Consider the following 72,089-nt stretch of genomic DNA (forward strand, 5'->3'; position numbering starts at 1 on the left):
ACGATGACGACGACGAGACGTAATCGGGCAGTTCTTTTTCGGAAAATGACCGAGTCAGATGAAGCAGCTGCTGCTAAACGCACTGCCCGAGCAGAGGCTCAGCGCCACCGGCGCCAAGATCCTGCAGTGCGTGCCGCCAAAGCTGAAGCTAAACGGCGCCGTCGACAAGACCCGGAAGTGCGCGACGCCGAAGCAGAGGCTCATCGCCGCCGTCGAGAGCAGCCAGGAGTGAGCGCCGCCAAAGCGGAAGCCAGGAGCCGCCGTCGAGAGGACCCGGAAGTGCGCGACGCCGAAGCAGAGGCTCATCGCCGTTGTCGAGAGCAGCCAGGAGTGAGCGCTGCTGAAGCTGAATCTAAGTGCCGCCGTCGAGAGGACCCGGAAGTGCGCGACGCCGAAGCAGAGGCTCATCACCGCCGTCGAGAGCAGCCAGGAGTGAGAGCCGCCGAAGTGGAAACCAGGAGCCGCTATCGAGAGGACCCGGAAATGCGCGACGCCGAATCAGAGGCTGATCGCCGCCGCCGAGAGCAGCCAGAAGTAAGCGCTGCTGAAGCTGAATCTAAGCGCCGCCGTTGAAAGAACCCGGAGATGCGCGACGCCGAAGCAGAGGCTCATCGCCGCCGTCGAGAGCAGCCAGGAGTGACCGCCGCCGAAGCGGAAGCCAAGGAAAAGGCAAGGATCGCTAAGCCTGACGGTGCAACAAAAATTTTCCAATGGCTGTTTAGAGACAACCCGTTTGGGAGTGTATGTTCAGTCTGTAATCGGCTCTGGTTCCAAAATGATTTGCAACCGCTACCGGACAGATGTCACGAGACCCCAGAGCAACCATTTCCAAGCTCGGACCAAACCCAATTCAAACTGTGCTCGACCTGCATGCAATCAGTGCACAAGGTTCATATTCCTCTTCTTTCCTCAAGTAACGGTTATGTATATCCCCCGAAGCCAGCCCACCTCCCACAACTGTACGCGGTGAGTGACAGGCTCATATCTCCACGAATTCCTTTCATGCAACTGGGACGGCTGATGCACGCTGGAGGTCAACACGGCATAAAGGGACCAGTAGTGAACGTCTGTGTTTATGTGGATGACATGGTGACAGTGTTGCCTCGTGCCATCGAACAAGACCGAGCCCTCAATGTACATTTGAAGCGGAGTATGCTTGCGAAGACGACGTACCTGGCAGGGGCAGTAAGGCAATGTGATCTGCTGCCGTGGCTTAAGCTGCTGCGTGATAGCACGCTGTACTAGCATTATAATATGAAGTACGACTTGGCCCGTTTGGGTGATATCGTAGAAGTGGACGAACACGACGAGATTGAGTTGCTCCCGCAATGCTCAGACCTGAACGATCCGATCCAAGTGGCTACAGCCATGACGCTGGCTCAGCACACTCTCGTATGGGACGAAGACAAGTTTCTAGCGATTGCGCCAGGTGAAGGAAGGAAAAAGGCCCGTGAGCATCCTTTACGACGAACATGCAGAGGAGCTTTCGTTCCCACAGATTTATCTCGGTGAGCCGCGCCAAGTAGATGCCAGCGCAAAATTGACAGTCTTCACACACGCCATGAGTGAGATCCGCAGATCAGACCGTCGAGGGGCCACCCCACAGCATGTTCTGTACATGGCCATGAAAGTATTTAGGCACAGAGAAGCCGGTGACATATGTGTGGCCTTCCGTAACACAAAGGCGCTGGAAACGTTAACGAAGCAACAGTTGTTCGAGAAGAATTTTGTGCAGCAAGCGGTCGAGCATGACATGGCTTTCATGCATGGTATCCCCAACACCGTGCAGTACTGGACAAAACGCAAGAATGACCTTTTTGCTATGATACGGCTGTTGGGTAAGCCGACCGCGTTCCTCTCTCTTTTTGACTCAGAAATGCACTGACCCGACCTTGTACAGTTGCTTCAATGCCTTCGGTTGGAGCCCGGCGAGATCGGAGTACCACTGGAGCAAATGAACAGCATTTATCGAGCTAAGCTGGTGAATGACGATCCCGTGGTCTGCGCCATATACTTCGATCGATTGGTGCGTGTCATTCTCAACATTGTCCGCAACACCCGTATATCGCCTTTTAGGCCGTACATAGTCGTCGACTACTTTAAGCGGATCGAATTTCAGCACCGCGGGTCGGCACACGCGCACATTCTCTTCTGGCTCCATAACGCGCCCAACGAGGAGCTCTCGATGCTCATGCCCCAGACTCTTCAAATGGCCAACGTTCTGCTTTCCATCGACAACGGATCCTTGAAGCGGGAGCGGACTCAGGTGCACCAACACACGCATACCTGCTACAAGCACAACACGACCAGATACCGCTTTAACGCGCCTTTTATGCCCATCGATGAACGTATGATCATAGTGCCCTTCCCCACTGTGGACAATGAAGCGCAGAAGAAGCGAATCGAGAGCCCCCTAAACAAGTACGAGGCCATGCATCAGGTCCTGGAAACGACAAATTATGACTACATGGAGCAGTTTTGGCAACATCACGGTGTCGCCGACAAGGCGGAGTACATTTCTGTTCTCCCAGCAGGCACTCCTCGCGCCACCATCATGCTACCCCGCTCTGTGCAGCAAAAGTGGGTGAATTACTTTAACCCATGGGTTGCATCGATTCTTGATTCTAACATGGATCTTCAGATCGTCATCGACGCGTACGCGTGTGCTGCCTACGTGGTGGAATATGTAAATAAGGTCAACCGAGGTATGTCGAACCTCAATAGGACAGTGCAAGAAATTGTCAAGGAGAAGGGGGTTATGGCCTATTCTTAGGCAGTGAGACATCTCGGTGTGAAGATGCTGAATGCCATTGAACTGTCCGCACAGAGGAGGCCGCCTGGTGTTTGCTGAACCAGGATATGTCGGAGGCGAGTCGCAAAGTTGTCTTCGTGAACTCTGCATGGCCCGAGGAGAGGACGCGCATTCGAAAGTCTAACACTCAGATGGCGCAGGAAGGCTTAGTAGAATCAAGCACGGATGTTTGGAAACGGACGACGATCGAGCGTTATGAAGACCGCCTTCTCGAATTGGAAGCCGTTACTCTGGCAGAGTTCGCTACCGAGTACAACATATGTACCTGCAGAAAGAGGAATCAACGACGGATACTTCGCTACCGCGGTTACTCCGTAGATGATTCTGTCAACTTCAAGCGAGAACATGTCCTTCTCTTCTATCCATTCCGCAGAGAAGTAGACATTTTAGACCAAAACTGTTTCGAGCGTTTGTATGAGCAAAGTATCGACGTCATTCTACAGAACAAAGCACGCTACCACAGTGACGTAGACATTGAGCAAATTCCTGCAGCTTGTAATTCCATGCTCCAGTCAAATGACGGGGAGCATTGTGCCACTTCTGAGCTTCCAGATGTGAGACTACACCCGGTGGCCATGTAAAACGCCGACTCCGATCTCCTAGTCATCGGTACGATCCAGTCCAATGCCCCGTTTAAGCAGTGCCCCGCCGTGTGCACGCGCCAAGACGTCATGAGCAGAGATCAGTACCTGGACACAATGCGGAAGACGAATGACGAGCAGTACGAGATCGTCCGAGAAGTCGTGCATAGACTGACTATATCGGACTATCTCCCGCTACAAATCTTCTTCACAGGAGTGGCTGGGTGCGGGAAGACATTTGTACTGCGTCTCATCATGGACGTCTACAACAGATACTCCAACCCTGCTGGTTCAGATAATGTAAACGCCTATGTTGCCTGCGCTGCAACTGGAAAGGCGGCGGTCGCGCTTGGTGGAATAACTGTACATGCAGCGTTCAGACTTACCATCAATAGGGATGGCGGACGGCGGGACAACGAGTTGAACACGCTCCACTATGCGTTCAAGAACGTCAGGTGCGTGATTATCGATGAGGTTAGCATGATGTCTGCCGACATACTTCAGAGAGTGGACTCGTGACTCCGCATCATCACTTGCAAATACCTAGAGCCATTCCGCGGGTTAGACATCATCCTCTGCGGAGACCTTCGACAGCTTCCCCCCGTTCGTGCCGCCGAGGTTTTCAAGCGCGTCAAGACGAACAGTGTGTTTAACACGGAAATCGCATGGCACCATTTGTCATACTTTGTCCTCACGAAGGTCGTAAGGCAAAGTGATCTCAGGTTCTCGACTATACTTACCAAAATTGGAGACGGTGCAGAATTGGATTCCGAGGAAATCCGATTGATCGAGAGTCAGTTCGTCACTCAACAACAAGCAGAAACGGGTTGTCCCGGTGGCATCCGCTTGTACTACTCCAACAAGGAATCGGACTACTACAATACGAAGATGGCCATTGCAACCGAAGATAATGCTGTGGCATATGCAGCACGGGACACAATCGTTTGATTCAGGTTTGTGCAGGACAAGACAGAGGCAAGGCGCAAGGCCGAAACACTGCCCAAGGCAGAACTCGGAAACCTGCCAGCTAATATAATGCTATGCATTGGAAAACCATATATGCTCACACTCAATGTCAATGTTTCCGACGGTCTGGTCAATGGATCTGTTGGAGTACTGCAATATATACAATACGACACGCTCCGAGAGCCGGAACGCATCGGGTTGCATTTCGGTGAGCTTGGTTCCAAAATTGCGATTGGAACCGTGGCGGCCGCAAAATCCCAGCAGTTACGGGCACTCGACAGAAATATTCAGGAAAATTGGACGCCTATCAAAAGACGCACAGTCACTTGCGTCATTGATAAGACGTCAAGGACATCCCTGAGGAGATGCCAGCTACCCGTTGTGCCAAGCAAGTGCTACCACCATTCACAAATCACAGGGAGGCACCTACTGTACTCGTATGCCAAGAGTCATCCACAGAAATTGGTATACGTGGCACTGAGTCGTGCTATAGACATCAACGGGCTCTACCTCACCAATGTGGACAATGACTTTACGTTCTACCACGGCAAGCCCAATCCGGGCAGGGCGCTACTTGATGAGTTTCGTCGGTTGCAGTCACACAAACTCCAAATTGTCACTGCTAAGTGCTACGCAATGATTGAGCAACCGCACTTCTTCTCGGTCGCCGCGCTTAATCTTCGCTCTCTGCCGGCGCATTAATGTTGGCTCTTAGCCGGCTGCATGCAACTGTACTTTGCCTCTCGGAAACGTGGATAGATCCAAAACAGGCGGTAGAAATCATGGACTACCAGTACTGCTGCGGCGTCAGTAGAGAGCACAACAGAGTGGCGGGAGTGGCCATCTACGTGCGTAAGGGTCTGTCTGCTGTACCCATCGAGATATTTGGCACGTCAGACGAAGTTGGAGAACTTTGTGCCGCCAAGTTCGACAACGGCTTGCTAGTGGTGGCTCTGTATTTCTCGCCTACAACACTCACCAAAGATGTGCATTTTCTGCGACTTGCGTTAAGCACACGTGGTTCCACACCCATGTTAGTAGTGGGGGACTTTAATGCAGACTTAAAGACAAATAAGAAATTCATACCACTTATACAGGAAAACCTCCCATTTCTCTCCCTCGTAACAGCTCCCACTGCTGTGACTACCTCTCGAAACACATGCATAGACCTCGTCTTTCAAAATCAGCTGTTGGTCAACCACCTGGAACACATATCTTGTCACTTTTCCGATCACAAGGCTTCCTTCATAACAATCAAGGACTGGAATAGGAGTGCTATTTAAAGTACCAGTATAGGAAGAGATTGCTCTATATTTGTATATATTGTGGGGATTTTGAACGTCGAACTTTGGCGACGATGTGAAGTGCGCGCTAGGAAGAAAGGAGGCGGAGAAGAACAAAAGCTGGAGAATTGTTCCCTCAGACGGTCTTGCGAACCTTGAGAAGTGTTATGCGGGCCACTCGGAGGAGAATCTACCAGCTTCGTTATCAGTTGGAGCGTACAAGTCGTACAAGACGAAGAGGACGAGGGGGACGATGAGGTTGAAGAGGAGAAATAGGAGGAGGAGGCGAAAGAGATGCCAGATACCTGTTGTGCAAGCAAGCCGTGTCATCATTCGTAAATAACAGTGGAGCATCCAGATGTGACAACTATTTTAGTTTTCGCCGGACAAGTGGTGAGCAAAAATACCACTATATATATATATATATATATATATATATAGATGTATATATATATATATATATGATACTTTAGTACGGTATATCGCAAAATCGAAATGCCTCAAGAGAGGAGGAGGAGGGAACGAAGGGGAGGAGGAGCACGAGTGGAGGAGAGGAGGAGAAGGGGAGGACGAGAGAGTACGAATGAGGAGGAGGGGCATACCCTCCTCTCCGTTCCCTCCTCCCCCCCCCCCCCCCCCCCTTCCTTGGAGCGCATTTGGAATGTAGGGAATGTCATAGCTCGGGGCCTCTTCCTTCCTTTGCTACTGGAACTACACAGTCTAAGTATCTAGAGCTTGAACATTTTTCATTGAAATTGAACACGGCCGACAGCGTTGTTAAGACGTCTGACGAAAACGTTGTAAACGTCATTAACACGTTTCAGACCGGCTTCGGTACATTTATTGTAGGTGTGTTCCAAGCATGTGACGACTTTCATGACCCTGTTCCATCATCAAGTATTGAAGTACATCTTGCGTCAGGTCTAAACAAATCACAATACCATGTTTGGGGTAAGTCCCTTATCAAGTTTAAGATGGTGTGTCTGCCTGTAGCTTCTCCAAAATGTCTTTTTCACGCTTGTTTCACTTACTGTAAGTGCTTTTTGGTATTATACTCTGCCGAGTGCCCATCTACTAGGGCGAAGAAAACCATCCCAGATTTAGTCTGGCGATCACGTCACCTTGAAACCCTTGTAAGCTTAGAAGTGAAAACGTATTGCTGCTCACGCACAGCAGACAAAAAAGTGGGCAGCAGTTTAACTTCTTACTGTCTAAGCATGGGTGTCAAGCATGAGCCCTGGGAAAACTTGCCCACTGCTTAACTACACGCTTTTTCTTTCATGTCCTGGTTGCCTGCTACACTGGAGAGGCTGCTGAACATCGTACCACGGCTGCTGGTCATGGTGTTTTAGCTAAATTAATAATGGGGTTTTCATCCAGGACGTAAATTGGAAACTCGCGGAGCAAACTTGAAGGTACATTGGTATAAAAAGTGCGTACGTTGGTTTTGGACGTTATTGACGTAAAGCTTGGCTGGATATGCAACGCAGTTTTCAATATGCACCACGGGTTTTCCCCAATCAATAAAATGTCAGCCTGCCAAAATATTTGTTCCGATTCTACATTTCAGAGCGCAGCTCTTAGGCGACCACTTCGGCTTGAGCGGCAAAGAAGACAGCAGTAGGAGGAAGGTGGAGGAGGAGGGGGAGGAGAGACGAGGAGGAGGAGGCGAGGAGCTTGAAGGATGAGTAGGAGGTGAAGGAGAGGGAGGGGGTGGAGGAGGAGGACGGGAGGAGGACTAGCAGGCAGGATCACGAGGGAGGAGGAATATACCTTCCCCTCAGTACCCTTTCCTCCTCCTCCTCAAGAGCTGCGCTCTAATTCGGCTTTCATTTTTTTATAACTATTCCAGGTGTTATAGTCAACTATTTTGACCTGATGAAAATACCCAATACCACTCCAGCACCTTGGCGCGGAAATGGTATTGTCGTTGCGTATCGTCATAGAAACACAAATTAGAGCGGCTTAGGGAACCCCTTTTGCATATCCTACACAGTACGATGGGCCGTCCGGTACGAACTGCGCATGTGCGAGTCTTCTGCGGTAGCGGATGCGCAGTTCGTACCGAAGGGACCATTGTGCCGTATTGCGGTGTCATCCTGACTGTTATCATGCTGTTGTGACACAACTCACGTGGCATACTAACCAGAGCCGCAAGTGGGGAAAGTTCGGCCAGTGGGTGTGGCAACGAGGGCGCCGAAGAGGAGAAAAGTGAACGAAAGGGAGGGGAGTGCTGAAGGAGCGAGAGAGAAAGAAGGGAGCAAAAAGGAGACGACCGCCATTTTGACGCAACACGCTTTCCGTACAGAGCGCTGTTAAAGCGACGCGTCGTCTGCTGCGGGTCGACTTCTTTTTCGCCTGTATAAAAGTTTGCGGTCAGACGTCGAGTAAACTTCATTCGTTAGCTTGTTAACCCACCGAGGAATAACAGTATATCATTTTCTTGCCACAGCCTGCAATATAAAAGGAAATAACCGTAATTTAGATGCCGATCCCATGCATTCCACCGGGCGAATCAATGAAAATGGCGGTCCTCCCCGCTCAGCTGGGAGCAGCCGGGAGTTTACGCCCATGCGCTCACGCCTCTCGCTCTGCGCCGCGGGCTGGTTGGCTCACTCGGGAGGAGAGCGTTGCGGCGGCGAGATCAGACTGGCCAAACTCTCCCCATATATGGCTCTGGTACTAACTGACCTGTGCCGAACAACCCGTTCGGCACAGGACGAACCGTTTGTGTAGAAACGACTCACTAAAACGCCCTGCTGTCTTTTTGAAGTCGGACCGCAGTCGGCGCTTTACGATCAGGAGGAGCCAATCCAGCAGCACCAAAAGTGCCTCGTCATAGTGTTCGTCGCCTTTGTGGGCTTCCAATTACCGGCTAAACGAACCTAGCTAGCTAAACGGCTGTACCATTTATAACGGGTGGTAGCTCCCGCCACCTAGAATATAAATTAGCCAATCACTGCGCGTGATTGGTTTAGTCGGTGATAGGCAGCGCATAAAGGCGATGAGCGCCGTGATAATGCACTTTTTGCGCCACTTGATTGGCCCATATAGATCGCGGTGTCGACTGGGGTTGGACTTAAGAAGGGGGCGATCAGGTCATCAACTGGTATGCGGCGTTTGTAACACGCTCGAATCACGAAATTCCGTTACCTGCGACGAACTGTTGCAGCTCCTGGGTACTGGTTCTCCCGGGTCCTCTGTAAGACTGCTTCAGGATGACGAAAGCTTTTGCCACATCGCTGTATTCCGGGTGTGGAACATCGATCACGGCTGCTTCTTCGACACCCTCGTGAGACAACAGAACGGCTTCGATTTCCGACTGGGCAACTTGCCGTTCCATGCAGTGAAAGAATTGCTTAATACGTTCTACGACGTAGAACCTTCCAGTTTCGTCGTAATAGACGATGTCCCCTGCAAATGGAATGGCAGCCGCTAGCCCCGACGTGCTTGGTTCTTTCAAACAGGGATATCTACACAGGTTGACTAATGTTCTTTTGTAGATAGTTTAGCGACATGGGGAACCAAAAATAAAAAAAGAAGGAGAGGGAGGAGGAAGAAAAGGTACCTAAATAAGAAAAAGGTATCATTTTTACCCTTCTAGAAATATGTTGGCCTTTAAAAAGGGCAATCCGCCAGTCGAGACAGCCGTTCTGACTGTCTCGGCGAATCGGGACCACGACTGGACAACGCGGACAGCGTGACGCGCGTGCGTTCTTGGACCTGAAGGGGGCGGGGGGGGGGGGGGGGGGGGAGGGGGGAGTTTTCTAACCAGTAAAGGATCCGGAAATCTATCACTTCGAGAGAGGGTTATGGCTCGCGGTGAATGCAAACGTGCGAACGGTGGTGATGCGATTTTACTTGTATGTACATTTTCTATATACTTGTCGTTTTCTTTGTTATACCTTCTGTCTGCTTCTTGGACTACTCACGAAAATCGCGACTAGTCGCCACCTTGCGGGGTCGGTGCTCGTGGAAGAAGGGAATGCTTACGCTTGTGGCACCTGCATCTTAGCAGCACGAAACGAAAAGGCGTGGTCCACTTCCAAGGGAAACAACTATTGTTCCACGCCGAGAAAAGGAACAAAAAAAGCTTTTAGGCGCGAAGTTCCTTGGGGTCTAGCCTTGTCCGTCCGGCGTCTGTGCTCGCATCGATTGCCATTTCATCTGTCTTCTTAAAAAAATAAAAAAGGAAAACATCTTTGCGCAGTCGACAGGATTTGAACCTGTGCAGGGAGACCCCAATGGATTTCTAGTCGATCGCCTTAACCACTCGGCCACGACTGCGGGACGAGTAGGGGGCTCTGAGATGTGGTAGTAACTCTCTCTCTCTCTCTCTCTTGTGTCCGTCTTTTTTGCGGAAAACCATGTATCCAAAAGTAACTCTAGAGCTGGGGATGTCATGGACGAAACGTTGCATGGAGCCGCTCAACGTCTATACAGGAGAGGGCGCTGCGGTCAAATGCGTAAATAATCGCGTTAGACTTTGCATGCATCGGCTCAACGTTTATAGACGGGAGGGCGCTGCGGTCAAATGCTCAAATGCGTATATAACCACGTTCCATACCACACAATATCTTTCTGACATGGACCGGTGACTTAAGCGGTGGAGATGCGTTCCCACGGTTTCTAGCGGATCCAAGCTGATCCGCTAGAAGAACCACTGGCTCTGAATTTCACCGACCATGAAGCAGTAATAATAAAGTCGAAACGCATCCCGGAACTCAGCACTTACTATGAGCAATAAAATAGATCAGCGCCATCAGCACTACCTATGAACAAAATCAGTATCATCAGCACCACTAGAGCTTCGCCCCAATCAACATCATTCACCACGTGGAGATGCGGTCATTTTTGTTTTAGATGCTCGAGCAAACTTCTCCAGTGCCCCTCGTTAAAAAGACCGTTTTTGTTTTTGGCTGGTTGAGGAGGCTCAACGTTGTTTTCTCGTTGATGTACTAGGACAAGACGCACATACTCGGATATCCCTAGAGACAAAATAAGAAGAACGAGTATATTACGGTCCGTTTAGACTGATTTATACATTGATGTAGATATTAAATCATTATTAACTTGTAAAAAAATGTCCAGTATTCGATACGGTACCTGTTCGCAGCCATCCCTCCGGAGTGATCACTTCAGCAGTCGCGTCTGGGTTGTTGTAGTAGGCTCTCATATTTGTGGGTGACTTAACCCAGAGCTCGCCGTGTTCCTTGGGTCCGAGAACTTTTCCAGTGTCTATGTCAACAACCTGTTTTTTTTTATTATTGTTTAGAGGACAAGGAGTTTATATACATAAAAGACTATCTCTATTGCGTGCATTAATTCGTTACATTTCTGGTGAAATATTTGTTTGAATGTGCCCGTCAAACAAGTCAGAAGCTAAAACATTATATACGAATTTTGTAATGAACTAACCTGGCCAGGAAATACAAGAACTTACAAGAAATGAGGTCAAAAGCTGAAGTGCACTTAGACGGTTGGATGCGGCGATCGCAGAATCAGGAAACGCTTTTCGGCCCTTTTAGACGATTCGTTAGTGTTCCAGGCCCGAAATGTTTCCTGATTTTGTGTTGGCCACAGAAAATACTAAACATTTAGGGACAATGTTGTTTTGATAATGTAAGAACTAATCGAGCCCTAACATGATTTACCTAAATTCGGATGTGTTTATTATACAAATCATGCGATCTCTTTTATTTTTTATTTTTTCTTTTTAACAGGGATTCACCTACCATCATTTGCACATCTGGAGCCGGGAAACCGATTGTTTTGTATTCCATTGTGTCGCGTGGCATCCAGGAGATCACATTCGAGAGTTCCGTTGTCCCGTACATGCTCCTGAAGCTTTTTAGGCAGAACGCTGAAAATATCGTTTCTGCGGCCTTTTCTGTTACGCAAAGGGCAATGACTACTACGTTCCTTACGTTGGGAAGGCGTATTCCACTCTCAATACTGTGCGCGGCAAGCCGGTGTATGAATGTGGTGCTAGCAAAAAGCGTTGTGATCTGCAGGCAAACAAAAAAAAAACATTAACCGCAGTGATAAATACAGTGTTATAGTTAAAACTTGTATTTAGAAATGACCGTCGCCGTTCCATCCCTGTTGCTCTTACAAACTCCTTTTACTCTCTTACATGCTTCTGCACCCTAAAATGTTCAACCGAAACAGATGGCATTTTTTTTACAGTTTTCCAAACCGTTCGACCGCGTGCCGCATCGCCGTCTAATATCTAAACTTTCCCCACTCCGCATCAACCACCTGACCCTTTCCTGGATTCAGAAGTTACTTTCCCTCAGACAACAGGCTACCGTAGCCGGTAATTCACTTCTGAGCTTTTAGGTGTAACCCCTATGGTTCTGCAAGGTATTCTCCTTCGCCCCCTTGTATCCTAGTCTAGATTAACGACTTCCCAAAGTCACTAACATCAGATGTGCGTCTATTTGCTAACAATTGAGTGCTATTCAAAAATTTTAACAATCCTGATGATCCCCTGCGTCTTCAAAGCGATGTTTACCAAGTAGTACGCTGGTGCTCTAAATGGCAAATTGCCCTTTACAGTGCTAAAAGCAAACTTGTTTCATTCACCTTTACACGAACTTAGACTTCACATATTCACTTAACATTTCGCCCGTCGCCGCCGTTTCTGCTAGCGAGTACCCCGGTATTTAACTCACCTCTAACCTTTCTTGGGTACCCCATAGAAGCACGATTACCGCTAAAGCATCCTGTACACTAGCTTACTTAAAGCGCAATCTAAAATCTGCTCACCTTCACCTTCGTAAATTATCTTACGAAACAACTTCCGCCCGAAATTAGAATATCTGTCGCCCGTCTGGTCCCCTCACCAAACATATCTTATTCTCAAATCGAATGTCTTTAAAATCGATCTGCTGGTTTCATTTCATCATCGTAGTCGCGTTTCGACAGCATATCATTAATTAAACAAAATTATTCGATTTCCTTGCTGAAAACGCCCTGTACGATTTCTCTTCTATGCTTAATCCACAGACAATGCTATAGCCTTGTGGAACTTACTGCTCTCTTCTAGAACTACTTAATAAAGGATCACGAAACTTTAACACTAAGATCGTCAAGCATATTTTTGGTACAATATTAGCATTAATCAATTCTGCCTTACCACGTGCCATCAATCTCTAAAACGATCTTCCCGAAGCCATGGTGTATTTCTGATCATGAACGTTTTCGGTCAGAGATAACAGCCATTGTTTTAGCATACATAACAGCGTCAGATCCGTTCATCCATTCATTTTTTTGAAGATTAAAGCGAGCTGAATGTGTTTTTTAACTGAATATTAACAGAATATTGGACGTCTCCTTTTACAACATTTGAGATAATAATGTATACATTTATGTTTCGTTTCTAAGTTTACGTGTTTCGCATAATACTTACTTGTGTAATAACTATGACCTATACTGATATCTGTGATATTGTACTGATGCTAATATGCAGTGAGGTATGGGCCGTAATTTATTGCTCATGTTTGTATCCGAGTGTATTGCCCCCCTCGTCTAATGCCTAAAGGACTTTGAGGTATTTTTATTAAATGAATAAATAAACTATATTCTTGTAAACTCAGAAATCCACGATATGGCCACAAAAGAACTGAGAAGGCTGTACCTCAATTTACTTTTGTTGTTACTGATACTCCTAGTTACTGATACATCCAGGAGCTAGCGTAATGGAATTGCACCAGCCAGTTAAGTGGCGGAGAGGGAACCATAAATAGCAGATTGCCCTCAAACCTGGGTTTGATTCCTCTCTGGTCTTTGCGGTGTCCCTCGGAGTGCCACGTTTTATGTATAAATTTGGGAGTAAATTTGAAGAAATTGCCAGAATCGAGCGTTTCTTAACAATTACTATTTCCTTTCTTAAATTAGAACCGCTCTCGCATTTAACAGCATGGTGTAGTTATTCATTTAAAATGGCCGTGGTTGTTCCCTAATAAAATTCATAATGACCAAAACGGACCAAAAATTTGCCCTCTAATCTTCTCCTTTGTCGCTGTTTGTTGAAGCAAGATTTCATTCAAGATGCCTTTGTTGCTGCGACAATGATTTTATTCGAAGCGCTCTGCTATTCAAACTCTTAGGAGAGGTTAGAAAGAGCTAACTGTTGACAATGAAGCAAATGCTGATCCTGCAAATCAGGTTTTTACCACATACGACCCACGGCCTGCATGCCGGACGTGCTGCAATTGGTTTGTTTCGAATGAGTGTCGCTGATTGATTTCGGTCACCAATCAAAAACGTTCAAATGGAAATCTTAAAGCTTGTTCAGACCATACTTATGGGGCGGATGAGGACCAGTTAAGCTGCTTGGGTAGGTTTCTTTCCTCGGCTCCCATCATGCTTACGTGGTGATTAAAGCTATTAATATTATTATTGTTATTAACTTCCGATGGCTTAAGCAAACTGCTCATTGAGAGAGTTACCCAGTGACATACTCGCCGAACATAAAATCTCGTTCCGCAGTTTTAGCTCTCCAGCGTCCAAGCTTGACCGAGCCGTTTCTTTTCTGAATTGTGCCGAAAAAACTATGTGCCGATGAAACAGAAACTGCCAGGACCATAAGAGGTAATTGTTAGTCATGTTCAGGAATCTTAAAAAAAAATGAAAGCCGTTTACAACTCCCTGTAACGCCGAATTAGAGCGCAGCTCTTGAGGACGAGGAGGAGGGAAGGGTACTGGGGGTCAGTTGACCTCGGGAGGGGGGGGGGGGGGGCACGTGACGTCACGTGACATGGGAGATCACGTGACCTCGGGAAGGGGGGTCACGTGACGTCACGTGACCTGGGAGATCACGTAACCTCGGGAAGGGGGTCACGTGACGATGACGTCACTGATGACGTCATCGGCATCTACATCGTCATCATCACTGATGACGTTATCGGCATCCGCATCGTCATCATCACTGATGACGTCATCGTCACGTGACCCCCCCAGGTCACGTGACCCCCCCTAGGTCTTCCCGAAGAAACCCGAGGTCCTTTTGAAATCCTCCCGAAGGAACCCGAGGTCCTTCCGAGGTCTTCCCGAAGAAACCCGAGGTCCTCCCGAGGTCCTCCCGAAGGAAACCGAGGTCCTGCTAAGGTCCTCCCGAAGGAACCTTCAGGAAAATTTACCCATAATGCACCGCGCGGTTACGCCGACGGCGACGGTGACGCCGACGCCGCTCAAGCCGGGAACGGGCGCCTAAGAGCTGCGCTCTGAAAAGAGCTGTACGGCGAAGACGGAAAGAAGCCGCTCAACACCGCGACTTTTCGCTTTTGATGGAGCCTATTCGTTCACTTAATCGTAAGCACTCAAACACTTCGTTATAGCTGCGTGGAGAAGGAAACAAGCAAACGACGACTAAGTGTGAATTAGATTTATAACTCGAGGAAGAATACAGACCATTTTGTGATATCACATGCCTGCATGAATGACATACTCAGAATACCGGCACAGGCGTTTAGTAAACATGTAACGAGTGTTTGTTCATGAATTGATTGTGATTTTTTCACAATGATGAAATCGCGTCTAAAGAAACGATGTTTTTCAACACATGTGGTTATTGAAAAGTACCATGAAATGGTATTTAGGCTTCAAATGTAAAACTAAAAGCATCATTTTCGCCCAACTAAACTTTAGAAGCATTTCTAGAATTTTGACAAATAAATATTTTTATATCCATCGAATGTCGCTTGGAACAGCCGAAAATGGACTGGAACTTTCCGGAAGAGCACGGATCGGTAAAAGGAAGAACGCGGCAAAGCGGGTTTGAACTTCGTTTCTCCGCGTGGCAGTCGCGTGCGGTTCCAATTCGCCCGCAGCAATAATAACAGATACTACAATACTCAGTTTTCTTTTTCCCAAATAGACGAACTGTTCTACCTTGTTCTTTCGCACGACGTCCACCATTTCGTCAAAGCTTGTTTCTCCGGGAATAATGACGCAGCTGGCGCCGGAGCAGACAACCCTCATGATCATTCGGAATCCAACCGTCTGTGTGACAGCGAACAGCGCTCCAACGGTTTCTGTCTCGTCAAACATCATGTTGAGCCTGAATTAAATCGGAGCGATTCAATAGGTCACTCTGGTGTGCAGCTCCGAACGGCAACATGGAAATACAACGTGCTAACAGTATAGCAAATCGCCACTTATGAAAAAGGAGAAATCAAAATTCAGAGTTCTTGCTTTGCAATAAGGATTCTAAGATATGTAGTTGAATCTACCTTCCAGTTAAAAATAAACATGACATACATAGTGCACTATTGAGCATCCTTGCTAGTTGTACGTTTGGGGAATCAAAAGAGGAAAGTTTCCCGGGGTATATATGCAGGGTACTTTTGAAAAAATCTTTAAAAATATGCTTTTCAAGATTTAAAATAAAGAATAAGAAATTTCGGGAACAAGTTATTGTTCTTGGCTGACGTCAAGAATTAAATTGTGAAAATCATGCAGTTTAGCAATGAAATTAACTAAAATTCATCCTTTTTTTTTAGGTAGGGAAAGTAAACATGTGGTTCCACCGAGAAACTTGCTGAGCAGCGCTCTAAACAACAGGTGTAGCATTTTACGGCGTTCTGAAGAAGCGCTCGGTTTGGATGTGTTTCCAGGTTTCAGTTTCTTATCGGAGCGCATCTTCGAGCCCGGGCTCCTGCGGCGCGAAGCCACCGCCACCGAGACGCGCACGTGTGTTGCGCGTCTCGGCCACCGGGGAGCAGGACCGCGGGCGCAGAGGTGCGCTCCAATATGAAACCGTAACCTAGAAACGCGTCCAAATTGAACGTTTTTGCTGAACGCAGTAAAATGCCCACTCGCTGCCTTATATCTTCCTAAAAAGAGTTTATTACGTGGTTTTCGATGATGCTTAGCAAGGTTTTCAGTGGAACCATACGTTTATAGTTCTTGCATCGATAAGCGGGTTCAGGAATAATATCTTTCTTGTAAATCTGAGCAGCATGCATGGTATATATAACTGGATCGGTTAAGGTATCTTTAAAGTCGAAGTGAGTCTTCAACTTTTCATGATACTTAAAATATTCGTAAAAAATTCCTAACGTCGCCGGTTTTTTTTGGTTTTTTTTTTTTTAAATTTACATTCCGCCGTTTTACAGAGGCCTTAATTAATTTATCTGGGAAATAATTTTGGCTTTTGCCACTCGTATTTACGAGATGCCGAGTTCGTCACAACCGTGCTGTCGGAAGTGGCTCATGCGGCTCGTCGATAGTTTCGGTGTCGCGCTCCTGTACGCTGCGCTCCGTTTATTTGCTGCGCTCGGAGTTTGAAACTGGGAACGTCGGAGTAGGAGTAAAGGAGTGCGGGCTTAACGCGCCTTAGGCTTCCGTGGGTGTTAACAGCACCCAACCTCCCGAAAATAAGAAAGGGAGGATACGACGGCGGGGACGGGAGGAGGAACTCTGTGCTGTTTGCTTGGTTGATGGCCTCACTTAAACGGACACTGACAACACCCCCCCCCCCCCTTTCAAAAAAAAAAAAAAAAACACATGGCTAGGCGATTTTTTACGGTGTCAGAAGACTACCCAATCACGTTTTTGCTACAGCGTCAGTTATATTTTTAATAAAGTAAAAAAAAGAAAAACTGATCGAAACCGATCCCCGAAAGTGGACTGGGAACGAAGAAGAAATAGAGAGGAGGAGAATGTTAACGAAAGTCAGGTGGCTCAATAGCATTTTTTTTTTTTTGTTCAATCAACGTATTTGCAGTTTTAAAGAGATTGTCCGGTCGAAACCGGAAGTACTCAAGTCCTTGCGCTCGTTACGTTGGGGAAGCATTCATATAGACAAACGTCATTTTTATTTTGATATATGATCTCCCGTTATTAATTAAACCTTTCATGAGTCTATGTACGAAACTGCACCCCGAATTTCGCCAGTGTCAATGGCTGACATCCGTAGGTGCTTCGTGACGTCACAAAACGCAAAGGTTTGACGGATGGTGAGGATAACAAGCGTTGGTCGATGGACGTCTTGTATTTCGTTTCGAATTATATAGTCTATTAGGCAGTACCCTACTGAAATACGGTTCTTTTAATGCAGTTCCCAAGCACGTGCAAAAAAAGTCACGCCTTTTAGCAGGATATTACTCGCAGACAGCCATAAGCTTCGAGCAAACATATGCCATTTTGCGCAAACACAACTGCGACGGACGCCGATCGAACTAGGGGCGCTTGCAAAGCAAAGGATGCAGATTTCGCCTCTGAAACGGCACCTAGGTACACGAAGCGGCATCTGGGTGGATATTTCGGCGGATCCACAGGATCGGTGATGAGGCTGCTAGTCATTCCCTCAGAGGCGACGTCCGCGGGTCGAAGGCAAACGGCGAACCGTTCAAATGCATGTCGTCACTTGACTTGGACGAGCTTGGTGAGTCGTAGTCACGCTCCATTTTCACACGTTGGTCAAACAGATATCGGGCTGCACGCGTGCTAAATACAACTTCTTGTATCATTTCAAGAGGGCCTAGGTGTTGGTTTCGGTTTCGCTGCATAATCAAGGTCTGTTCGATTCGGCCAGGAAGTTCTGAACTATAGTCGGTTACAACCAAGTCAAGAAGGTAGCGGCAAATGCCCCTCAAAGGGAATCTTTGCATTTCGACGAAGTTCGCGGCATCGGGATGATTCTGCGTCGGGAGTCACTGGCGGCAGCGCGCGGTCGGTATACCGGTCACCTCGAAGACGAAGGCATGACGATAGCGTCTTGACCAATATAGTTATCGACCGTAACTTTGGCTTCAAGTTGAAGCGAGAAGCGGCAAAAATGGCGATTCTCGGCGTTTTTCCCAGACCGGTTAGTGGGCGTCCACAGATACCAGCGGACAAAGCATGCAGTATTACGTTCAGCTACGGGGACATGCGAGTGCCAACGTACTAAATCCCAGACTTCTTTAATTTACCGTAGTGGTCAATATGCATCCAAGAGCAACTGAAGGCGGTGACTATCAAAAGGGCAATACCTTTCCCGTGTCTGTAAGTAAGAATATCAACACTGTGGATCCCCACATAGCATCAAAAAGAAACAATTTACGCGAGCCAATATTTGAACACTCACCCACAGGGAGCAAAACCTACGCGAGCAGGTGCCTAAAACGCTTTCAGATTATCATAATCAAGTAAATTCCTACCCTCTGTTATGATCTCAATTCCGCGTCCACTGCGGGTACGTTATTATCATAAATGAGAGGAAATGCAACCTCCGTATCGGCAAGAGCTGCGAAAAATGGCACTGCGAGCAGAGACGGTCGAGGTGTGTCGTCTATTATCGCCGTCTGCTCTTGTCGTCTGCTTGTGCACGGACGCTGAACTGAGTCCGGAGCTGCTGCAAGATATTGAGGAACTGGGTCTGAACTTGTTCAGAACTGGGATGAATCGAACGCGCCAGTGCAGCTGTCGTGCAACTTCCGGTTGAATCGATTGCATCAATTCCTGCACTGCTGAACTAGTTCGGGCAGTTCAGGCGAATCGATCAGACCTAAATGGACTGATCCGATTTGGGCGAGGAGTGGGTGGACGTAGTTTAATATCGTTAGCACAGCATCGCACATCAGCTTACAAGCCGTCTGTCCGCTAAGAGCTCAGCTCGTAGCTCTCTTCTGTGAGATGATTGCTGCATAAGCGGGATCTCGATCTTGACGGGAACCCAGTCCCTACGCACGACGACGATCCACTTTGGTTTTGGTACCAAACCGCGCAACAAAATCTCACCCAACCAAGGAACAAGTCGAGCACAACAACAAAAACGAAGCACGCTGAGGCGTTCACCTCGCAGGAAAAGGACGAGACAAAAATGCTCGCTTTGTGTTTTGTGACGTCAGAGCTTCAATGTTGCCAACGAAAGCTGCGTTTACGCTAGAATGCGATTGGAACCGTATAAATTCAATTACTAATGCAGGGGGGCATATAAAATTCAGAGCTTCCATGTACGATGCGTCTCGGGGCAATAACAATGATATTAAATTGTTTTCTCGAATACAAAATTTTACCAGAGATTCCCTTCAAGAAGCCACGAAAAAATAGATGTCATATTTGTTTTCTATTTTTAATATTGAGTGTGTGCCTCCGATGACCCACGACTTTGATTATCTTTGGTGGTTGTGTCTAAACCATAGACAACGGCACATGACCACGGAGAAGAGAGTGAGCGCCAGTCAAGCCGGCCAGTTCTCGATCGGCGGTTTTTGGGCGGAAAGAAAACGAATTCCGAGCCGCAAATCGTGTTCTGGGTAGTTTGGCTGTCATATGTCATGTACAAGTAAATACATTGGCGAGCATAAATTCCCTGTCCTTGTCCCTTTAAAGTGGACGCGCTCGCCGCAACGTTCTTTTTAAAGAGTGTGCGTTTTTTTTTTTTTTTTTTGCACAGTATTTTTTTGTTTTTGTTTAGACAGCCTTCTACTCCGGCTGGTGCAGAATCTGCTACTCCAAAAAAACACGAGTTTTTTTTTGTTTTCTTTTTTTTGGGGAGGGGGGGGGGGGGGTTGTGTTTAGCCATGTAGGAGTATCGGGCCTCGGTGCCAAGCGGCCACTCAGCTTTCGGAACATGTGGAAGGTGGCTTTCTCGGATAGCCCTATCCTTTCATCGCTCCCTATTTGAATTCTTCAGTCACATGTTATCCGGTGTGCCTAGTTGTTTTTTTGTTTATTTCGGGAACTGATCTACCTTCTAGAGGTAACGAAAACCTTCTACACTCATTGAAAATTGGTAATAAGATAGGTAGTTCTCAGTCCTGAATGTAGAGCTAAAAATAATGATTTAATGACATGAACATGTGCCTACAAATTTAAAGGGAATTTGCCACTCCTCTTGCGTCGGCGACGGAAGAGCGACTTTCCCAAAGCAGCGCTTTACCTCTGCGTTTATCGACGCGGTACGTCCAAAAGTCTTCCTAACCAGAATACACGATGAAAGCCGACAATGGGCTAAAACATTGCAAAAGATTACGGAAAAAAAAAAAAAAAGAAAAGCCGACAAAGTGGGGTGTGAAGCCTGTTCACACCGGCCAACGCACGATGCGTGCGTTGCTAACTTCGCCACACACGCGGCACAATAAAGTTGTCCGATATCCATTACGCAGTCGAAGCGACAAACCCAGATTTCTGTGCGCAATAACTGTATCACTCTTAGTGGAAACGTTGCATTCATGAATTTTCGTCTACGAAATAGTTCTTAGTATAATGGTTCGTAATTAAATTGCGCATGATTTCTTCAAATTGTAAAAAAAAAAAAAAAAAAAAAAAGATCCTTGCTTGTTTGTTTTTTGCTGCATCGACGATATTGCGTACCTGTATAGTTGGAGCCCAGCAACACAACTGTAGTGCGTTTCTTCCACGGCCTTTGAATGGCCCGTTGTGCCGGATGTAAAGCAGAGAGCGATCACTTCCTTTTCAACATCGGCCACTGGAAGATCAATAAAGCTTTCCTCCGGTACGTCCTTAAAATTTGTCACCGAAGTGAATCCAAGCTTTTCACCCACAACAAAAGCGCTCCTGAAAATTAACAAAAAGTATCAGAAGAGAGTGCGTTTTTAGTTTCTAGGAATATTGGCAACTTAAAACATTGAAACCACAGCTAGCCATCATCACAAATTGATTTTACGAGAAGTATATTGAAACGACAGCGTCATATAGACATGTTTAACGTAGATAGACATATTTAACACATTGAAGGGCTTTAGACGTTTCAGTGTTACAAAATAATAGCAAAAAAAAAAAAAAACTTGACTAGCTGAATACATTGGAAATCCTCACAAAGCCGTGCTAACTACTATTCAGGAAACTCAAAGCTAAGTTTAACATCAACGTGAAGAGATTTCTTCAGTCGCTTTTGCTAATGCGAAGATCAATATCGTTCACATAAACGTTGTGATCCGCGCGTGAAGTGTTGCGCCTATCTATCGTGATATCCCGAGAGATAGCCCACCCGAAATTGAGATTAAGTATAGACTAAACGTCGTAACACGCATCCTCGCGTAAAGGGGATGTAAGAAGGGTGCAAGCATAGAGTTATTATAATGTACGCTAGAGGTTCAACTGGCGCTAGTGTCTATGCGACTTCCGTGACGCAAATTGAAGCAGACAGCAACCAGTCTACTTTTCCAGTCTTCCTGTGTATTCCTATGGGAAAGCGCGCGTGCATTTTGTCTCTTCGCCAGAAAATAACACGGAACACTTTGGTTATTTGGGTCGTACCGAATAGTATGTACCTTGATTAACACTGTTAAAGTGTAATTGCTTTAGTTAGCGCATTTTTCTTCATCAGCGACCGATGTTTAACTTCGCTACATTTCAGTCCCAAACGTGTGTTCCGCAGCAGGTGTGTAGAAACAAGCGACGATTAGAAGCAAAATTACAATTGAAAGGAATGTAGAGTGTGTTCAAGGCTCGCCAGCAATCCGGCGACGCTTATATATTGATAATATACCAGTCCTGTCACTATATAAAAATGACCCCGTCGTGCATGAGCGGATAAAAACCTCCAAAACGTAGAGAATAAAGTCCGTGGGCTATAAAAGTTGTCTCTTTGTATTGTTTTCTCTGCCGGGCAGCTTTTATCGGGCGCTTGTTCTCAAAGATTTCGAGCGTGCGAGTGATATTTTGAACGTAGAACAAGCAGCTTCGCTCAGAGCAGAAACAATAAAACGGTACTTATTTAAAATCGGAATAGATTACGTGGCCTTCAATTAATTTTGATCGTATATGCACGTGTAGTTACTGATCCGGTGTTACTGCGTAGTTCTTGCCGTCTTTCTTAATTTCCAGATGTTCTTCGTTCGTTTGGCACGTATATCCCCCACGCTGAAAAGCGCCGACGTCGTGTTCGCGCTAACACTGTCCGACAGTGCACATAAATACCCGTACGAAGCTGTTTTAGCACCGTTTTCAGTGCGATGAATTCGAGAGAAAAACGCCGTAACTGACCAATTCTTTCGTCGGCCTGACTGAGAAATGTTCCAAACTACCTAGTACTTACGAATTATTTGGGATATTTGCTCTTATGATCGAGCGCAGGGAGAAAATGCACTCACTTTTTCCCATAGAAATGCATTACCGGAAGTCAATTTTCGACTGGTTGCTGTCTGCTTCAATTTGCGTCAGCACACTAGCGCCACTTGAACCTCTAGCGTACATTATAATAACTCTATGGGTGCAAGTTAGGAAAAACACCCTTTACACACTTTTTACTTGATGATTCAATATCCGAGTGAGTAAAAAGGGTGTGCTGGCGTCTTTCACCCCCTACACGGCCTTTTTATGCCCCACTTGTAGGTATGGTGTCTGAAATTGAGTAAAAAAGGGTGTATAGGCAGATTTTACGCCCTTCATTCACACGGTGTAAAGGGGGCGTAATGTTGATGCTGCAGTATACCCCCATGATCTCATAGGCGTTCATGTTTATTGCCCCGGTGAAACTGTTGCCGATGTACGGTGGTACAAACAACGAGTATAATTAATCCCCCACGCAGGTGCGTATGATTAGAAAGGTCTAGAGAACAATTTTTGCAACTCGGATCGAACTCTCTGTCCGACCCGAGCCGAAAATTACGTGTCACGTGTAATTTTCGCGTTTCATCAGTCTAACTTCGACTTAAAAAAACATCTCCGCTCGCAGAAGGTTAACGAAGACGTTTAAATATACAGCCCAGACAGCACACCGTATTGCGCCGATGTTTGAACTAATCGGAAAGATCGTGCCCATACCATTTTGGTCCAGCGAATAGATCACGAATGGGATGGGTCCCGCCAACACCATCAGAAAATACCGTACGCGACGACGTTTTTGGTTGAGTGTCAAGAGTGTCCTGCGTGAATCGGCTATGCCGGCGAGGCATTTCAAATTCTTGACCTCCTAAATTACAAAGCTAAAACAAAAAACAAAACAAAAAAACAGGACTAAACAAAACGAAATCTGCTTTCTTTTAGAGAAAGACCTCCTGCGCCGAAGCTTTGTACTAACTGTGGTGTCCTCATTTCGGGTAGTACAAGCTCACCTGACTGGGCCTCGCACTACTTATAGCACCTTCATTGAGATTTTATCTTTCTGTGTAGTTCTGAAAAAACAACGCCGCAAGGCAATCGCAAGTGCCGGAATCATCACATTCCCGTTAGGGTACGCGATTCATATCACTGCGTTTAGACACCAAAATATCCTGCGCCCCGACGCTTTCTCTTTTTTTTTCGGATTTTCTTTGGAACGCGTGAAACATCGTCTCTTGTTTCATGCTCTCAGCGTCTTAGCTTTGACCCCTGCTTCGACGGCGTTCGAATTTGTTTTTGTATTTATTTTGTGATCTCGCGGTCCGCACCAGAGCAGGCACGATTTTCTCGCGACTCTCCCTGGGCAATGCAGGTGGTCATACAAAGCTGCTGAGGGAGATTAGCTGCTTTGTCCAACCCCCTCTGATCTCGTCTTCTCATGAGCCTCCACACCTTCTCTTGTGTCTTCGTGTGGCTGTGTGGGAGTGCGAAGGCCGCTTTTAGCGAAATAGAGGGGTGGAGCGAAACACGTGACCGCTCTCTGCAGGACAAAAAAGCTCGAGGTACACCTAAGCACTTCGTATGAGTTGTGAATGCGAAAGCAAGCAAGCCGCTTGTCCGCTCCCTTTTTCGTCTGCTGCGTACTTTTCATCGCCGGTCAGCGCTTGCTCCCCCGGGCACGCTGACCTTGGACGTTCCGTGTTAACGGCGCGCTGATGGACACGCTGTGCCATGGGGTGAGCGGTCGTGGAAACTGACGAGCGCAGCGGCCAATGGGAGCCCCGGCGACGCGCGCGAGCCAATGGAACCTTTAGGATCGGGGAAACTCGGTGCCGTTTTCTCGCTTTAAACTGCCGTTTGCCAAGTTATCGTGAGTTGTAGGGACCACGTAGGTCCCGTTTCCAAAAAGCGCTCGTCAGTGTTCTCCTGTTTTTCGTGCAAGCAGGTCCTGACGAGTCCCATTTTGCGACTGTGGTTTCTCGTCCAGGCGGTGGTAGCTTTTCGTCGTGAACGGCCGGAATACAGCCATGCCTACCTTCTAGTAATGGCCGTTTATTTTGTCAGATCTATAGAATTATTGTGCTGAGTTTGTTGTACGGGTTTCGACAAAGACCTGCTCATTGGCGGCCGCGAGACTTCCGTTGAATGTAAGCGACCGCCTTCATTCTCAACATTGTGTTAGCGGATTGTTCTGTGCTGCCCGAATCGAATTATGCATCTATCACGGATTACTTGATATCGCTCTCTTATTGGTAAGTACTCTGCAAGTGTGCCTCTGATAGTCGTCCTGTTTCCGTCTCAATAAACCATTTTGCTGTTTACAAACATGAACTGTCGCTTACGTCCCAAGCAACTCCCGTCTTTGAAAGCCTGCCGAGTTTTGGTTACGTCACCAGTTCCAGAAAGCATAAAGGCTGCACGAAAATTAAAGTTGGAGATTTAAATAGGGTCTTCGGTTGTACAATTTAAAGGGGCCGTAAAACAATATCCAGTTGGAATGTTCAGGACCTTACAGAGGCGTACTGGTCCTAGTCTAGCCCAAGAATACTCGCACGGACTGCTACTGACTCAGAAGCGTCATGGTTGTGGTTGAAATTGCGAGGATCAAAGGGAACTATTTCTTTCAGTCTTGGCAATCGTCTATAAAGAGTTTAGTAGAACCTAGTAGAATCTTGATCGAAAAAAAAAAGGTGACCCAGGCATGTTTTGACTCATTTGCAGTTATTTCTTCATGCAGTCTTTTGGGTTATTACACCCTATCTTATGGATGTTCGTCATTGCGCCTTTTTTACTTCTCTTTCTGGCGGTGGTACACCCAACTTAGAGGGCCTACTGCGCGGTCATCACACCATAATAAAAAGGTGTAACCTTAATTTAAGGGTGTTCGGAATAGCGCCTTCCTTTAGGGTCGTTTTGCTACACCAAAGAGGGTGTTAGTTACAGGACAAGTCATTTAGGCCTGGAAGGGTGTAATGATGTTTAGTGTGTAGGGTGAAAATATGGAGTGGGTGAGCTCTTGATGTACAAACAAGAAAAGTTGAAAAAAAAATCGCTATTTGCTTAGAATATGTTTTCCTGCCAAACATTTTATCACGGTGAGGGACAATGAAGCAACGACGACTCTATTTTCCAGTCAGCAATGTTCGCTTATAACTTGTCATAGCTACCTAGCCGCATTAACGCCGACGCCATCATTGATCCGAACTCTACGATGACTAGGCGTGAGGTTTCTTTCATCTTTCGTGGGTGGGACATCTATCGTAATATTACAGTATTAATATACGTATACTTACCCGAATATGCGTGTCTTGAGTTAACTCTTTCAGAAGGTCGGCTTCGTTTGGTGTGGTGAGCACGTGACTGGCCTTTCCGTCCTTTATTTTCATCAGCAGTTCGCCTGTAAGAATTTTGAAAATTGCCAGAGATTTCTTCTTTTTTTACGCAAACCAATTTCAAACGTGAAGACTGCACTCGGTTAATTAGATCTAAGTACTCTCCTCAAACTACTTTAAAATGTAACAGTTGCGTATGAAAAAGGCAAACACCGCCGGAGGCCTGGTATTACACGCTGGCTCTGGGGCTAAATTAAAATTGGCACGCGAAGGAGGTAAGGACTAAACGAATGAAAGCAAAATAGATACGAATACCTTGTTTAACTCTCTAATTAAGCATTTAGAACTTTTACGCTACCCGTGAGGCGAAGCACTGCAACAGCTGAGGTGTGACGTTGGAGCCGCAATGGTGTCATTTCGGAGCAGATGGGCTGAATGAGCGGTAAAAGTGCAAGCGCGCACCATAGAGTCGGCATAGGCCGTTCCGTGTTAAACCGAGTACACACCGGACGAAAATTCCGTGGCTTTTTGGAACCAATAAGGGTTATTAACTAGAAAGCATTTCGTGAGCATGTTAAACAATCTTACTGGACACAAACAAGGACTGCCTTGGGGTTATTGAAGTACAGGGTGTCACAAAAGAAAATTTACACCATCTTTTTACCGCAAAAATAAACTAGGCATCGCCGAACGCTCATTCTCCGCCCAAAGGAAGAGCTAAAGGTCACAACCAAATGCCAAAGTTTCAGCCCGATCCGATAACTTAATCAAAAGTTATAAGTGATTTTATGAAAATTTCAATGGGAAAATGGCGGCCGACGGAGTTTTCAAACACATGGGGCTCTATTGCACCAGAAACCGAAAACGGGCGAAAATGGGCTCCATTTTCTCATTGAACTTTTCAGAAAGTCACTTATAACTTTTGATTAAGTTATCGGATCGGGCTGAAACTTTGGCATCTGGTTGTGACCTCTAGCTCTACCTTTGGGCGGCGAATGAGCGTTCGGCGATGCCTAGTTTATTTTTGCGGTAAAAAAGACCGTGTAAATTTTCTTTTGTGACACCCTGTACACTTCGAAAATCGCGCTGCCGAATTTGAAATTGAAGGAACGACAAAACTGCATGTATATGCATGAACCGTTCCTGTCGTTGGTGTGGCTCCCTGAACGTCTTATGCAATGCTATTGAACACGAACTAGCAGCGCCTTGGGGTTACTGAACAGATGGGGCAGTAATGACATTACTGAAATGAAATTACAGTAATTAAATTACTCTGTGATGATGAGTAATCTAATGATTTACTTTTTTTTACGCTGGTAACCTAGTAATATAATGAATTACTTTCAGGCAGTAATCTCAAGATTAATCACTACATTTGAAATTACTTTGTCCCAAATTAAAGATACCTTTTACGCGAGCTTTAAAAAAATAGAAAAAAAGTGATTTGAATAGTGAATTGTCGAGAAAAAGACAGAGCAAATAAACGATGGCCATCTGACCGCGACGAGGCCTCGTACGAAGAACTCGACAGACGCACAAAGGCGGGTTCGAAAAGCTGAGAAAAGCTTATGTATAAAGACATCGCTGGAATGCCACTGCCCATGAACTCCAGACAAGAAAGATTCATGACGTCACGCCATCAGGACGATACTATACTTCATTCATCCCTGAGCTGACAGTGCGGTGGGAGCTACGAGCTCACCGGAACCAATTAACCGCCTTCCCTTGATCACCTGACCCGCCCCTTTCTGTGCGTGTGGGAAGTAGAGCGTGGTTACGTGGCAAAAAATAGGCGTGTTACTGTTCCAAGGAGCATGTAGCTTCCGCCGCAGTGGCAGCTTAGGGATGAACGCTTATATGCTACAAGGCCAAGGGCACATCACCAGTGAAGTCACCACATTTTAAAACCTGAGAGGACAGGACAAAAAGATCTTCTAAAGGTTCGACCATTGTGAACAACAAACGACCGGCATAAATAATGAATCCCAAATACCTTGTCAGTACCCCAGAACGTTTCGCGCATATCCTTGACCTTGTTAAGTAAACCCGATTTTTGTAGTCGGGAAAGATGGGAATCGAGCAAAGCAAGTGCCGCTCGCGGTACGCCTCGCTGCCTTTCCTTCGGAAGTTTATGCAGGAATAAGCCAACGGGCAAAGAAACAGTTTTAGGGAACCGTTATTGAGCACCTGATACGACACGATGGGCACTCCGGTATGCACTGCGCATATTGGAGACGTCTGCGATAGCGCATGCGTAGTTTATATCGGAGGGCTTATCGTACCGTACCGGTGTGCGCAAAAACGGTTCCCTAAAAGTCTTCATTATTTCCACACGCTCGTTGGGAAAGTACACATTTTAGGAAGCTTGCGCCATCCCTTTCCTCACCTGGCGACGCTTCTGCCTAAAAAATATCCAGCCCCTTTTTGTAACAACGCGCTATAACCTGGGCTTGTAGGTTGTTTGGGAGCAATACTCTTCGAGAGGAATGATCGGAATACGTCAGCTAGTGCACTTAGCCAAATACGATTAGATTGCGTCCGAGCCCGAAGGGAAATGTTTAACGTGACGAATCCTTGTAAGAACGAGCTCCCATGTCCCGACTTAACAGACTAGCACGGATTATAACCTTCTAAATCAGGAAGACAAAAACATATCACCTTTTTACTAAGGACTTTCAACGTTGAATGATCAGCGAAACCGGTGAGTCGACTCTTTTTGAGTTGCATCTAAAGAAGAAGCTATTTATCATGTTCAACACTTAGGTCGTGTGCGCCAGAAAGACGACTTGAGGCGCATCAGGCTGTTGCGGTGTAAACAAGGAGATCTGTGTTTTGGTAGGTATACTGTAAACGAAATTAGCAGGATTGCTGCCTCAAGGTATTGAAAAGTTATGTCAGAGTAATTTCATTACTTATGGAAAGTAATTGTAATGGGAGGTCATTACTTTTAGTCTGCGGTGATTTGTAATATAATTTAATTACATTTTTGCCGTTTCATAAAATAATTTGTAATGTAATTTAATTACTTTTCAAAGGTAATTTTCCCATCTCTGTCACTGAAGAACAATTCCAAAATAGCGGACTGAAGTTTGAAGCGTGTAGCTCCACCTAACTTCACGCCCGTGGTTTCGCCGCCAGGCGAAACCACGGGCGACACGGCATGCAAAGAAACCACGGGCGCCAGGCGACACGGCATGCAAAGAAACTTTCAAGTAACTTTTTCTTGACGAATTCAGTTTCATGAAAAAGTGCCCGCGTATCGGTTTGGGCTGCCGACGCTAACCAATTATCAGAAACTTTTTATTACACTATGCACACAAATGTCGGTGTTGTGACATTGGTGCCCCAGTGTACGTTGAATGCTAACTAATGTGCAGTTTGGCATTTACAAAGGTTTGTTAATCGGATATATGTAAACGTGTTACTAGTCGTCTGCTTAAAAAAAAGTTGAGTGAAGACCTCTGGTTGTTTAGTTTATTTATTTTTATTTTTTGAAGTATCAGCGAATTTATGAACACTTCGTAACAAGTTTTTCCACCAGCCGAAAGAAAACAAATACATGAAGATCCATTGGTGGATTCTTCGGAAAGGCGTTAGCATGACCCTTGGAAACTTCAAACACTTTTAGCTTTCGTTTTCACTTCCTTTATTTTTTTGCTGCATCTCTTTGGCCTCGTTACGGGGTCAGTGTTAGCGTTACACAAGCACGAACGTGTGTGGCGTTTCCCAAGGGTCATGCTAACGAATTTCCCAAGAATTCACCAATATATATTCCTGTATTTTTTTTTCAACATTCTTTTGTACTCTGTCTGCGAGAATGCGTCGACGCCCATGGATACGGTCATCTATATCCGTCGCGGAAAGAATCACACCCATACCACTCGTGGAAGAACCAGATCCATATCACTCGTGGAGTGAACTGAAACCATCGTTGTAAGTGCACGAACAGATCACAGCTTACTCACCGCTTCTACGGAAACCCAGAGCGACGGAAAACCGACGACAGCATGGCGGCAACTAAGCACGCCCGCATTCCATCGCGTCGCGTCGCAACACCTTCTACACAACAAAGCGTTGTGCTGAATGATATGTCGTCATCAGAGAAGGCAAACGCTGGACACAGATTGGACACGACGATTCCGTCAACGTTCGGCTCATACTTGATTCGAAGCCGAGTCTTGACGCAGCACTCATTCCCAATTTGTGTCCATCGTTGGCCTTTTCTGATTAAGCTATCTTACTCAGCACGTCGGCTTGGTTATCTAGGTGTTGCGCGGCACCGTTTCATCTCTGGCAACGCGGCAGCTGTGCGCGAGACTTTGCCGAATACGAAAGGACTCGTTTTGACGAGACCCTGGCGATGTCTGTCTGTTTGTCAGTGCCGGGGGTTCACGCGTGCTCACGTCAGCGCTACGGACTAATGGAAGCGTCGCACGCGAGGACTGACAAATGAAAGACGCTGCAGGGTTTCCGCCAAAACGAGCGTCCTAATGCTAACTCATTAAAAATAGTTTATGTAATAAATTAGCTTGGATACCATGATTCTATGCTCTAATGCCAGCGGAAGTGAAAGCGAACCAGGTTGTGAGTGCTTTTTTATGGGGACATTGTTTTCCCGTGATTGTGTTCGTACGCTAGCTAAATCAGGCGCTGGAAGCAGATGTGCTCTTGAGTGTTTATTGTATATATTTTTGAATCACGAACACGAACATCAGAGAACTTGATGATAAACGGCCTCATTCAAAAGCAAAGAACATGAGCACAGTTTGCTAGTGGCTAGTTAGCGGCCAATGGCTATCGCAGCTGCGGAGCGGCCGTAGCGGAGGGTTTCCTGCACAGCACTGGATTTTTGTTTGTAACGTGGTCAAATGCAACTAATAGCGGCGCGGCGGCACGTGGAAAACAGACGCGCTACTTTGGCTCCCAATTTCCCTACCGGGAGCCTATGTAGGAACTTCATGTGAAGCTAGGCCGGCGCGAGCCTTATATACTCCGTTGACCCTTATGCTAGACTACGGTGGGAGCTACGTTGCCGCCGGACCAATGAGCCGCCTCCCTCTTATCACCTGACCCGGCTATTCGCGCGTGGGTATGGCCGGGAGCGCGATGACGTGGCGAAAGAGAGGCGTGTGACTGGTCCAACGAGGACGTACCCTCCACTGTGGTCTCAGCATAGGGGTGAACTGAGTATAGGTGTCGCATATATATACAAGCTCTTATTCACATGACAATCTTAGACACAGACATTTTTGTAAAAAAACTAGAACCAGAACTAACTGCGGCACACAACTATTGAATCGGCAAATTCCAAACTTCCTGAACATTTACCCTAATTGATATATTGGAACACACTTCCTCTCCAGAGACCCTCAGGAATCAATCGAAGGTGCATTTCTTAAATCTTACTGAATTGCATTTAATGGCTTTTAGTGTCTTTAATGTTTTTCTATATCATATTGTGTTGATGCGTTACATGTTTTGTATATACTAGTGTATTTGCAGGTTTTGTGTTGTATTTATGTTGCTGTGTTGTAGTTTTTGCTTGTGTTGCGAGTGTAGTCTGGTGCTAGAGGCCAGTCAGGCGATATTTGCTGTCGCCTTTTGCCTCTGCTCCAAGGAAATCCTGTATTGTAAAATCTTCAATAAACAAGCACGCTCCCAATACTTAGAATTGTTAGGACCTGATGACACGAACTCCAGCAGCACGGAAATTTGAAGAAAAAAAAAAGGAAGAAAAGGGAATAGGCAGTGATGAAAGAAATTGTTGTGTTTTCAAGGAGTAATTAAATAATTTTAAGAGAATTTGCGTGAAAATAAGGTGACATCCACCGCAAATGAAGCCCCATCTCGCGCCCTCTAGGCGAGTGAGCTGCTGAAAAGAGATCAGCCTGGTCTGAGATTTCATCCCGGGACTTCTTCAAGAGAGGGGAACCCTCAGCAACTGAGCTAACCAGAAGCTAGCAGTCAGGGGAGCAAACGGATGTTATGCATTTCCCTGGGTCATACTCATAATCGCCGCAAGGGCGAGACCAGACGTAAATGCTAAATATAATTAATTACATTAGGGGAAGTCCCCAAGGTGGAAAAGATTTACGTGGGAAGAGATTGCGTTGGGGCTTTGTATCTCCCCACAACAAGCCACCTTTCGTTTGTCGCCAAATATTTATCACGCGCTGTGCCCCATCGTGTCACCTTGTGGGTTAACTCGTGCCCCCAGCGAGCTTCTTGTTTATCGCCAAATATCTACCGCTCAACCCGCTCCGCTAGTGTCGCCTTGTAATGTGGCGCCGCAGACTGTTGCCGCGAAGCGGCGTGGAGGAGGGGGGTCGGCTGGGTTAACACGCGGTCCAGTGATACAACACCCCGCCGTCCGCCACTGCACCTTGAACGAGGGGGACCCGCCGCCGTCCTCGGTGAGAGTTGTCTTCGTATCTTAAACAACGAACGGCGAAAGGGTCATTGTCGTCTTCTGCTTGCTGAAGAGCGGGACATTCGGTTAAGCAGCACCAACATCAGACTTATGTTTTTGGGAAAGTAGCGATGCACGCTGACCTTATTCAGTATACGTATCGATGCTTTGTAAATAAAAAGCTTAGCAAAGGCTGATTGAACCTGCGTACCTTGTTCTGATGCCAGCTCAGATGGTATGACGACTCCTCCAGCAAACACGACTCCGTACATGGCAATGAAACTTTCCAGCGAATCGTCCACATGTACGAGCACTTTGTCGCCTGGCTTTACGCCGTGGCTTTGGAAACAGGCGGCGTATTGATGAAGCATCTTCAGCATCTCTGAACTCGTTACTTTATTTGCTTTGTAGATCTACAACGGCAGAAGGTTGAATAATTATTATTTTTAATTGTCATAACCGTAATGGCAGGAAGCCTATTTTGGAACTACCAAAAGCCGGTTATGAGCATGTGTAATACTGTGACTGAGGACGCCATGTCTGGCGTCTCACAATCTAGTCTCTACTCTAGATCCAGGTTAAGTGCCCAGAAGGGGAATGTACGAGTATATTTCTGGCGGCTTTGGAGTTACCAGTATGTCCACCCCTGCAAATGCATGTTTACTTCAAATAGCATCCGAGTTTTTAGTTCCTACCTTCCGTGAAAGTTGCCCAGGGACTTGCGAATTGTTTTGCTGACGAGAAGAGATGGGTATTTGTATTCTACCGTACAATTCAGTATGATTTGTCGTGGACATTTTGGCGACCGGAATTGTGCTGTCTTTACTCGCCGTCACTCAACAAATCAAAACAGCTGCCGAAACAATTTTTATCTTGTTCGAAGGATATGAATCCGTGATATTGAAAACTTTTGGACATGTTTTCTTCTTTACAACAAGGTCAGTTTCTTTCACCTAAGCTTTTTTTTATTATTAGAAGATAACCCTCGTTTTATATGTCGTAGGAACCGTTGCGTTTCAGTTTCTTTGGGGATGAGCACAAGCAATAAAAACGTTTAAGAAGCAGTAGATATCAGGTTGTTTTTGTTCCCGGACCTCGATGGAGCACCCTAGCTACCGTCAGGAACCGAGAGAGGAGATCGTGGAAGATGTGGTCCGGATGCGGGTTGGAGTTGAAGAAGACTTTTTGCTTCTTCTTGTTGTGGCCGACGGCGGAGAGTCAATAGGCTTGGAGGCGAAGTTGAAATGAATACAACTGATAAAAAAAATTTACTTGAAAAAAAAAAAACACTTACGGAAAATGAAATGACACACTGCAACTAACTGCCGCGCACGGCCTACGTAGTTAGACGGTTACAAAAACGGACGCCTTGGCGACAAGTGGCCTCCCGCGCACGGTGAGGGCGGCAGCGAAGCCGCAGAGCAGGGGCTGTCGCACACGACAGAGGTAACGCGGCGAGCCGCGGGAGAGAACTAACGGGCCACAGGGGCCCGTTCAAACTCGACCAATTTTCGTCCGGTCGGGGTTATGACAGTGCGCCGAAACCTGTCCCATCCATTAAGGGTCTAGTTCCAACCCCGTTGGGTACAGGCCCCGAAGCATTCTCAAACAATTAAACCAGAGGCCATTGCTGTTGCCGAGGGGGGCACTAAGACCGGGCACAGTGGTTGAGAGTCTAAACCCCCGACATATTTATGTTCTAGGGAAGATATACATATTCTCGATTTCGGCGAGAATCGCCGATACGTGCCTCACCAGCAAACCTTCCATCACCAGAGAGCGCGGGTAGGAGTCTCAACGAAGGCGCGCCAGATAAATTTGGGCGTCCGGGGAAACCGTTTCGGCGGAAAACCCCAGGATGCTGGGTCCACGCCGGCGCGTACACACCTGCCGCGCCCGTTGCCCCTCCAGCCAACGTCACCAACCACTGGAACCTGAACCGAGGCTTTCGACGAAGTCGTTCGAGCTCGAGACGTTGCCAAGTTTTCGAAAAGGCGCGCCAGTCGTTGATAGCAGCACTCCAGCGCCCCGAGCGCCCGCGTAGATTTGTGTTGTCGGAGGCCCCCTGCCCCGGGTGAGAGGAAGACCCCCGGCCATGACCCGCCGTGGGAGAGGCACAGCCCCGCCCGTGGTGGAAAAACTATAGCGATAGTACGTATCGGGACGTTACACGAAATCTTTAAAGAAAAAGCCGTCTCGGCGGCGCGCAAAAATGCGAGCACCTCTACAAAAGCTATCTCTTTTTTGGCATTTCCTATCGATTGCAATACAAATTACTTGTTGACAAAATATTGCACCTTTGAGCCCTTTAATCAGGATCATGCTAGCATCGTAACTTGCCTGTATCGTCTTGGTTACACAATCAAGATGATGGTGATAACGATCGAGTATATATTACGTATATCACGGCAACGGCAAGCCTTCTCAGCAGGCTTCTGGCTCAAAGCTGGTTTACACAGTGAGTTTAGTTGCAACCAAGTGCGCTGTGCAGCCTTGGGATCTCTCAGGACGAGAGAACAGATTGGCACTCTGGCGCCATCATCCAAAATATGGCCTCGTAACTGCATTTCACTAGAGTTAAGGTTTTGCAGTATTTGCGAGATAAAATGTGCCCACTATCTATACAAATGGTCGTTCATAACATTGTGAAGTTTTCAAGCCTGAAAAGAGTATATGATGCCCGACAAAATAGGAAATGTGCAAGGTAATCTCAAGTGTTCCTCCGCTACCCGAGAGATGGCGCCAGGGGGTTCTCTCATCGTAATATACCACGAGAAGTTGTAATGTGCTTGGTTTCAAACACACGTAAGAAAGTGCACCATCATTAATTGCTGGGGTATGCATACAGAGGTAAACATAACAGCTCCTGCACTGCGCTTGATGCTGCATACTTACTAATGCAGTTCGTTCACCTTGTAGAAGCAGCCTTTCTTTTATGGCCTGACAGACTGAAATCTTTGGTACAGAACCACCGGGATAGGGTGAATGTACAATGCCGTCTTCGATGCGGGCTTTCAGCGACATTCCTCTGATATCTTAGGGTTCCTCCGGTTATTATGTCTAGCGACTCTAATCTGAAAGGAAGACAAAACAAATGAAAGCATGACAACACATTCACCAATTTAGAAACCATGCCTGTTTGTCAGGTCAAAGGTCTGTTATTCAAAGGCTTGCCAACTCACGAGTCTACATTTATACTCCTCGGAGGAAGATAATTTTTCCTATTTCTACAGCCGCCGTATCCTGTTTTAATTCCCTGCATGAGACGCTTGGTACTGCGCTATTTTCAAAATAATATTTACCTTTCTAATGTACCGTTGTTAGTTCACCAGTCACAAGTACGCAGCAGTTTATCCCAAAACTGATAGCACTTGAGTAGAGTGCTTTGTGACGCACGGCCCGCAGATCTGAAACTAAAATCCGCTTTCTGTGGCGTTTTAAATTCCATAGCATTTCTCTGCGCAAAGCCCCGCAGGTGCCACCTCCATGTGTAGGTGTTTGCTAAGCGACTTCACCGCGGATTCCAAACGATGTGGGTTTACCCACCTACATCTGGCTGCGCGCGACTTTCCCGTGTCCGGGAAAAAAAATTTAGCAGCGCTGTGTTTATTCGCCGTACAGTCCCTGCAGTAGCTGCGACACGTCTCGGCAAAGTTGTTGGACAATCGGCGTCGGGTTCACGCAGCGTGGGGTGCGTCAACAAAAGCGTTCAAATGAAATAGACATCTTACCAATTTCTTCCCAACGCTTTTGTTTCAAAGCGCATGAAAGCGCGACTCCCTGGCCGAGCTCTTGGCATTGACAGTGCAACAACGGCGTTTCGTTATCAGCTTTTTTTTTCCTTTTTTTTTTTTTTCTTCAGACAACGCGTGCAGTGGGCGTCGGGTACTGCAAAAACCGGCTCTGTGTGAACGCCTCCGCTTCGCTCGCAGCGGACCGAGGTTCGAATCCCGCGGGAGGCGGACGTTCTTTTTCAAAGATTTGGAAACCTCGACGACGGACAGCCTACGCCCTGATACGCCAAGTACAATGTCAACAACAACTACTACTATATCAACAACGAATGTAAATTCTAGTGGTGGAAAGATCCGATGCCAGGTATCGCTGTAAAAGGGCCTCCTAGTTGTTGACCTAAACCCGGGGTAGGCTTAGTTAATCCCTTCGGGGCCCACCCGGCGAGGCAACAAACAACTTCGGCCTTTTTTCCAGCAATACCACACCCCTGAGAGTATTTTGAATGGCTCAGGGGATGAACCTCTTATTAAAAAGTAAACGCTCGATCATGCCGTAATTATTTGAAAGCCAATGAATCAAGCCGCTCCAATGCAGTTCGAAGCCATGAGTTTGTTTCCCCGCACGGCGCGTCGTAGCCTGTATTTCTATTGTAGTGTTTGTTTTTCTATTTGTGTTGTTCGCGCACGACTTCAATTGCAGTTTTGAATTAATCTCTGTAGAGTGGATATTCACTCAGCTGGAAGTCATGCTTCAGGGGCTGAGAAATCGCTTTCCGATCAACTTTAATGCAGTCAAAGCCGCGACTTGCGGCAGGTGTAAAGCGTACGGAGCTACGCCGTGGCGAACTCGAAAACCTCTAGGGCTCATCCCAGCGCGCCAATTGGAGGGCAGTTTTTCCAGGAACCGTAGTAAATTTAAACAGCAAAATGAGGGGTAATTTTTTTTTTTATTTTACCTACGACTATTGTTAATGCTAAAATTCCACACTGTAAATATACGTCCTTTCCGTCACGATTTCGTACTGTTCAGTCTTTCCCCAGAGTGCAATCGCTCTCGGGGAGGAGACAACCGACAGTCACATTGACCACTATACGATAGGAGCTTACTGTTCAGACCAGCGTTCGAACATGACTATCCGCACGTCGTCGATTGCACCTAATCCCTCAAGTGGTATTAAACTTTTTAATGTAAAGCGGAATGTCAACCTTCGACGCCCCGCCCCCTCCGATCACGGCCCGACCAGCGGCATCAATGCCCGACAGTTTCCGTCATCTCATCTTGTTGTTACACCACTGACATGGGAACACACGGCCACATCGGCGATAATTCCAGTCTTCTGTTCACAACCCACAACACTGCCATCACGATGTTTCTGCTATGTTGTTGACACGCACAAATACAGATACAGAACCATGTTGAACGCCGGTTGCACTCGGCATCGGAAAACAGAACCGAACTCAGCACGGAAGGCACCCAGGCAGCCGGCAGTAAAACCTGCCTGTCTTGGACACAGCTCTTGCGATTTCCATAACGTCGAAAACGTCGACGCAGTTCCGCGAGGTTTCGCTACTGTACTGGGTGAAACAAGGAGACGGTAGGCTCTTTAAATCGACCGGAAAATTCGGTTTCTCAACCTATCGCTCTACGACTTTGTGCAGCGTTGCCCACAGATGGTGCATTTTTTTTTTTTTTTTTGTAAAAGCTGCAAAGAGCGAACTTACCTGAGGAAAAAGTAAAGAAAGAAAAAGGCTTAGCTCCTATGGAAACTCAGCGACGCCACCGGCCTTGAAACAACACGGCGCCGTTTCGCACGGGACACAAGAGATGGCGCAACGAACGCCGCCAACGAACGAGCATACGGCGCCGAGAGCCAGCGTCTTTAGCAGACAATCTTTTCGACTCAAAAGCGACGCGCGTTCCGCAGGCGGCGACAGTCGCAGAAACAAAAACAGGCGCGGTAACAACGAGGAACTGCAGTTCCTTGTCTGCTAAATACGCCGGCTCTCGGCGCCGTATGCTCGTTCGTTGGCGGCGTTCGTTGCGCCATCTCTTGTGTCCCGTGCGAAACGGCGCCGTGTTGTTTGAAGACCAGTGGCGTCGCTGAGTTTCCATAGGAGCTAAGCCTTTTTCTTTCTTTACTTTTTCCTCAGACAAGTTTGCTCTTTGCAAATTTTACAAAAAAAAATGCACCATCTGTGGGCAACGCTGCACAAAGTCGTAGCGCGATAGGTTAAGAAACCGAATTTTCCGGTCGATTTAAAGAGCCTACCGTCGCCTTGTTTCACCCTGTAGTTCCGCGCACGGAGGTTCCGCGTGAGTCCCGCAATCCGGAGACGGCCATCTTACCCACTGTGTACGTGGCGCTGCTGGCACTGCTCCGGAACTTCGCTGTTTCTAGCGGCTTCGTTTGCTCGTTTGATAAAATTAGTGATAGAAACGTCAATGCAACCGAAATGTTCTGCACGTTTGGACTAGAAGACGGAATTACAGCCGGCCTTCGCTGCCGCTGAAGCTGAATCAACTCAACAGCATTTGTTAAACAACGTGCGCGACCTGCTCGAAAAAGGAAACCGAAAGAAGATGAGTCGGAGGGCCAAATCCTTCTCCCGTCTGCCTGGAGAAAGAGAAAAACGTTTCGTTCCTCCCCTTTTCTCGTGTCGCTTGGGGGTGCGTCAGTAGAAGGGAGGAAGACGCGCCGTTCCTACTTTTTTCCTCCATTTTTTCTTAGAGTGTAGAGTGCTTTGTGACGCACTGCCTGCAGATTTAAAACTAAAACGCGCTTTCAGTTGCGTTTTGAATTCCATAGTGTTTCTCTGCGCAATACCCTGCAGGGGGCACCTACACGTGCAGGTGTTTGGTGTGCGGGGTCACTGCAGATTCCGATTGATGTGGGTTTACCCACCCACTCATGGCTGTCCGTTGCTCTTACGTGTCCGGGAAAAAATTTACCAGTTTTGTGTTAATCCGCAGTACAGTCCAAGCAATAGCTGCGACACGTCCCGGCGAAGTGGTTGGAAAATCGGCGTCGCGTTCACGCAGCGTGGGGCGCGTGAATAACAGCGTTCAAACGAAATAGACGTCTTACCAATTTGTTCTGAACGGTTTTGTTTCTTTTTTGTTCTGATCGCATAAAAGCGAAACTCCCTGCCCGAGCTCTTGACATTGGCAGTGCAACGGGGGCATTTTGTTATCGGCTTTCTTTTTCTAGAGGGCGCGTGCAGAGAGCATTGGGTACTGCAAAAACCATAAGCATAAAGAGGGCTGTTTAGGCTGGGTGGCGTAGCTCAATTCTTCTTCGAGCTTTCGAGCAGTGCGGTCGCAAGAATCATGACCTCCGTCGGAGCGGCTACAGCGGTCCTTGATGACCGTGGAACTTCTGTGTTTGGTGCTTCATCGTCATCTACTAAGGACTACAAGGTATAGTTTTGCTTTCGATGCCATCCGGGGAAACCTTTATGAACCGTGTTATTTTTCAGGGACGGCTCTACCGGGTCAAGGATTTCCGCCAGGAACTGAAGCGAACCGTTGCCTTGCCAGACACCGTCTCGCTGGGCGTGTTCCGGATTAATCATGTGTGGTTGGCGACACTGCGCACACCGGAAGCAAAAGAACGGCTCCTGAACTTCAAGGAGACCAAGGTGAAAGGTCTTCGTTGCCTCGTCATTGATCCTGGTTCCAGAGAGATCCGTCTACGGATCGACTGGGTGCCACATCTCGTAGCGGACGACGAGGTACGGAAGCTGTTCGAGCCTCGCAGCTGTTCGAGTGCTTGCGATGCAAGCGCTCCGGGCACATTAGGCCCGACACTCGCGTGCCTCCTGGGAGAGCAGCCAACGAAACGGGCCTTAGCCGACAAGAAGCGATACGCGCTACGGAACGAGATAGCTAAAATCGATGTCAACGGCGTTACAGCACGAGCTCAAGCAGTATTCAGCAGGCGTTTGTTGCGCACTATAAGCGGCTCTTTGAGACGAAAGTTCAGGGAAGAAAAGACCCCTCGTGTGGGAAGCTTCTAGAATCGCTGCGTGCAGTTAGCGGAAGAGGAGACGGAAAACCTGTCGCTGTCGATTACTATTCAGGAGGTCGAACGGGCGATAGACGACCGGCCAATTCCAAAAACGCCGGGACCCGATGGAATATGAGCCGAGTTCTCCAAAACGTTCAAGGGCGTTCTCGCCAGTGTGTTGTAGTAAAGCGTATGAACGGGAAGTGTTACCTCCGTCTTATACGCGCGCGTATGCTGTTTTCATCCCGAAGAGTTACGATGTCACGAAACAACCTCAAGTCACGGGCTACCGCCCGATCACACTTTGTAACATTGATTACAAAGATTTTTCCAAAACGTTTAGCGCAACGATTTCAGATGGTTGCTTGTAAGCTTATGGGGGAACACCAGACATGTGGGATCCAAGGAGCAACTATCATGAGGAATGTAGATGCCGCGCGCAGCGTGTTAGAAGCACGTGATGGGGGCATGAGCCAAGTAGCCATGCTCTGAATAGATCTAAATAAGGCGTTCGATCGTGTCAAGGATGACGTCCCTTTTTTTATGTTTTAAAACGTGTAACCTGGGTGAGGCCATTTTGGAAAGTGTCAAAATGGACTATGAAGATTGCACCACAAGGCTTGTTGTAAACGAAAAAGTGACTGAGCAGATTCATGTGTGAACGTCCGTAAGGCAAGGATGCCCTATGACGTCGCTTTTGTTTAATTTGTATTTGTAAATATTGTGCCTACGTGTTTTAAACAGTAAAGGTTGACGGGGCTTACGACTGGAAAATGCTGAGATAAAAGTTGTGAATAACGCACAAGTTATTGCAGTGCTTTCCAGTGATAAGCGAAGTGTCAGTGCCGCAGTCGCTTTGGTGAAATATTTTTGTAACGCTACCGCCGCAGCTTTTAACTGGGACAAGTGCCGCGGTTTCTGGCACGGCGCATGGGCCCCAACGCCTTCAGAGTACGAGGGCGTAAGCTGGGACCGCGAGCCCTGCGCATACTTCGGTGTGCCCTTAAATTCGTACCGCGAGACCAAATCCGTTTGGTCGGGGGTCGCCACCGACCTGGACAGCCGCGCTTCTCGTTGTAAGCATCGTGATCTGTCCATCTTTGCGAGGGCAACAGTTTGCAATGCTTTTTTTTTTTATTTCAAAGATTTGGTGTGTATTTTGGCCCTGTTAATTTTCAGAAGTATCCCTGTGCTTTTTGCTGTGTTCATTCGGGAATCTAACTCAGAACGCATGAGGCGATCGAGACAACCTCTTTCACAGGGTACGTAACGGATTGAATCGGGCTGTCCTATTTATTTGTGAAACAACTCGTGTCACATTTTTTTTTTCGAGAGCAAGAACACCCTTTTATCCGCACGGTTATCTAAACAAAACTGTCTCCTCATTTGCCATTCTTTCTTGTTTCCTCTTATGGTGGCGAGCCAACAAGACTCGTGGGTTTTCGAAAGGGGGTCGTTGATACTGTATTGTTTTTGGTTGCTCGTTTTTCTTTCGATTATTAGTCTTTAGGGAGCAAGAAAACACTCGCGTGCGATTTGATAGTCAGATTTACCGACGGCGACGTATCGAACTGTTTTTTGTCATAGTGGCCAATATGTGCTAAGCCGAGTTAAGCGTATCTGTTTACCGCCTTCGGTGAAAGCGTTCTTTCTTAAGTTACACACCAATACGTCGCCGGTCAAGGTGTGGCTAAAGAAAAAAGGTATTGCTGTTCCGTGGACGGTTAATTGTTTTTTATGCAAGCAACCTGAGACTATTAAGCATGTATTAATTTTTTTTTTTTTTTTTTTTTTTGCAGGGATTCTGTATTTTTCTGGGACGTGTTCCAGCGCACGCTAAAGAAAGAGCTGTGTATCACCCCGTCTGGCATTCGTTTTTTCAAATTTTTTGGAAGTGATGAACGATGACTGCGTGCCATTTGATTTTTTTTTTCTTTTGGGTCTTCGTAGTACTTGGCGCTCATGCATGACGCCGACCCCATTGCCAAAGAAGTTCGCTTTTATTTATTCTCTCTTGTGAAGCAGATCGAGAGTGTTTTTGCACGCGCGAGCCTAAGCCCCAATGGCTAGGACTTTCTAACCGCTTTTGGATATGAGAGCCTTTTAACGTGCCACGCTGAAGTCTTGCAGCGCATTTTTAAATCGAATTGATCTGAGTTGTTTGCGTTACAACAAAGAAACAAAAGGTGTGGCGTCATCTGGATCTGGATCGGATCCAGATGATCAGGTTGTTATCCGCGCAGGGCTCTAGTGATAAGGACCATCAGAACTGTTAAAATGAACATCAACAAAAACGAACGCTGCACAACAACGACGATACCAAGAAAATGAAACCAGACAGTCACCAATAAAGTGACAAAAGCAACATAACATCATTTTGTTAAATCTCTATATAACAACGCTGAAAGTGGTACCAGGGAACTCATTCACTCTGAAAGAATTACAGAATAATGTTCAAGATAACCATTAACCCATAAAGCAAAAATAGAAAATATTGTTTTGTAAGTCTATAAAAAGAACAGCACCAGCTGAAAAAAACAACAAAACAAATTTTGTCGCGCTTTAAACGACGAACGATACGCATCTATACGCTTTCTTAGAGCTTCCTTGCATCAGATTATTTATGCAAGAGAGTCAGTTTTTCTATTCAGCCATATTTATGAGAAATGAAAACCCCAGGTAAATTTCAGTAGCGTTGTACCCATAAAACACTAGAGCTCAGTTGAATTCCCAGTTTTTAGCTATATCTGTAGAACTCCCGGCTCTCCTCGCCGTACCAGGCTGAAGGAAGAAGACCCGTTACCGGACTAACATAAGCTCACTATACTTCATTTCAGCTTCCGTCCGAGCCAGCCAAAGGCTGAGGGACGGTTCGCAACTTCGAGAAGAGCATTCCTACGCACCACAAAGTAGTTCACAACAATAATTTATTTTAAAATAACTCTTCTGTGCGTATAAACTGCACAATCTTCCAGATGTGTACTGCTGAGAATGATTTGCAACTAAAGGAATCAAATCCCTGAAGTTTATGTTTCTATTAATATATATAAATGCATGTGGTTTGGTGAAAACATGTATATCCGCTGGCAACACGGCTGCAGCGCTCGGTTTTTCTGTGTGATTTCGTTCCCGTAATCGCCGAATGATGTCCTTCGCTGCTTTCCTCACCGAGTCGCTTCAAAACGCCCTTTCGCAAAGGCACGTTTGGGCGTCAGGCGCGAGAACTCGTGATGAATGTCTACTTTCAAACTCGGCAGGAGACTCCGGCCGCGTCGTACCGCGAATGCGTTGTAAACAAGCAAAACGTCCGGGCCACTACAATGCAGATACGCCGCGAAATCAGGGCATTCCTTTACCTGCCGATCACATTGAACGCCGAGGGGCTGGTGGAAAGGACTGCGCCTCGAGCTCTGGTATACCCAAACAATACAAGGAAACATCAACGGTCGGGTCATCGGGGACCCTGCAACGTGTACTTGCAACTTAAAACTATGCCGAACAGGTGGAAAGCTCGGACACAGACGCCAGCGGCCAGCCTACGTACTGACATCCCCTGTCACTAGGTTTTAGAACGTGAAAGGGCACTTTTTAAACCTGCAGCAGACGATATCGTTGATACACCCGTAGCAGACGAAATACTCGGCGAGCGCAGGCGGCGCGGCCGACCAGCGGCGCGGCGGAGTGATACAAAAGTGCAGGCGAGATCGCGTGACCTATTGCCGGCTTGTGATTGGCTCCGGCCACACGTAGCTTTGGCTGCGCTCGGACAGAAGCTGAAACGAAGTATAGCTTAGGCTCTCCGGAGAAAGAAATTACATACTTATTGACTCACCCGGACAGATGCACACCGGTCTTCTTTTTTTCCTTTTTTGTTTTCTTCTCTGAGACAAGGGGTCGCACGAGGAAATGCTGGCAGACTGAAGTGAGGACAGGAGCGAGTGTTATTTTTGTAGGGTCCATTGTACACGAAAATATCTCTGATATGAGGTTGTAAGAATGTAAAACGCCTGCTCTTGCTGGCCGATAAGATAAGGTTCGCTGTAGTTAAGAGTTCTGATTTCGAGCGCTCTCGTTGGACGTGTCATAAAATGAAAGGAACTCGACTTGCCCTTTTTAACAACACTGATCCGCAGTTTTCTTCTTTTTTTTGCGGGTTTTCGCCTGCTTCTTGTTGTTTTAAGCGCCATCTAGATTTGTTTCAAAACTACGTGTTCGATGGGGTGCAGTGAAACGCCATCCAGACGTTGTGCTTAGAATACATTGCAGTTACCCTAGCAGCCGTCCTCAAAAGGGTGGCGAGCTGAACGACGGGAGGCGGGCCGTGGGGGTTGAGGGAGGGGCCGATGCTCGTGGAAACAGCGTCTATTAGCGCTGAGCGAGACCGATTGGAGCGTTGCGATCGCTCAATGACGCCGTAGATACCGGTATCACGTGACGGGACCAGGTGTTTTTTCCGCTTTGCTTTGCTTTCGTTCTGGGATTGAACGCGTAACAGCAGGAAGTGGTTTCTACGTATATCTTGTTTTTGCTATTACGCAAAACGCGCGTACGACGAAATCTATAAGTAATTCCGAATACGCGAAGCGTTGTCTGTAGGTGACGATGGAATCCTACAGTAATTTCATGGCCGCCGACACCGCTCGGATACTTCGCCCTTGAGACCAAGGAGCATACTTTTATGTACTCATCGCATGCTTCCCGACTTTAAGCGGAGAAAAGATAGATACGTACTCAAAACTACAATTCTCTGTAAAGTCCGATCTACCCACGAATTCTGGAAAGAACGACGATAATCCCACCGACTCTGGCGGCAGCAGCCGTGGCAATCTTGGCGTACTGTTGAGGCTACGGCCACCGCGACCCAATAGGGTCGTCGGAGCTACGCGCGTGACACCACGTCACGGGAGCGTTTGTGTCACTGCACCAAATTCGAGGCACGGAGGAACCGGCTGCCGTCTGCTCACCAAGAGTCGCCTGCTACAAAACCGACTAACTTCAGGGGAACGTCTACCATCGCAACATTGCCGTCCGCTAAGGTAGCGAGCTCTTCGGGAACATTTCGTGGGGCAACCATTCGCTCAATATATCACCGAATCTGTGTATGTGTGTGTTGGGGGGGGGGGGGGCTACTGCAATGGCGACGCTTTGAGCGGATGTGGTCGATTGCAGGGCTGTGATCGTTCAACCATCCTTCAAAGCCCACGTGGTTCTAGAGAAGTGTTGATCCGAATTGTGTTTCGTTGAAAAGTCATGCCTCGCCTTTGTGCCGTCTAGTGTAGCGTAGTGTCAATAGAAATGATATCCCGCGAATTCAATTGCCGTTAAAAAAATACAAAAAAAACAAACAAGAACTACATTTTGTTGCACACGGCGCTGTTACTGTGGCGGTAACGAGGCCTCCGTGGCCTCGAACATGCAGTGTTGCCAGGTGCCTTGCTCCGACGCCTTTATTGGGTCGCAAGCTTTTATGGTGGTAACCATAAAAGACTGCGATTACAATTGTGCGTGGCCTGTTTTTCTGTTAACAAAAAAAGTGCTCAGAGATCGCGGACACGCTGTTCTATTGTGGCCGAGATAGGAAGGCCAAACCCAGTCGGCGGGAATGGAACAAAAGAAGGGTGTTTATTTGTTGGACACTCTCTTTATTTAGCCGCCGCTATTGGGGCGATGACCTCAGGGCGCTGACGTCAAGGTAGCGTTTTTAATTAGACATGACACTCTTCCTTCCTTAACAAAAGAAAGGTTTGTAAATTAATCTAGACAATTTGGCCTTCGCTCTCTGATCATCGGCTTGGTACTTGTCGGGAGGTCGCCGGGTGCGAATGCTTCGCCGCTTTGCCGGTGCTTCACCTTGATCCTTTGCGGCGGTCGACGTCCTTTCTTCGGGGTTGCTTCGAGCCGTCAGATTCCCATTGAAGTCTGCAACGCCATGAGATGAGGTTGCTGGTGATGACCTCATGTCGCCTTCGACTTGGCCATCGAACGACTGTGATCCCTCGTTGAGGCGTTAGGGTTCTTGCGCTGACGATCAGGCACGGTCCGCAGCTCTTCAACTGCAACACTGGCCTCTGTTGGCTGGAGTTTCTGCCAAGGTTTGCGTTGATCATCTGATCGACAGTCCGGGACCGCTGTGACGTGTTGACTTGGTGTAAAAGGTGGTCTCGGTGCTCTCTTGGCTTTTGACTTCCGTCCGGCATTTCATAAAAAATCACAGGCCCCAGACCATAGTGCCGCGAGCGCAGCAGACCAATTAGGCGGTGCGCCCGTGGCCTGGCCAGGCGTTCACTTCCGGCCTCCGCCGAGTACGGACGTGCGATGTCGGGCTCCCAAGGAGCGGCAGCAACGGCCAGGCCTGACCGCGGTTCTTCTGTTTCTGAAAATGCTGAGGAGTACAAGATCAATCTGCCACCCCTGCCCACCGGTTATCTGGCAAAGAACGCAGTTTTTCTGCACTGTGATATGCGCTACCGGCCTTATCAGATTCAAGATTTCAAGGAAGAATTGGAAAGGCTGAACATCCTGCAAAAATTGGCGTCGGCGGAAGCCCACGAAATGACTCATGCTTGGATGCTTCGGCTGCACTCGCTCTCCGCAAAGCAACGGTTGGTAGACGCCAAAGAACTTCGGATCAAAGGGGGGCGTTGCCTCGCTTTTGACACCGCCAACACGGAGGTGAAAGTCAAGCTGCATTGGGTTCCTTATGACGTGCCAAACTGCCAGGTACGTCGAGACCTCGAACGCTTCGGCAAGGTGACGGACATTAGTCGTGACCATTTCCGTGAGAAGGGATTTGAGAACGTCGAGTCTAATACGCGACTCGTCCAAATGACGCTAAAGGAAGGTACGACTATGGAAGACATTCCGCACGAGCCACGCATAGAAGGATGCAAAGTGCTAGTCATCGTTCCTGGCAGGGCTCCTTTGTGCCTCCGGTGCCGCCGTACTGGACATATCCACTGTAACTGTCGAGTTCCGCGTTGTAAAGAGTGTCATCGCTATGGACACGACAGCGAAAGCTGCGTAAAGACGTACGCCTTCATCGCCCGAGAACGCCGAAACGAAGACGTGAATGACCTAATAATGGATGAGGTAGAGGCTGAAGACACCGCTGCGAGCGACCTGCCAGAGGGGCAGACCGGAGATGAACCAAGAAGCCGGCCACAACCCGTCCAAGCGACGAGGCAGCGACTTCGTCCCAATATGCCAAGAAACCCACGAATGCGGTAAGGGAGGCGCATGAAACATCGCCACCACCCCCCAGATGTCAACCAAAGCCGGTCGAGGAAGTGGCGAAGGCTACCGACGACGACTTCGTACACCACCCACTCCAGGAGGGAGACGAGGACACAGATCAAGTGGACATGATCGACGCGTCGGTCCATTTAGACAAACGGACGCTCGCACAGGTCTCCCCGACGGCTTCAGTGGAAGACACTCTTGACGAAACCCAGCAGGATCACGGGAAAGGCACGAAAAAGAGCCGAAAAACAACAAAGCCAGGGACTGCCGAGGACGTACGTAGACACAAAGACTCAAAGTGAGTGTACGTCAGCCCGATTTTCGAGTGTTCTCTTTTCCTTTTTTTTTTCTTTGTAACCTTTCAGCAAGTGCGTAACCCTCGGTTAGCGTCACACAAACAAACAAAGAATAACGGACCTACCATCCCCAATTCGTATCGGAACACTCTACATTCGAGGCTTTAACTCGGGGGAAAAGACAGTACCAGTTACAGCGTTTACTAAGCGAGGAAAACATCGACATACTTGCATTTCAGGAAGCTAAAATAGAACATGACGACAACATTGAGCGTGCTTTAAGACCTTTTTTAAGCCGATACGAAGTACAGTCGCCGGCCATATGAGCTCCCCCGGCCGAACGCCGACCGGAGCAGCGAAAATCCCGCATGGGGCGCGTCGAGCATTGCCGCGTTCTGGGAGCCGGGCTATTGGGACCAAACCATTCCGTTACCAAAGGGGTGGACGCAGGAAGTTTAATAGCATTCCGCGTATTGGAACGTGAATCTCAAGCACGGCCGATTACAATCCCTCATCTAGTTGTAGGTAAACGCAGAGGGCTTATCGAAGTTCTTCACTACATAATATCTCTGACGTGTTATATGCTACTTTTTTATTTGCAAAACCGGTTTGTCATTTTAGATATTTCCTACCCGAAGAATAGTCCTACGCACAAGCCCCCTTTCTTACAATCTTTCTTAAACCTAGACTAAACAATGACAAGCGATTTTGAAATAATTTAGTTTTTCTGTAAGGATATGCTATAGATAACAAAAAGAAAATCTTTGTGTCGAAGCAGAATAAAGATTCAGGCACTTTTTTATGAACGCGCTTTATCGAGGAGACTCCATTTGTTCTGCGCTCAGTAGCGTGTTGCTTCGCAACGGTAATTCTCTACACGATGAGTTTGCAGATGGCTTCCTGGTCGGTCACTTCTCGCTTGACGAGGGATCAGTTTTGTCATGCCTATTATCATATCAAACATAGGGTGCTTACATTGGTAAGCATCGGTTGAACACTGCTGCTTTATCTACGCCTAAGGCAAGCTCCAGTTTATCAGCAGTTATAACATCATCTCCGAACACTTGGGGCCAACACCTGAAAACGGCAATTCTAATCGGCCATGTTTTCGTGATTCACACTTCTAAAGGCTGGAATCCCGATAAAAGGTATGCGTACACCCCTTTGATAAAGGAATGGTTTGGTTCCAATAGCCCGGCTCCCAAAACGCGGCAACGCTCGGCGCGCCGCGTGCAGGATTTTCGCTGATCCGGTCGGCGTTCGACCGGGGGAGCTCATATGGCCGGCGTTCGACCGGGGGAGCTCATATGGCCGGCGACTGTATGTGTCAGCCATGCTGCGGGTCTCTCGGCCGGTTGTTTCTTACTTCTCTCTAAAGCAGTAGAACTGAGAGATTTAAATATAGTCGCGGACGCAAGAGGTAGGTTTATAATAGGCGACTTCACGTTGCACAATCAAAAGTGGAGGGTTCTGTGTATATACGCACCGAACCGAGTCAGTGACAGATGTGAGTTCTTTTCGGACTTCGAGCCATACCTGGAGTGCGATCCTGCGGTTGTCTTATTAGGGGACTATAATTGCGTTTGCAGAAGGGAGGACAGAGCGCCAGGAGAGATGCATACAGACAGGTGCGCAAAATTTTTGAAGAACATATTGAATAAGTATGGCTTAGAAAACGCTGCGCCACTGACAGATGCGAAACCCGAACTTCGGTTCACCCATTTTCAGTCCTCTTCACATGCGCGTTTGGATAGTATTTATGTATCAGCCTATATTGCCAGCGAAGTAACGAACTACGACGTGAGTCCGATATTCTTTAGTGATCACTGTCTAGTAACAGTGACTACGGGTAGTAAAAATATGGAACCAAAAAAAAAACGTTTGACTGGGAGCTCTGGAAATTAACGTTAGACTTCTCAAAGATGATATTTTTATTGAGTGAGTGACGAAGACTTGTGGAAAATTAACCACGATGAAACAATTTAGTTCCTTAGAGAGATGGTAATATTTTAAGCAGGAAATAAAACAACTCGCAATAGAAAGGTCCTCGCAGCTCAAAGTTTTGGCCTCAAACGAAGAAAAGGTGCTGCGCAAATGTTGGATAGATTTACTACAAAGTGAAAGCGATAAACCGCGGTCATGCGTTGCAGACATAAAGCAGGTCAAGGCCAAGCTGGACGCCTTCCAGCAAGAGCGTTATCGCGGAGCAGTGATACGAGCGCGATCTGAAAGATTTCTTTTCGGGGAGCAGCCCACAAAGAATGCTCTAGGCGAGGAAAAAAAGTACGCGCTCGGAAAAGAAATCGCAAGTGTTGAACATAACGGGTGCGTCAGCAATGACAAAGATGTCATCCAGCGTGCGTTCCATGAACATTATTGTAGCCTCTTCAGGGGCGACAAAAAACCGAGCGGCACAGCGACCTTCGAGGGCTTATTTCGTACTGCACCGGAGTTGTCTCAAGAGGCGAAGGAAGGGTGGAAGAACCAATCACGGTAAGCGAGATAGGACGCGCGATTGAAAACCTTCCTATGCATAAGACGCCTGGGCCAGACGGTCTCTGTGCTGAGTTATATAAAACGTTAAAATATTCTTTGTGTCCTTTTCTTTTTGAGGTAATAAGCGAAGCTTTTGAACTTAAAGCGCTGCCCTCTTCCTTCCTTCAAAGCCATACAGTTTTGATTTCTAAATCAGATGACGAAGTAAAAGGAAGGCAAGTTACTGGATACCGACCTATCAGGCTCTGTAATGTAGATTATAAGATATTTGCAAAGATTCTTAACGAAAGACTACAACGCGCAGTTACTGAGCTAGTAGGACCGCATCAAACCTGTAGTATCAGGGGAAGAGCAATTCAGAGTAACTTACACTTCACTCGGTCTATTCTCGAAAGTTGTAAATCCGAAGGAAACCAAGTGGCCTTAATTCAAATTGATTTAGATAAAGCCTTTGACCGCGTCTGTCACGAGTTTTTTTGGAAAATTCTGGAACGCGCGAACGTCGGCAAAATTGTTTTAGAGGGGATTAGAATGGCCTACTCCGGTTGTACTACAAACCTCCTTGTGAACAACGCTTTAAACCCTAAAATACAAGTGCTGTCGTCCGTGCGCCAGGGTTGTCCTTTGTCTCCGTTGTTATTCGCTGTATACCTGGAGCCTCTCTGTTTGTGTGTTAAGCAGCGAGCTAGTGCGCGGGTATGTTATGGGAGGCGTAGAAGTAAAAATTTTGGCGTACGCAGACGACGTCTTCTGTTCTGACAAAAGAAGCGTCGCGTATGCCCTGGAATTGTGCAAGGCATTCTGCGTCTCTAAAGGCGCTGTAATTAACATGAGAAAATGCAGTGGCTTATGGCATGGCGAGTGGGCCACAGCACCCAGTTACGAAGGTATCTAATGGAGTTGCTCGCCCAGCAAGTACCCTGGAGCACCTTTCCAGCATTTAAGGCAGACATCGATGTATTGGACAAATGTAACTTCTGAAATGAAAGAGCGTACAACAAATTGGGGTTCCTGCGACCTGTCAATTTTCACGAGATCCATGATATGTAACATATTTCTGACCGCGAAGGTGTGGTTTGTGCTTCAAGTTTTGAGTTGTCCGCGAATAGGTATACAAAAGATGCACCGTGTTTTTGCCTTGTTTGTGTGGAAGAATGCAGGAGAATCCATGCGAAGGGACAACCTTTTTCGTCGAGTCCAAAATGGTGGCCTAGCATTGCCGCATCTATTTCTCCGTCAGACCATTTCGCGCTTCCTGTTTTTGAGAGACCAGACGAACCCCCTCATTCAGGTGATGCTCCATACGAGGCTTGCTCCCCACCTTCCATCTTTTATTGTTTCCTCGGCCATTGATCGTCCTGCTTGCCTGGTGGGCTTTGTGAAAGAATTGTGGTCGACTCTGTCAAATTTTTGACAGCAAGGTACTCGCTTGATTACTTGTGCATCGTTTCGCGAAAAAAGCTGTACCGCGATCTCCTTGATAATTTATTCCCCGCACCGATGTATCGGACGCTTTATGCGGATGAACCAGGGAAAGATGTTCTACTTCATGTGAAAAAGATGTGTATTCCGCCCTCAGCAAAGCTTTCTTCTTTCGTTTGCATAGCGATACCCTGCCTGTTAAACTCTGGCTGGGTAAACGAGGCATGGTTGTCCCTAGGGGCGTCAACTGCCCGCTGTGTAAAGTCCTCGAAACTGTTGAACACTGTTTTATGTACTGCTGGGACGCAGTGTTTTTTTTTTTTTTTTGGGGGGGTGGGGATGTGTTGAAACGAACTCTGAAGAAATAACTTTGTATAACAGCCCACTCTATTTGCTTTTTATCTACCGAACAGCACGAGAGCCTACCATATGATATGATAATGCTCCTCGGTTTGTTTAGCCTGTGGAAGTCTAGGATGACTGCAGACATGCGGAGCGCCACCCCAAAACGGCGCGCATCTTCTTTATTGACTTAATTACACAGATAGGCTCTGTATACGAAGGGAACGAGTGCCCGCCGGAGTGGATAACGGAGTTCAATAGCCTTACACAAAGTAAAGAATTTTAAAAGAAAATCGCCCATAAGCACTGGGTCCGATGGCAACAGTCCCCCGGGCATCAAGACAACATTGCTCAGTTAAACGGTGCATGAATAACGACAGAAAGCGTCAAATACTGTCCGAGAGCCTGTGTAGCTTGCACGAAATCCAGCAAGGCGAGTGCGACTGCAGCGTCTTTAAGCTCTATCGCTTTCCACATGACCCCGATTTCCGGCAGTAGTGGCTTGCGTCTCTAAATCGAAAAGACTTTTCCCCAACGCCATCCTCTCGACTGTGCTCAGAACATTTTGTGAATGGAGTGGGCATCACATTTAACGCTGTACCGTCGATGAACATGGGGTGCGCTCGCAAGGTGTGTGCAAGTTTCCTCCTGATATTTGCTTTCAGCTTGTAACATTTTGGAACTGAATTTATTTTAATATAGATATTTCGAAGTGGTGACATTGACTCAATTTTATTATCTACAGCACTTAGTTGAAGGCTGATTTTCGTCGCCAGGTGTGGCTGGCGATTGTCAAAATGTTAGTTCTTTTGCTTTTCCTGAATCCCAATCTCCTGAGCAATACCAGAGAGCCATGAGCCCATGCTGACCGTCACAATGCGACTACATTCTTATTTTCAAAATTAGTCCATATTGTAGCTGGAACGAAACCTTCAATTTCTGTTGCTTAAAGTTGAAAGATGCTGATGCATCACTGTTTATAAACATAGAAACATGCTCATGCATCGGTGTTTACAAACGTTTTATTTGAGGATCCCGTGCCAACGAGTGTGTCTTTTGTCGAGAACTGAAAACAGCAAAGTCGAGATGGGCCTTTTGCCGGAGCGAGTCGGTCGATGATTCAACGATTCGAAATTGATGCATGAGCTTATTTCAACTTTCAGCAACAGAAATCGAAGGCTTCTTCCCGGCTAGGTTTATGTACTAATTTTTAAAATAAGAAGAATCTAGTCGCATTGTGACGGTCAACATAGGTTCATGGCTCTCTGGTATTGCTCAGGAGATCGTGATTCAGGAAGACCAATAGAACAAGCTTTTCGACAATTTTCAGCCACACCCGGCGGCGGAAATGAGCCTTCAACTCAGCGTTCTGGTTGATAAAATTGAGTCATTGTCAACACTTTGAAATATCATTATTAAGATAAATTCAGTTAGAAAATGATACAACCTGAAACAGCAATTATCTCGAGAAAAACTCGCATGCACCTTGCCAGCATACCCCATGTTCATCAACAGTACAGCATTAAGTTCGGTGTGCGCTCCATTCACAAAATGTTACGAGTACGGTCGAGAGGATGGCGTTGGAGAAAAGTCTTTTCAGTTTACGGAAGCAAACCACTGCCACCGGAGATTGGGGTCATGTAGAAACAGCCGCACTCACCTTGCCGGATTCCGTTCAAGATACATAGGTCCTCAGACAGTATACAACGCTTTCTGTCGTTATTCGTGTACCCTAAAACCGAGCAATGGTATCCCGATGACAGAGGGACTGTCGCCATCGACGCCCGTTCTCGAATTAAGTTTTGGAGTTTAGAACAGAGAAGAAAGCGCAAACAAAGTTAGGGCAATGGAGATGCCTAACACCGCGAAATAGAGGGCTTGACAAGATCTCTTGGCCAACCAGAAGCCGAAAAGAATCTCCTAGCCGTGGTAGTGAGAAACAGTTTTAATAAGTGTGTTCGGGTTAAATGCAGTACCTCTTCATGGTTATGGTGCACACAATGTTTCGATTATGGTTATGCAAGAAGATGTAAGAAACGATTGTGCCACTTGATTTCTGTTTTGCTCAAACAAAGTCTGGTCGCTTCCATGGAAGATTCCCGGCGCTCGGATTATGTCAATCGTTCTGTTGGTCGTGCATGCTTTTTATATCTTCTAAATCTTTATGTATCTTCCACCATGATGTTGCATGACCGTGATCAAAACATCATGTGCACCATATTTCCAGTCACCAAGAGTTACCACGACGCACTTATTAATTTTGCTTTTCGCAACCACCGCCATGGTATTATGCGCAGCTTCTGGTTGACCATATTTGCATTTCTGAAAATGCTCTGGAACATGCCCAGCCCACCTTCGGCCAATGGTGCTTCCTCATTTGCCTCGTACACATTCCAACGAATGGTTAAACTCTCCCTATATACGTCTCTGAAGCAGAGGAGACATGAGCGACGAAAAAGGGGTGCTGCACGGCAGTTTCAACAGCAACTTGCGTGGACGCTGTGATGTGGAGGCGTGGCTTTACGTCACAGCGTTCACACAAGTACAGGGTGATTCAAGGAGAGGCCATGCTCTTCGAATCGACCGCAAAATTCGGTTTCTTAACCTATCGCGCTACGACTTTGTGCAGCGTTGCCCACAGATGGTGCATTTGTTTTGTAAAATTTGCAGAGAGCAAACTTACCCGAGAAAAAAGTAAAGAAAGAAAAAGGCTTAGCTCCTATGGAAACGCAGCGAAGCCACCGGTCTTCAAACAACATGGTACTGTTTCGCACGGGAAACAAGAGGTGGCGCAAGCTGTCGCCGAGAGCCGGCGTCTTTAGCAGACAAGGAACTGCAGTTCCTTGTTGTTACAGCGCCTGTTTTTGTTTCTGCGACTGTCGCCGCCTGCGGAACACGCACCGCTTTTGAGTCGAAAAGATTGTCTGCAACAGACGCCCGCTCTCGGCGCCGTATGCTCGTTTGTTGGCGGCATTCGTTGCGCCATCTCTTGTCTGCCGTGCGAAACGGCGCCGTGTTGTTTGAAGACCGGTGGCTTCGCCGAGTTTCCATAGGAGCTAAGCCTTTTTCTTTCTTTACTTTTTCCTCGGGTAAGTTTGCTCTTCGCAAATTTTACAAAAAAAATGCACCATCAGTGGGCAAAGCTGCACAAAGTTGTAGCGCGATAGGTTAAGAAACCGAATTTTGCGGTCGATTTAAAGAGCCAGGCCTCTCCTTGAATCACCCTGTATAAGAGACAACATTTTTGCTGGTTGAACAAAATTTTGTTTTGAAGTGTCATTCGCTGTCTAAACAGTCCCCGATAAACAACATTTTTGAGGGTTGAATAAACTTGTGTCATAAATGTTACCAATGTTTCATGAGTGGCATACCTGCTTATTATTAGTAGGCCTATGTAGAGGAAATCATCAGATATCTGTTTTGTGTGTGCAGCCATCCATACAGCAAATCACAATTTATCTTCCAACATAATTGATGAACTGATAACTCGAGCTTTTGACAATTCATGCAAAATTCGTGGCTTCCTGGAATTTGAATTAATGAGAGTTTTACTGTATGTCACATTCAAATTAATAGCTTAGCTTCTTGGGCTTAATGTAAACTGGAACCGGCTAGTGCAACTAAGTCAAAGTAGCATTAAAAAGAAGCTGAAGCACTTTTTAAGAAATCTGAGTTAAGGGTGGACTTCCATAGCATTTTGTCCCATGAATTCAGTGATCGCACTAAACTTGGGCGAAAGTCAACGTAAACTGCATTTATTTTTCAAACATATGTGCAGTGATTGCAGCAGGGCATGCAGTGAGTCTCTCTTCCACCTGTAATCTGTCCAAAGCGTCGTGACGTCATTGTTGGCATCCCCAAGTCAGCCGATTGGTGAACAAGGGTTATCGGACCCTGCCAATGACGTCACTTTTGCTAGTTTTTCTTTTCACCGTTCTTGCGCTCTGCTTTGTTCGGTGTGCTGCAACATGCATGGCTCCGCTGAAATTTTAATGAATGATTATGACGCTCCTACTAACAGGATCAAAAGAAAACTTAGGACACCATTTTTAAGATGTCCACATTCTAACTTTTTTTTTTTTTGTAATTCAAGGACTTTTTTAGTTTTTCTTTAAACATGGGCTATAAAGTACTTCATTAACCTGAAATAGCCGCCTCGGTGGCTCCGAGGCGAGAGCGATGGCCTACGGATCCCCATGTGGCGGGTTCGAATCCCGGCCGAGGTGCCCGCAATCTGACGGAGGCTTATTGCGGAGAAGGCGCCCTGTAATCGAGCTTTCGGTCGCACGTCAAAAGATCCCCAGGTGGTTCAAATTAATCCTCAGTCCTCCGCTGGGGCGTGCCAGATGCCCGTCGTTGGTTTGGTACGTAACACCCCCAAATTTGACTTTTTAACCTGAAATACTATGCCCGTTTTCACCTCAAAAACCGTAGTAAAACAAGATTTTCCACACTAGTGTTAAATTAGAACAATGAGAGCAAAGTTGTTTCATTAAGAGGTGCTCACCTGATATGCATCTGTGGAATTAGGCATTGACTAGCGATGACTTATTCCCCCCAGAACTGAAGAGTTGGAAGAGACAAAAGACACTGTTAAAAATAAGCAACCCTTCTGATGTGCAAACTTTACTGTTCAAGGCTGCTATTAGCAGTTTACAGCACTGGTGCTCAATCAAAACAATTAGAGAAAAGTTGTTTTTTTAATGTAAAAACATTATTTAAAATTGGAAGTGACTTTTACCTTCAAAGTGCTATAATGCATGAAATGAAGTATTTAAAAGGTAGTTCTTTTTATTTTGTTCATTTTATTTCAAACTGAATGTGTGTATAGGCCACATGACGTCAGATCACGCGACATCAATTTTTCTGCCAAATTTAGTGGGAAAGCTGAATTGGTGCAAAGGTCACGTAACATAAATCGCTCTGCTAAATTTAGCGGGAACCTTACTTTGTCTCTAGGTCACATGACGTCAGATCACGCAATATAAATTTTTCTGCCAAATTTGGTGGGGAAACTGAATTGGTGTATAGGTTCAGTGAAATCAATTTTTCGGCTAAATCTAGCAGGTAACCTGAATTTGTCTGTAGGTCACATGACGTCAGATCATGTGAAATCAATTTTCCCACCAAATTTAGAAGGGGAACTGAATTGGTGCATAGGTCAAATGACATCAATTTTTCCGCTAAATTTAGAGGGAAAACTGAATCGCTGCATAGTTTACGTGACTTCCATTGTTCCGCTAAATTTATCAGAAGGCTTGAAATTGTCTGTAGGTCCTGTGACATCAATTTTCTACTAAATTTAGAGAGGAAACTGAACTTGTGTAGAGGTCACGCAACAAAAATGTCCCCACTAAATTTAGCGGCAAAGCGCACGGACGGATGGACAACATTTTGGGATTGGAGGGCAACGTTAAAAAGCACCTCATGTTTCAGAGAAAAAAAAAAGAAAGCCGCTCACCTGATGTGCATTTCTGGAAACAGGCTTTGACTAGCAATAAATTATTGCCTCAGGAATGAAGTGCTGCTTCAGTAATGGTTGCTGCACAAACAATTCAAGTGTAAGAACACAAGCCCCAAAATTTTCTTACCATCCTCCTCCCCCTACTTTTTTGTGCATTTAATTAATTTCATCCCTTGGCAAATCCTAAAGATTTCGAAGTGCTTATCATACGTCCTTCTCTTAGAGCCTAGTTCATGTTGCAGAAACTTGGCTGAGTGGATAAGCTGGAGCATTCATTGTTCATCGAGACACTTTTTCTTTCACCCCATCCTGTTCTTGAAGGCAGAAACTCCCCTCCCTTGACCACGGTCATTAAGGACTTTTTACAGATCAGACACAGGAGGTTAGCATTGTCAAGACAAACTCATGTCTTTACTTTGAGCATGGAATAAACGTATGTCTGATCTACGGAAAGTTCCTGTTATACAAGGCTCGTACTATTCCGTTGTCAAAGGAGCAGGCATTGTTTATAAAAACTTCCTTTCATTACATTGTTTCAGAGAACAATGGACCTTTTTTCAGTAAGGAGTGCCTCATGGCGGTTTCGCCGCCTACTACAAATCAAGGGCAACCGGACTCGCCTTCTCCCATAGGAACAGATTAGTGTCGCAAGAAAACAGTGCCCCCCAAGAATGGCGAAAGGGCGCTCAAGGTCAAGGGAAAAGGGTGTGCGCGTGCGCAGACGCTTACTGGAAAAAGGTCCATTGTTCTTTTTTATTAGGGATTAATTAATTATATTAGGACAATTCTCAAATAATGGCAGATTCACGCGATGGATTGAATCGCAATTTTCATCCGTGGACCGTTTGTCACGTTACCATCATGTCGGCTATTCCTCCGATTTGCACCTCATCAGCAGACGCCCAGACTTAAGGGAAAAATGCCCTTCCATGCCCAGATTTTTAGCGGGTGAGTAACAGTAAAAGCGTTTACGGTAGAGCACCAACAGCACAGCAATATTTTTGGTTTACGAATAAGCCAAACAAAGATAGTGCACTGTATTTTGTCCATTCGCTGTTTCATTTTGTCGAACCATTCTTATTTTCCACTCGTGAAAGAAGCTGCAAGAACTTTGCCCAGCCGACAAGCCGCAAGTTCTAGTACTCCTCCGGGTTGGTGTCAAGAAGCTTCAGTAAAAACTTGCCTAGCAAGCTGCAAGCGTCCCTGCATGTCCGCCCAGTTTTCAACCCAGCCGAGACCTTTCTTATGGCTGTAGTGTGCTGAAGAGTGGTGCACAAGCAAGCAGTGCGTGAAGGCATTTCCAAATGCCCCTCCGCAACACCAGGACTTCATCACTTAGACGCTGAAGCCTTCTGGAGCAGGACGATACTTGTGTCATGTGGTTAGTAAAGCTAGTAGCGCTTCACGCTAAGCCTGTCATGATGCTTTGTCTCGCTCAGTATGTAACAGCAGCACACGATACTTTTTCATAATAGCACAGTGATCGTAGTCACAAACATCACTTCTGCCCTCCGCAACACCAGGACTTCATCACATAGACGCTGAAGCCTCCTGGAGCAGGACGATACTTGTGTCATGTGGTTAGTAAAGCTAGTAGCGCTTCACGCTAAGCCTGTCATGATGCTTTGTCTCGCCCAGTATGTAACAGCAGCACACGATACTTTTTCATAATAGCACAGTGATCGTAGTCACAAACATCACTTCTGACCTTGGAAAACTGTGCCACAGTGCGATGTTGGCATTTTGCGGAGATGCAGGGCCGGGAATAGGTTCAGTTTGTCCTCGCTGTCATCTGCTCGTCTCCTCCGTATGGATGTGCTTGGGGGACTGATGTTCCGTGGACGTCTTGTCACTTGATCAATTTATCTGCGGATAGGTTCATCATGTGAATCGGCCATAAGTGGACAGCGGAGTCTGCAGTGACTTAAAGGGGTTATGACACGAAAATTAAACGGATCTATTATTCTTGAAATGGATTACTCATAGACAACTTAGTATATACACCAAGTTACGCAATTTTAGAGCTCTGGCAATTGCACTATTCAATTTACGAATTTGTATCATTTTCATCTGGCGACCAGGCAACACTGCCCAAGTTAATCACATCATGGTGCCCATTAAGCATGTGACCATGAACGCTCTCTCATTCTAGGTGCCCCCATGATTGCCCAAGCTCTCCTCGCCGCGGTACGATCAAAACCGCTCGCGCAACTCGGTAACCCAAATGCTTTTCTCGCTCTCGCCGCCGGCTCGTTGACCTTCCACCCTGCATGCGCCTGCGAGATATTCCAGGGCGACAGTGACCACAACAAGTTCGTCCGTAACTTGCCGTCACTGGAATTTGTTGCTAGCGGGTCGCAGTCAAAATGAACAGCTTTCAACATCTCTTGATAGCAATCATACTCATCGCTGGTGCAATCAATGTCGAACACTTTGAGAAGGCGAGCGATGTCGTAGACATAATCATCACGAACCGCATGCTCGAAACGTGGAAGGTAAACGAGAAAGCTGAAGCTCGAGACGCCAAGATAGCCAAATCTGTGAGCGCGTGCAAGGAGAGATCGCGCTGGAGGCTGGCTACAAAGCCAGCCTCCAGTTCTTCTTGGATCCGCCCCTCCGAGGGATTCACATATAAGTGGATTTATCCACGAAACTATCGCGCCATTCTCAAAACAAATCTAGCAGGGTTACAGGAACATACAATGGGTCCTAGCAGTATACCTATCTTATATTGTATTTTTAACGTGTCATTTCACGCCAAACATTTCTGTTGACGTTGCCTGCACGTCATAAAAGTGTGTCTCGTATCCAATTAGACATTGTAGAAGGAACGAGGAAACTGCATAATAATGTCGCACGCTGTTTACCTTAACCGTTTCTTTTTTCTTCAGTTTTTGATCCTAAGTTGTTTTTCTATATTTATTGCACGTACGGCCCAAGCTGCACATGTCTCCACAATCAGTCGCCCCGCAGGGGGCACCTGTGAAAGCAGGTGTTTGGAGAGTGGCGTCTCCACGGACCCCGAGCCATGCGGGTTCGCCCGCCCACGTCTGGCTGTGCGTGGCTTTCCCGTGTCCGGGGAAAAGGGCATCCTGGTGGTTGAGCCGAGCCCGGGGTAGGTTTGGACCCTTCGGGGCCCCCCGGGCGAGGCAATACACCACTTCGGCCCCCGCTTCCCGTAGACGGGTGTCCTGGCTTGGCCCGACCAGGATGATTCAGTCAGTCGCCACTTCTACTATCCCCTCCCTTCTTTCGCCCTTATCTTCCCATACTCTTCACTCTCCTCATTTCTCTTCTTTCCTTTTTCAACTCCTTTGGCGGCAAGGGCTAACCTTGGGTGGTGACAGATACTCTCGTCCGGATCCACACTTGGTTATAGTTTCTGGGTAGCGCTAATAGAGTAATGCTTCCAGCAAAGCCATATTTGTTATGGGGTGTTACCTATTCCCTCGTTGGGCTCCGTGGTGGGCGGCGCGCCGCAGATTCCGAACACTCCTTGCCCTCTTATGGCGCCCCTCTCTTCCAAACCCCGTTCGGGGCACGCCCTTAAAAGGCGCTGTCCTGAACACAAGACCATCGAAAAGGAATCTGAGATAGAAAGTTTTACGAAGTTTTTCGTTGTTCATTCTCTTGATGAACAGAAACCCGTGTCAAAGCTATCACCATTTGTTGTTGTAGCCAAAGTACTTGAACAGCTTGTAGGGTTTTCCTACAAGGCTAAAAAACTCCACTCTGGAGACCTCCTAGTGGAAGTAAACAACAAAAAGCAAAGCGAAGCAATTCTCAAGCTGAACACCATCCTTGAAGTGAAAGTGTCGGTGAGCCCTCACCGCACACTTAACACCATCCGCGGAGTCCTCTCCGAGGACGACTTCTTGCTCACTAGTGAGGAAGAACTCCTCGAGGGACTCCAAGGTGCCGGTGTCGTTGCAGTAAAACGCATTATGTTTAGAAAAGATGGTGAAGAAGTCCCTTCAAAACATATCATACTTACTTTTGAGAGGCATACACTGCCAGAAACAATCAAGGCTGGATACCTGAACTGCCACATCCGCCCTTACGTCCCCAACCCCCAGCGGTGCTTCCGTTGCCAGCGTTTTGGCCACGGAGCACGCAGCTGTCGAGGGAAGGAGACATGTGCGAAGTGTGGCAGTCAAGATCACTTCTCTGACATTTGTGAGAATGTTGCCCACTGCATTAATTGCAATGGACCACACCCCACTTATTATCGTGGCTGTCCCATCTTTAAACAAGAAAAAGAAATCATTGCTATCAAAGTCAAAGAAAACATCAGTTATATCGAAGCTAAGAAACGGTATTCCTTTATGTCAAAGGGATCCTACGCCGACGTGGCGCGCAGGGGTCTTGCGCCACGTTCGGAATCGAGGGCTACCCAGGTCTCACCTGAGGTTCTGGAGGCAGCCCTCAAGGCCCCAACCCCCCAGCTGGGGCAGCAGTGCCCCCCTCCTCCTGGAGGGAGTGCACAGGCTGCTTCGCTGGTTCCAGACAGGCCGGCAAATGCCGTACCTCTTCGCACATCGCGGTCCTCTTATGGGGAGAAGGGGCGAAACTCCCGCGCGACCTCCTCAGAGAGGACCTCCTCTTCGAAAGAGCAGCACAATACTCGTGCCGCTCCCTCAGTACCCAAGGGGCCGGAGGAGGCAGAGTTGAAAGACACTCTGCCCAGCACCTCCGGTGCCTCTTCGGCTGGTCGTGGCCGGGGCAAGCCACCCCGTGCAACGAACCAGCCAAAACCTTCAGGTAAAGACTCGCCTCCAGAAGTGGAGGCGATGGATGATACCTCCGAGTCACCCACTCTTGCATCCGACCAGGATGACATGGAGTGGCAGACTTTGAAATCCAAAGGGAAAAAGCCAGTGGTCCCTCCCAAATAACCATTAATTTAATACTCTCAATTTTCATTTCCTCTCTCTTTTTAATTTTACATTTCACCTTTTTAGATAAATGAAGAATTTACATTTTATGCAGTGGAACTGTCGTGGTCTTTTACCTAATATTGATGACGTTAACTATTTTATGGATGATCTTCCGCCTATTGCCCTCGCGTTACAAGAAACCCATCTCCAGGCTCATCATACACAGATTTTAAGGCGTCATCAAGTTTTTCGTAAAGATCGTGTTAATTCTAATTCTGGGGGCGTGGCAGTGATTGTGCAGAGCGGGGTTGCCTGCTCCGAGATCCCACTGTGCACCCCACTGGAGGCCGTAGCGGTACGTGTTCTTTTAGACCGTCTTATAACGGTAGTTTCTATTTATTTGCCTCCAAATGTTCCCCTGCATCTCTCTGAGCTCCAAGGACTCGTGGGACAACTCCCTCAACCCTTTTTAATTTTAGGTGATTTTAATGCCCATCATCCTATGTGGGGCAGTACTCGTCTCGATTCTCGAGGCAGAGTAATTGAGCAGTTTTTACTATCATCTCAAATATGTCTTTTTAATAAGAGGGAGCCTACATTCTTTAGTTCAGCTCACAATTCATTTACATCTATTGATTTATCTATTGCGTCACCTTCATTACTGCCTTGTTTTTCTTGGCAGGTTCGTAATAACCCTTTTGGGAGTGACCACTTCCCTATTACTTTAGAGAGCGACATTTGTCTTCCCACTCTGTTAAAACGAATGCCTCGGTGGAAGTTGGACAAGGCCGATTGGTCTCTTTTAAGTTAAGCTCCACGCTGGATACATCCCTGCTTTCCTCCATGACTGCAGATGAAGCCACATTGTATGTGACAGAGCAGATAATAAACGCCGCTCAGCAGTCAATTCCCCAAACTACCGGTAATCTGCCTCGTAAGTGCAAACCTTGGTGGAATAAGGAGTGTGCGATTACGCGCACGGAGCTAAATAAAGCATGGGGCAAGTTCAGGCGGTATCCCACCTCAATAAACCTGGTTGAGTTTAAAAAACGAAAAGCTAAAGCCCGGTGGACCCGTAAGCGATCGAAACGGAAAACCTGGATTAAATATGTGTCGTCTCTAAGCAGCTTTGTAACTGCTAAGGAGGTCTGGGACAGATTCAAGAGAATCAAAGGGGACTACAGGGGGTTCACGATTCCCGTTTTCAACCCTCCATGTGCATCACTGAAAGATACTGCCAACGTTCTTGGGAAGTACTTCTGTTCGGTGTCCAGCTCCTCTAGTTATTCAGATTCCTTCAAATTGTTTAAACGACGTGCAGAGCAACATAATATAGTCACAACGGGATCAAACGCTGCACCTTATAATCAGCCCTTCACACAGTACGAGCTAAAGAGTGCCCTTGATATAAAAAAAACTCTCTGCTCCTGGACCCGATGGACTGCATTACGAAATGCTGCGTAATCTGTCTCCAGAATCTCTTAAATCCCTTCTTAATTTCTTCAATTCATTGTGGAAAAGGGCTAGCTTTCCAGCGGCGTGGAAACGGGCACACATTATCCCTCTCTTGAAGCCGGGTAAGGATCCATCTCTGCCTTCTAGTTACCGTCCGATCGCTTTGACCAGCTGCCTTGGGAAGACGTATGAAAGACTGATAAACAGGCGGCTGATGTACGTTCTAGAAAAGGAAAGTATTTTGGATAACAATCAGTGCGGGTTCCGCCGAGGACGATCCACTTTGGATCATTTGGTGCGCCTAGAAACGGCCATACGTGAAGCATTCGTGAATAGGTAGAATTGTGTATCGATCTTTTTTGACTTAGAAAAGGCCTACGATACAGCATGGAGATATGGCATCCTCCAAGACTGTTATGGCTATGGAATTTGTGGCCGTATGCTGCAGTGCATAAAAGATTTTTTGACGGACAGGACGTTTCAGGTTAGATTAGGAACTGTTTTGTCGGATACATTCGTTCAGGAAAACGGGGTTCCCCAGGGAGGTATCCTGAGTGTTACACTTTTTGTTATCAAAATGAATTCTCTCGCTCAGGTTTTGCCACCGTCCATTACATACTCACTTTATGTTGACGATATCCAGATCTCGGCATCGTCGTGCAATCTCTCGAGCTGTGAGCGCCAGCTACAGCTGGCCATAAATAAGCTTGCTAAGTGGGCGGACCAAAATGGTTTTAAGTTTTCTCCCGAGAAAAGCGTCTGTGTCCCATTTTCTCTACGCCGTGGTCTATCACTGGATCCATCCTTAAAACTGCAAAGAACCTGCATCCCTGTCAGGAAAGAGCACAAGTTCTTAGGTGTTACCTTTGACAAAAAGCTCAGTTTCATTTCTCACCTGAAGTTACTCAAAGAAAAATGTCTCAAAACTGCGAATATTTTGAAAGTCTTAGCCCATAAAACTTGGGGATCTGACAGGAAATGCCTTCTACGGCTGTACAACGCTCTTGTTCGATCCCGTCTCGACTATGGGGCTCCAGTTTACGGTTCTGCACGACCGTCCGCGCTCAAGATGTTGGATCCAGTCCATCACCTTGGACTGCGACTCGCAACAGGTGCTTTTCGGACGTCCCCCGTCCTCAGCCTGTATGCTGAATCAAATGAGATGTCACTCGAAAAAAGACGCCAACATCTAAGCTTAACATACTACTACAAGATACTTGCGAACCGTAACCATCCAACGTACAACTCCCTCCAAAAGTCTAGATATTGCCGCCTCTTCCAGAATAGGCCAAGCATCGTAAGGCCCTTGAGTTTCCGAGTACAGGAATTTTGTTCCTCACTTGATCTTTGTTTGGACAAAGTTAATCTTATGCAGAATGTAGAGTGTGATGCCCCCTGGGACATAGTGCCATTTGCTTGTGACTGGGCTCTCACAAGGTTTAATAAACATAGCATCTCTGCCCTTATCATCCAACAGGAATTTTCTGAGCTTGAGAAGAAGTATGAAGGCTACACACATTTTTACACTGATGGTGCTAAGACGGCGTCATTTGTTGGCAGCGCCGTACATTCTGATTGTTTTATTAAAGTGAAACGTCTAAATACTTTCTCCAGCATTTTTACAGCTGAAGTTTATGCAATATCTATGGCCATAGATTATATTCTCCGAGCTGAAATAAAGCAGGCTGTCCTATTCATAGACTCCCAGAGTGCTGTTACCGCAGTATGCTCTTTGAGAGTTACTAAAAATATGCTGGTGCAGCAACTACGAAATAAGCTCAATAAAGCTGTACATGGAGGCCTAAATATAAAATTTTGTTGGGTGCCCAGTCATATGGGAATAAAAGGTAACGAGGAAGCAGACAGACTCGCTACATCCTCAGGTAATCTTACCCCGTCTCACGCCTGTTTGCCACACCAAGACATTAAACCTGTAATAAAGTCATCGCTTCTTTGTTTATGGCAGTCTGAATGGAACATGGAGTGCAACAATAAACTTCATATTACGAAGCCGGTTCTCGGCCTCTGGGAGAACTCTTCTCACAGGAACCGATTCCATGAAGTATTGTTGTGTCGACTTAGAATCGGTCATTCTTACATATCGCACAGATATCTCCTTAGTGTGGAGGACCCACCGGTGTGTGAGCATTGTGGGGATACACTTACCATCATGCATATCTTGTGGCTGTGTCCAACTTTGGACAATGAACCCACTTTCCTGAATTGTTTCATTTCCAAATTCCATTCCATCCTGCTCTTTTACTGGGAGAATATCCCCTCATCCCATTTGACCGTCTATTGACTTATATTACTAACGCAGGTTATATTATTCAGATCTAGTTCCGCATAGCTAATTATTATTTTGTAGCACAGTAAAAATAATAGCTTGTTTTCCTTTTAACTTTGTTTGGCGCAGTATGGCCTCCGTTGCTGTTGCGCCATAAAACCCCCAAACAACAACAACAACACAATCAGTCGCCATCCTTAAAAATGTGTACAATAAAAAAAATACATGCTGCCATCTCTGAGCAGCACCGCAAACTATGCTCGGAACAAGCCTGGGATGTCCAAAAAGAGCCAAGGCGCGAGGTATACGCCTCGCAAGTGGGCTCATTTTCGTCTTCTGCGCATGAGAAAGGAAGTAGCGGCGACGTCAGAACGCCGAGTCCTGATTGGCTGATCGCGACCCCCTATTGAGCGTCGTCTGCTCCTTTGCAACGTCGTCTACTCGCAACATCGTCTGCGTCTTCTTACCTTTCCTGCGACTTTCGGAGCGAACTCGACTTGGGGAGGGCAGACGAAATAACTCGAGCGGTACGTTGTTTTCGTCTAACAACTAGCAGACGCGCATCAAGGAGGGAAGTCAAAGGACTCACTGGCGAGGTGTCCCGGGGCGCCGAGGTTTGTTTGCTTAGTGTCCGCAAGTTCCCTCCCAAATACCCTCCCAAATACTTTTTACCTCCATTCGTGTGCGGCGAGACCCCTCACTCTTTAACGGCGCCGGCGGGTTGGCGCAGTTAACGTCGTCTGCTTTACGTCTGCTAGTCAAAGCGATGGCTGCTTTACCTTTCCTGCGTCTGTCGGAGATTCGCCGCTTTTTCACCGGCGAGAGTCACCGTTGCCTCGGGAAACAAGGAGATAACAAGAGGAAGAAATTGACCTCTTAATATAAAATTGAGGTCAGCGATCAAAGTATAACACCGGAAGGGTTCACAAGGGTCGCGCTGGCATATTTTATTCAGCACGTCAGCCGGTCGTGGGCAGACGGTCGCCGAGTTGCGGAGTGCCTGCTAGGCCTAACTGCCTAGCTCGTTTGGTCGCGTTCGGTGGAATCGTCGCCGTTGGAGCTTTTCCCCGGTGTCTGTGGATCCAGCGTTCTTGTTCGTCGTACTCTGTTTCAAGTCATTTTTACTCTTTTTTTGCTGCTTGAAGTCAGAACGCGTGAGAAGCTCACGTAGAAAAATAAACGTCCGTGGGTCGTCGCGACCGCGACGCTGTCGGCCATGCTGACTTGATCGTAAGAAGTGCGTAAGACAGCTTCGGAGCTGTCGTAGGATTTCGCCGTAGCCTGCGCAAAACAAATTTCGTTTCGTGAATACGAATTTGTTCTTAAGTTTTGTCTGACGCACATTTTTGGCGTAAGATCGTTTCGTGAATCTGGCCTCTGCACTTCCGAAAGTCGCAGGAAACGTAAGATAGACGCAGACGACGTTGCGAGCAGACGACGTTGCAAAGGAGCAGACGACGCTCAGATAGGGGGTCGCGATCAGCCAATCAGGGCTCGGCGTTCTGACGTCACCGCTACCCCCCTGCGCAAGGAGCAGACGAACTTGCCCTCCGCATAGTGTGCGGATGAGTTACACTCACCCTAGACGGTTAAGGAACGGCCCTAGGTGGACGAGCGAGGCTCGTCCAAAATGGGTTAAGGTGCACAAACACCTTCCACGTCGTTGAATTTTATGTAGTAGTATATGATCCTAAATTACCAGATTAGGTTACAGAAAGTATAGAGTAAGAGGAGGACGGGACGTCATACCTTTTCATGTTCTCATTTTTTCACCAGTCCTGTATTAAAAGGTTTTCATAGTAACAGTGACGGTTGTATTTTATCTACCCTTTTGTTTCTCGCAATCTCCTGCCTACCAACTCAACCAGCAAAGTAATGCCCCTCCCCCCCCCCCCCCCCCCCCAACACACATCCAACCCACAATAGATATTTTTGGATACGAGATGCCATGAATGTGCTGTGCATGTGAACCAAGCTGAAGACAAATTTGCGGTCTGAGGGAATAAAGAGTTACAAAACTGAAAAACATGGCAGTAGCATACTTTTCACTTTTGCACATGTACAAGAACCGCTAATTTCTATTAGAAAAGCGGAAAAGCCCAAAGCTATCAGGTTGCTCACCGACAGCAAATACCAGGAAGAGAAAGGGGGGGGGGGTCATGATTGTGAGGGCAGCTGGTCTGTAATGCATGTGCTTTCCTGAAAGTTGCAAGTAAGACTTTTAAAGAAAAATGACCCAAACTATTGCAACAAAATATTCTTTCATTTCATTTCTCATACCAAAAGGGTTGGCATGAGAAACTTTGCCCAACTGACACGACGCAGAATCTGGTACTCATCTGCGTCGAAAAGCTTCTGTAAAGACGCGTCTACCACGCCGCAATCACGTTGAATCTCCAATCAACCTTTCACCCAGCAAGACCTTTCTTGTGGCTGTGGTGTACTGAAGGCGCAAGTGCAAAGTGAGTGAAGGCATCTCCAAATGCCACTTAGCGGGCCCAGGACTTCACCGCCTCCACGCCAAAGTCTCCTCGAGCAGGATCAAGCTAAAGTCTCTGCCATGGTTTGGTTTAGTAAGGCTAGTGGCGCTTCGCACTAAGCCTATCATGGTGTTATGTCTCACTCCGCACGTAACAGTGGCGCACAGTTCTTGTTCAAAGCAGCAAATGTTGATTTCGACCTTGGACAACAGTGCCACAGTGTGGTCGCAAACATGTTCGACTCGTCCTGGCTGTCATTTGCGCGTCTGCTCCTTCGTGTGGATGTGCTTGGGAGACGGACGAACCGTGGACATGATCAATCCGTCTGTGGATCAGTTCGTCGTGTGAACCAGCCATCAATGAAGAGTGCTGTTCATTTTGAACTTGATATAAATAGCCCTTTTGCAAAATCCCCCAAGCACGAGGATTTGTGGGAGAGACTGTCCCTCGCCTAGCCGCTCTGCCTCGAGATTGCATTGCCTTGTTGCTTGCCTCCTCTTAATCCTCTGTTTTTCCATTCCATTACCTGTTTTTATCTATTCCAATGTATTTTTTATTGCTTCCAAGCATAGGCGTAGACTTCGGGGAGGTATCGGGGCTCGTGTCCCCCCTGGTGAGATCCGCGGGAGGAAGAGGGGGGCAGGGCTGGGCCCTGCCCTGCCCTCCTAAGACACAGCGGTGTGCTGTATCTTAATTAAGTAAGCGGCACTCGAAGGCATACGCTACAGTGAGAGTAAATGAAGCGAGCGTGGGTGGCCAAATCACAGCGCGCTCAGCTCTCGCGTCACGATAGTTGATTCAGAGCTGTGCCTATCCCTATGACATGTGCGCGGGTGTTCATAAACGGCTCCTCTCGACTGTACGCGGGTCAAATTGAACCAACACAAACAGCTAACAGCGCGATAGGAATCTGTAGCAATGGTAGCACTCATCCCGGGAAACGACGCGCGAAGCGGCGTGTTGTCTGTCGGCACTCTCGTCGAAAAAGGCAAAATAAAGACAGAAATACTATATATATACAAGAAATATTGTGCACAGAAGAGAATAGAAACCCTTAGAAGCAATAAAAAATACACTGGAATAGATAAAATATGTAATGGAATCGAAAAACAGGATTAAGAGAAGGCAAGCGACAAGGCAATGAGATCTCAAGGCAGAGCGGCCAGGCGAGGACAATCTCTCCCACAATTGTTCGCGGGCGGGCCGGGGCGCTCGGGAAAATAGCAAATCGTCTATTAACTGAGCAGCACATTTCTGTAGGATAGCTAACCCAACCTAAAACCCCTGGATATGTTTGTGTTAGTTTCTTAAGTGGTGTCAAAGTGCCAGTGCACGAGGCCCGTGCAGCACTTGGACGCAAATGGCAGTGTAGCCCTGAAATGAAAGGCATTTGGAAGTGAGTTGCATGTGTCTCTCGCGTTCATACAATTCAAGCTGAACCGTATGTACCCGATTTAGCGAGCGACGGCAATGAGCGACGGAGAGCTCTCATTGCTCGGTTTTTGGATTTCTAGAAAGCTTTGCTCATCGCCTCGGTCGCTTGCTCCCGTCGCTTTCATGTGGCTTGCCTCGTCGTGCAGCTGATCGAGCGATAGCGAAAAGGGTCGCCATCACTTTTTTGTTGCTCGTTAAATTGCTTACATGCGTTTTATACTTTATAGTTGTTGGCACTTGCCGAAATGTGAAGCATGCATTTTATTAAGGGCTTTGCCCTTGCTGACTCTCAGACTGCTGGGATAACTTTGGGTTGCAGTAAAATACGACCACATGATTTCTCCCTTTGCTTATGAGCTGAGGAGGAAGTAGTTGAAAACACTTTTTTTTTCTGTTTCTTTTAACACTACTCAATGCGCGTTTTTGTTTTTTCTCCTAACCGTTACAGTGAAGTGCCAGAGGGTTAGTAAATAAGTGCACCATATACAATTTTTTTTATAAGAAGTCAGTGCCCCAGTCGAGGGAGAACTTGTTTATACTCTTCGCAAGCAACATCATTAATACAGACCTTACTTCTAAAGGCGCACGTCACGCAATGTTTCGAGTAGTTTCCTAGGACGAAAATCGAGCTTGAATGTAACCTCCCACAGTGGAAGCGAATACAAGCGCCATCACACTAACGGGTACCTTTAGCAGTCATGGGTTCCGCAAAACACACCGCCTAGATATCTGGTACCAAGCCGCCACCCCATTTGCAGAAATCAAGCTCCCTGATACACTCACCAAGTGCCTCGCTTGGCCCCCCTTGCCTCCGGTGGGACCTTTGCCTTTGGTTGCGTTCCCGCAATCTGAGTGCCCGTGCAGTGACAGGTCGGTTCCGTGGCTTCCTTGGCAAAAGCTCGAGGGTCATCCAATGCGGAAAGCACCTGTGCGACAAGGAACCGCACACGTTCGCTTTCACGCCGACTGCACACAAAAGGATCACGTCATAAACGCTCCGAACAGAAAGGACTCAAAAAGTAAAACGAGCGAGCGAGCACTCACCAATTAGACTCATATCAACAGCTGGTTTTACGGGGACGCCGACACCTAGGACACTTCCATTTTCCAAGAACGTTCTTCGATGTTTGTCCCTAAAGTCTGAAAGCGCCCGAAAGTTGCGAAAGTTTTGAAACTCGCATCGTTTTTGAAAGTTTTTGCGTTTTGTTACGATGGCGATGGCGATGCGGCGATGCTCGTTGGTTCCGAGTTCTGACCAAATTTATTTGACGCAACGTGAATTTGCTTGTTTTATTAGACTTAAATTAAAACTTTAAGATACAAAAAATTTTTTAAGATTTCTAAAATTATTTGTAATAAAGCATGTCGAAGCGCATTGTGTACTAAACTAGAGCTTGGCTTCGTCAGCTTCGTTTCAATTTAACATGGCGGCGACCACTATTGTGCCGTGTACCGTGCTCGACCTATTTGCTGTGCATTGGTTGTCCTCTTATCCACCTCCTGCGACCTTCATCAGCCCCAAGCATGCTGTCTAAGTATTGCGTCCTCGCCGGAAAGAATATTCAGTCTTCTTAAAAGCGTTGCTGGAATGTCGTCGGCACCCACGAACCGACTCGGCAAGCCTCACGTAGTTGCTTGGTTCCTCCACGTTTCCGGCGATGGATCCCCTATCCCTGGCCTCAGCCCTACATGACGTAGCCGGTGAAAAACGATCCACGACAACGCGGTGTCTTTGGAATGCGATTGCTACGATCAGTGGCTTTTCAGTAGCCCCCCTTCAATAGTGAACTCTTCGATGTGAACGCCCTTACCTCCAGTGTCCGGAGACTGCTGCAAACCTCCGACGAGAGCGGACGTCTTCTCCGGGCTCCGCAAACCCCAGAGAACTGTACGCGACTGTACCTGATCCTGGTATAAACATCGCCGCGCTCCGTCGGCCCGCCGCAGCACGTCCGCCGAGAGATCGGTTCGCTCGAGTCTCGTTCTGCGAACGGCACGCCCGTTTCTGCTTCGAATATGGCTACAGCCGACATCGCCGCTTCGCAGCTCACCAATATCTTTGCGTCCATCCTGAGTCAGGACATGAAAATCTCTCTAGAGCGGGAACACCCCTGGAAAGCCCCGCAAATCTCGTCTTCCGGCCGACTTTGACCCCGAACTTCACGTAGTTAT

General features: G+C 47.0%; 1 protein-coding gene across 1 annotated transcript; it reads right to left on the reverse strand.

The window, feature by feature from the left end:
• Window positions 1-8,778: 8,778 nt before the first annotated feature.
• Window positions 8,779-32,922, reverse strand: LOC115322193 (4-coumarate--CoA ligase-like 2). Its single transcript, XM_042291512.1, has 6 exons — window positions 32,905-32,922; window positions 32,596-32,797; window positions 25,937-26,040; window positions 11,378-11,650; window positions 10,749-10,893; window positions 8,779-9,056 (listed from the first exon to the last, which is right to left on the reverse strand). The coding sequence occupies exons 1-6, from the start codon at window positions 32,920-32,922 to the stop codon at window positions 8,779-8,781; spliced, it is 1,020 nt and encodes a 339-aa protein (XP_042147446.1).
• Window positions 32,923-72,089: the final 39,167 nt, after the last annotated feature.

Source organism: Ixodes scapularis, unplaced genomic scaffold, assembly GCF_016920785.2.
Source record: "Ixodes scapularis isolate PalLabHiFi unplaced genomic scaffold, ASM1692078v2 PGA_scaffold2__306_contigs__length_199485367, whole genome shotgun sequence".
NCBI lineage: Eukaryota > Metazoa > Arthropoda > Arachnida > Ixodida > Ixodidae > Ixodes > Ixodes scapularis.

Bases quoted from the DNA above. Each gene is read 5' to 3' on its own strand.
- LOC115322193 (XM_042291512.1), bottom strand. The intron at 26,041-32,595 runs GTACGCAGGTTC...AAATTCTTACAG, and splicing joins TGAGCTGGCATCAGAACAAG to GCGAACTGCTGATGAAAATA. The intron at 11,651-25,936 runs GTAAGTATACGT...GTTTGCCTGCAG, and splicing joins CTCAAGACACGCATATTCGG to ATCACAACGCTTTTTGCTAG.